Below are 72,089 nucleotides of genomic sequence, written 5' to 3' on the forward strand. Positions count from 1 at the left end.
AAGTTGTCCCCAGGTTTTCGTGCTTTCAACACTATGTTAGACAGTATAAAAATACAAAAAATATCCAAGAAGCACTTGATGATCCAAAATGGAGGAATGCAGTCTTTGAAGAAATGGATGCACTCAACAAAAATGGAACTTGGGAGTCTGTAGCATTACCCAGAGGAAAGAAAACAGTAGGTTGCAAGTGGGTGTTCACAATAAAGTTTAATGCAGATAACAACATCAACAAGTATAAGGCCAGACTGGTTGCTAAGGGATTCACTCAAACTCATGGGATAGACTATCAAGAGACATTTGCCCCTGTTGCCAAGCTTAACACTATCCGAGTTCTTTTATCACTTGCTGCAAATCTTGGTTGGCCCTTGCAACAATTAGATGTAAAGAATGCTTTCTTGAATGGTGATCTACATGAAGAAGTTTATATGGATCCACCACCTGGTTTTGAAAAAGGAGACGATTCAGTATGCAAGTTGAAAAAGTCTCTCTATGGTCTTAAACAATCTCCTAGAGAGTGGTTTGAGAAGTTTACTCAAGTTGTTAAGGGAAGAGGATTCCTCCAAGCTCAGACTGATCACACTTTATTTTTAAAACACTCTAATGGTGGTAAAATTGCTATTCTCATTGTTTATGTTGATGACATAATTGTCACAGGTAATGATTGTGAGGAGATAAGCTCTTTGAAGAAATGTTTAGCTAATCAGTTTGAACTGAAGGATCTTGGATCTCTCAAATATTTCCTAGGCATGGAAGTTGCTCGAAGTAAGGCAGGAATTTCTTTAACTCAGAAGAAATATATTCTAGACCTGTTACAAGAAACAGGAATGCTTGGGTGCAAGCCAGCAGAGACTCCAGTTGAACCCAATATTAAATTGGGAATCGAAGATGGGAAAGATGTTGACAAAGAGCAGTATCAGAGATTGGTGGGAAAGTTGATCTACTTATCTCACACTCGGCCTGATATTGCATTTGCAGTTAGCATGGTTAGTCAATTCATGCATTCTCCTAAGGAAAAACACCTGAGTGCAATTTATAGAATTCTGAAGTACCTCAAAAACACCCCTGGTCGAGGATTGTTCTTTAAAAGGGGACACACGAGGATGATTGAAATATATACAGATGCAGATTGGGCTGGCTCTGCATTAGACCGAAGATCCACTTCAGAATATTGCACCTATATTTTGGGGAAATCTTGTGACCTGGAGAAGTAAGAAACAAACAGTTGTTGCTCGGAGCAGTGCAGAAGCAGAATTTCGGGCTCTAGCCCATGGTATTTGTGAAGGAATTTGGTTAAAAAGACTCCTTGAGGAATTGAAGATCTCTTTTTCCCTACCTGTCAGAGTGTATTGTGATAATAAGGCTGCTGTCAGTATTGCTCAAAATCCAGTTCACCATGACAGAACAAGACATGTGGAGGTTGATCGCCACTTTATCAAAGAAAAAATAGATGATGGAAGTGTATGGATGGTGTATATTCCTACCAAAGAGCAGATTGCAGATATTCTCACTAAGGGCCTACACCGGCCAGCCTTTGAAGAGTTGATTGGCAAGTTGGGAATGATCAACATTTACCTCCCAACTTGAGGGGGAGTGTAGAAAATCAGAATTCAAATTCAAATATTTTTCCGTTTTTATTTCCTATTAATTAGGAATAATTAAGATTAATTAAAATTGATTGTTTTTTATTTCCTATTAATTAGGATTAATTGTAATTAATTAGAATTAATTGTGATTAGGTTTAGTGAGTCATAGCTGAGTCATTCTTATGATTGTGATTAGGTTTGGTGAGTCATAGCTGAGTCATGCTTAGCTATTTTTTCTTGTATAAATACTCTTCATTCCTCAAGTAATTATTCAATATCGATATACTGAAAACCTTTTTCAATATACATATGTCAATCAATACATTTTAGAAGCTTGAATTAAAAAAATATACATATATTAAATTTCTTCCTAATTTTGTTATTTTTACAGAGTTGTAGTGCTTCTGTACTCAACTACTCATGATAATAGAAGTTTTTCATCATAGATTCCCTCCCACACATCAGACACAGGATAGATCTTTCAACAACTTTTGCCATGTAGCCCTGTAGAATTCCTTTTTTTCTTTTTCTTTTCTTCTTGATCTTTGATAACTTTCAGGATTTAGCCCTAATTCTTAAGCATAAGTATACAATATAATTATTTCTCAACATTCCAAAATAAGTAATATAATATGACATCCTGTCAAAGCATGTGACTATTCGTTTTGCTTCAAAAAGACTAATAATATAGTTTTCGTGTCAGGCAATTAACCATATAACTCCTTGATAAAACTGCAAAGTCTGGTAATAAGTTCTCCAACACTTACTGGAAAAATAGTTTTATGTAGCTGCAAAACAATCAACAACAGCAAATTTTGATCAGTTTGACTAAATGGTAACTCTCCAACAAAGGGGAGGTATGCCATTTCGATTTCCTCTGCCCAGTGTTACGCAGAGATACCAAGAATACTAAGACTTGAAGGCATATAGTAGAAAGCCAAAGCCTGGGGAGTTAGTTGGTGAGTTACGTTGAATGATTAGATAGTTAAAGAGATTTTAATTAGGGGGCATGACAATTCAGCCTTATCTCCTTCGTATATAAGGGGAAGAGGAGTGCCCCTTGTGAAGAGCTTGTCTCTTGTACTTTCTTTTTCTATCAATAAAATTTCTCTTATTCTCTTTTTCTATCAATCTGTAAAAATCCTCTTTCTTTGAATCTATTCCTCATCTCTTTGTTACACCCAACTAGTATTATCTAGCTCCTTAAGACCAGTGTTGTAAAAACGTAGTGCCGAAACGTAGAAACGTACCGTTTCTACGTTTTTATGACCAAAAACGTGTCAAAACAGTAGTTGAAACGGGTTTTGGGTCGAAACGATGAGTCAACTCGGTAAATTAGAATAAAAAATGCAAAGGTATTTTTGAGAAATCATGTCTTCCCCCAAATTAGAACAAAAGATCCCTACTTGGCCGCTCAACGAAGGTCGCGTTGCTGACTTTCTGCTGGCCTACTGCTTCTTCTCATCGTCCAAAAAAACCACTCCCCGTTAAACCCGACTAGCGAGTGTGGGGTGGAGGCAATTCTTGTACGCAGCCTTACCCTTGCATAATTGCAAAGAAGCTGTTTCCTGGATTCGAACCTATAACCTTTCAGTCATGAAAGAACAGTTTTACCACTGTTCCGGTTCGCCCCCTTGCTTCTTCTCATCGTCCAAAAACAAAAAAATCATTGTTGCTTCTTCTTCTTCTTCTTCTTGCTTCTTCTTCATCCTTCCTTGCTTCTTGCTTTTTCTTTGCTCATTCATGTGAGGCTTTTCTTTTGATGTTTCAAGCTGTGCCTCTTTTTTTTTTTTTGCTTCTTCATCGTTGCTTCAAGATGTGCCTCTTTTTTTTAAGCCAAATATATACAACTTCTCACGCCAATTTTTTTTTTTCTCACGGGCCTTTTCACAGCAAATATTGTGGGGACCGTGGGGTATGCGTATGCTTGAATTTGTTAGTGTCAAATTTTGGATTTAAAATTAGTTAACTACTGCAATTAATTTTTTTATTCCATTCTTTTACTGGAACAAATTTTAATCAAATATCTCTATTCTAATTTTAAAATATATAATCAGATAATGTTTGGGCTTTTTTTTTTGGGACAGGATCTGTTTACAAACTTTTTTGAATTTTTTTACAAAATTACACTATATTCTCCCGGAAGAACATAGTGTAGTTTGTAAAAGTTTGTATTCTCCCGGGAGAATATAGTGTAGTTTGTAAGAGTTTGTAAACAAAAAAGTTTGTAAATATAACCTGCCCTTTTTTTTTTATACAACTTCTTTGGAAGGATATTTATTCTCTCTTTCAACCTAGGTGTTTTGATTTTAATATGTATTATGATGACTAAGTTTGAACTTAATTTTTATTTCCTTTAGTGTTTGCACTTAAATTTGTGATGACTTATGTATTGGTGTGTTTTGGTTATATATATGTTGGATATTTTTTTTTGGTATGTAGTAAACTCTTACGTTTCGTTTACGTTTCTCGATTTTACGTTTTTGCTTCCTCCTACCGTTTCAGCGTAGACTCTGTTTTAACGACATTGGTTAAGATGACAAAATGATTATTAAAAAACCGTGTCCAAATTTGTTGATCAATTTGTTGTTAATGTGGTTCAATGTTATGCAGTAGTTGATAGAGAATCAAAAAGTAAAACAATATGCCTTCCAATAATATTGAGCAACAAATCTCTCTATGTTTCCAACCACAATCCATTTTCACCACCATTCATAATGCCTATGATATAGAAGGCGGGCAATATAAATAACCAAAGTGATTACAAACCTTGGCTTCTTTCATTTCAGTATTGGCATTTTCAAGCCCATCCAACATGGAGGAGTCTTTGCTGACAAGAGAAACCTTTAAAATTGATAACCAAATCAGTCAAATATATCCAACACAAAAACAGATCAAATATTTTCTTCTGGGAAAATACACAAACCAGGATTGGGGTTAGCTGCCCTTCTAGGTCAAGGAGACCTTTGGCAAAAGCAGCCGCAGACATCTGTTAAGATAGGCCATGAAAAAAATGACATACAGATTATGTCAAAGGACAAATTAGGCTTATTAACAACAATGTCAAGACATCAAAAATAAAAAATATATATAATAAATGTAGCAACCACTAATGAAACCACTTAGCCTTCTTTTAATTTGGAGGTGGCATGGTTAGTGCAACTTAATCCATACCTGCACACGACCCTCATCAGAGCTGTAAATCTTAAGATCATGACGGTATGTACTATGGAGACGAAGCAGCCCTGTACCTTCTCCTGCAATTTTAAACAACACAAAGATTTGCCTTTGTTATCCATAGTGCAGGCATTGTCAAGTTGATGCTACATGAAATAAAATGCAAGATCCTGGGTTAAACATATATTGCGTGGACTAAAACACAAGAAATACCAATACCCCCAATTCTTACTCACATCATAGGATCTATAAAGCATAGTAGACACCATTTTGGACATGGCCACTTAAATTTTGTAAATGTCCAATTAAATTTTTTTTCCCGGCTCAGACATGGCAGGACAAGGCATGGACATGGCCACTTAAAATTTAAATTAAAAAATATAGCTGTGTTTATACAAAAAAAAAATAAAAAATATAGCTGTGCTTGTAGTTGTACATGGCTAGTTCTATTATGACAACTTTATTCAGAATTTTTTTTGGAAAACGTAAATAGAAATGATGCTTCATGTTTTTTGGGAGAGGCTTAAAAAAAGAGCAAGTATAGGGCCAGCATATCTGAACATCAAGCTAAACTGCTGTCATTCATTTTTATAATCTCAAATAAAACAAATTATGGTGTGTACCTTAAAGCCAAAAGTAATGTTAAAATACAGCAATAGACACATCCATTCCATTGGGGAAAACAAGGGTGAATACACGATGGATGATCATATTATGGTCTTATAACTAAAAATACATTCATAAACATGAGTTATCTTCAAGGTCAGATTCATCATAAAATAACAAGGTTAACTGAAAGTAAGTACGCTTACTTATTCGAAATAAGAAACTAAGAGTAAAAGGTTTGTGCATTGTATAGATAAAAAAGGAGGGGGGTATAATGGTCATTTTACAAACAAAAAAAAACTCAAAGACATGAGGTTCAAAACCTCATTGGACAAAAGTCCCATTTTCACCATTTCTTCTACTCATCTTCATCTTGTTCTCGTCTCTTCTTCTTCCTCTTCATGCTTTTCCTGCCAAATTTAAAGCATCCTCTTGAATCTTGTTGAAACTTTAAAGCTTACCCATTCCTTTCTCTTGAAAATAGATTTTGGGAAATTTTTGGAGTTAAGGAAGATACTCTAAGAAGAAAAGGGTGCAACCCACTCATCAAGAATTGGTTTTTTTTCACTGAGGTAAATCCATTATCCAAAGCTTTGAAGAATCTATATTTTGCCCTTACTAAGTCTGTGTGGCTCACCCTCTCTTATTTTACTATCTAAATTGCAGCTGAGGGAAGTTTGTTAGTGAAACTATTTTGAGTGAGGGAAGTTTGTTAGTGAAACTATTTTGAGTTGTATTAAGCCTCTAAAGTCTGAATTATATATTTTGTTGTAGTTGTTGCTGGTTGGTGATGTATACATTGCATATAAGGTGTTTTATATCTTTTGGCATATTAGAAATATATGGGAAACTCTGTCAAAATTTAAGTAAAATTTGAAATATGAATCATGTGGAATTTCCATTGTTTCATAAGTTTTTATTAAAAAAAAAAGGCTTGCAAACTAAGGGTGCTTGGGTTACTTTACCCTGGCGCCAGTCATGGCTCAAACTTGGGTCATAACTACTATAAAATCAAATCATTTCAACTTAAAGACATGTTAACAGAAAACTTCTGGGAAAGTGGGGTGGGTAAGAAGCCAAGTTTATAAAGCACACATTCATAGTACCAAAAAAAAAAAAAACCACGCTCCATTAAACCCGACTAACGAGTGTGGGGACACATTCATAGTACCAGCATGAAGAAAAATAAATAAAATTGGAAAAGCCATTCTGTGCAGTCACTGCTGGCTAATAATCTTTTGATAGTAACATCACTCTGTTTTTGCATTTACAGCTGCAGTTACATAAGAATAAATTCCATAAACATATTGATGGCTAGCACATTTCAAAATTCGAGGACTAAATTTATGACATTTACTAAAAGAAAAGCTATTTAAATTTTACCTGGATACATTTTATTCCGGAAATATCTTCCCAATTCTTCAGCCTGAAAAAATAAAAAGTAATTAATACAACTGCCAAAGAAGATTATAAATGAAAATTTCTTTATTTATTCTAAACAATAACAGCAATACAATCAAATCTCAAAGTCTCAAACTGAGTAGAAACATTTGTTTTTCTTTTTTATGTCCGTTAATCTGAACCTGCTTTCTGCCAGCATGTGTAAGAACACCACCATATTTAAGAACCATAAGAGCTTCAACAGGTCGTTCTTCAACTTCACCATTGCTTTTTGTCACTTTGACCCAATTTAGTGGCTTTAGTTGAACCTTCCTATATATGCCAGAGAAATGACCTCCCTGATAATGAAGAGAAAAGGAAAAGAAATTAAACAACTCAAGACTTTGATAATAATAATAATAATGAAGACTGAAATTATTCAGGCTTTAAAAGTACATGCAGGAGTATAAGCTATATGGCTCGGCATGTTACCACTAACAGACAAATTTCCTGATGTATTATGGGCAACAGAGAAACAATGTTAATTTCATTTTTTATGCTTGACAGCCCATGTAAGTGGTGTCTCTTCAGTTTTCCTTATTCAATATAGCCAATGTGGCATGTGCTTCAGCCATATAACTTAATAAATATTATGAACAAAGAATTAAACTTTTTTGGCTTACTGAGAAGAGTATGCGTTCCAAACTCCAAAATGGCTATATATTTGAAAAGTTTTCCAAGTAGAGCTGTATCTGACAATTAATATAGAACTGAAATTTCATTTAACATCTAAAAAGAAACCCAATCAAAGGGAGGTATAAGTTAATGTGGAGAAGTTTGGAAGAAAAACTAAATTTATGATTCACAGAAATTTAATTTTCAAATTTCAATTACTAGCGGGTTCATAATACAAAACATACTCGAGAGCATCATAGAAGAAACACTGTCAAGAGAATTAATAACCTCCTCAAGAACTGCTTTAACTTGACGGAGCTTTTCAGCATGCTCAACATCTTCAGCTTCACTATCACTTTCTCGATCTGGTCTAAAAAATATTCAAAGACATAATCAATTCAAAACTCTGGCTTAGCATAGATATATACCAACTAAAAAACTGATTGCAACTATTATTTGAAAGCAGAAATGGAAAAGTAAACATGCGACAGCAAAAGAGTTAGTTTATAAGCTTAGATAATGAAAGATGCATTCTACCTCGAACATACCAAAAAGGGATTCTGGAAATTTTTTGAAAAAATGAAGAAATTTCATTAGAAAAAAAGATTGAAGTATGATTGATCATGGGTGTGAAATTTAAGGTGAGTTGCACGTGACTCTATAATGTGATAAATGCTTAAGCCTATGCAGATGAAATACCTAGTGCGAGGCACCAGAATTCGTGTGGCATCTAACAGATCTTGCAGCTGAACAGCACTTTTAAGTTTTGTCTGTAAACATAAGACCATTAGATCAACCATGGATGGTTAAGAATTCAGTAGCTCAAATAAAATTTGACAAACATTACTGAAGCACTACAACATTGTATTACCTCAGACCTAGGTCGGCCACCATTGTATTTCAACATTAAGTTCAACAGCCTTTCCTCAGTAACCTTTAATTTCACCTTCTGTTTAGGAGTTCTATCACCACTGCCAAAAGAGAAGACGATATAGGAAACAATATCACGTTTAACCAGATTGAATAAAAAAGAGAATAGAACATACTGACGAATTACAGCAATTACACAACGTAGTTCCTCAGATTGTCCAAAAGTGCCATTAATACCGCTACCCTGACGAGTTAGTCCCTCAGAAGGTTGGACTAGTTCATTTACTTTCCATGGTAAAGTTGGTGGAATCACAGAAGAAAGATGAGGTGCTTTTGCATCTAACAACATTTTCCGCAGCACACAGGCAGCATCATCATAATACCTTCAGTAGCAACAAGGAAAAATAATGTGCTTTTAATCAGAATAAAAACGTTGAGAAACATACAACGCATGGTAAAAAATAACATATCAAAAGGATAATTTGTCTTACAACAAGCAAAGTTGGCATAAAATGGTTGATTTTTTTTCTTATTTTGCTATGTTGCAGCGTAACAACATTACAACACGTAGAAGAGTTTCAAATTTTTTAATCCTTCTCACAGTACATATTGAAAAGGGGAATTTATTTTTCCTTGAAGTAATTTTCATCACTATGTAATGACTATAGCACAAAAAAGGAAACTAAATACTAATTTGTAGCTTAGAGAGAATATCTACGTTTTTTATGTAATTATTTTTAGGTACTAAGGAATAAAGTGGGTCTGTGAGATACTTAAGCAGAGTGTATAAGAGACAAAGAGACCTATTTAATCATTCTGTTCACCTATATACCTCTTCACATTCTTTTCTCTTGGTTTAACTTTGGTTTGACAAAAGTTTGTGGGAGGAGAGGCTACCCCATTTAAAATCTAGGGCATGCCACAAGCCTTTGCGAGAGATAGTAATGGTACTCACCAATCACCTACCAAGGAGGGATTGCTAGTAGCAAAAATCAACCCTAAGCCTTACTAAATTTCATTAATGCTTTAAAATTTGAATATGAAACATTTCATTTTTCTTTATTCATTTCACTGAGTGTTATGCTATACATGTTCTTTAAATTGATCATAGTTATTCTTTTGATCAAACTATTATTCCTAAAAATTATAGAACATAAATGATTGGGTCTCCAGACTCCAATTTAATATAGCAGAATTGATTCCCTAAATCAAGGTAGGAGTAATAATTTGCAACATTCTTATCTAGAGATAAACTATATAAGCATTTTAATAACAATAGCAACTACTAGAAATGTTTCTTTTAGTGAATAGGGGGTTTATGGGATGGGATCAGAATATATAGTTAACAGAAATCAACACCCTATTCACATTGGTTATGATGGTAGAAAGTTCCAGCTAATAATTCACCGTAGCACTTATCATTTAAGTATCGGAGCATCTGTCTTTTCCAATATATTTTAAGGATGAAAGGGCCCAATAAAATCCCCAACTCAGATTAAATCCCATGGGAAAGAGCTGATCTTAAGATTTTCTGATTAATAGAAAGAAAGTGAATAACTATTGATGTATGTTGATCCTGCTGCCAATATCAAAACAAACACTGCCAAAAAAATCTAATTACAAAAAGTTACTTGTGTGAGTTTTTAACAAAGCTCCATCCATTCACATCACAAACATACGAGCATCCCTCACTTCTCAAGAGATCAAACCCACAAACCTGCAAGCAACGAGAAAACTTTTAGTAGGACATGAAGTGGAACAAAATAGTTATCAAATGCAACCCTGAAAAACGCTATAGCGTTATAGCAGGTTGCGATTGCGGAAATAGCAGAATAGATATATGACAGAAATAATGACAAAAAAAATATTTTTTAAAGGCAGAGATAGTAGAAGTGACATAGAGAGACGCGGATAGACTAAAAAACACTTAAATTTTTTCTGTTACATATTTAAATTTAGGACAAAATTGATATTTTGCCTTATGACAGCAATATGGCCGTAAATGCAATCGCAATGACCACTATTGCGTTCCGATGTGGCGCGGCGCGGTTTCTTGCGGCGAGGCACCGCAATGCCCATACGGCGCGGCTCACGGCGCTATTGCAGCGCAATTAACTACTATGGAACAAACAAATTATTTTCTTTTAGCCACAGGAGGAAGAAGCCATTACAAACCTTATTATCAAAAGAGTATCACATGAATTAATTTAAATCCATAAAACATTGTGCAAACTTCTTTAACCCAACTACATCTTGTCTACCACAGTAGTTAGCCCACAGATTCATAGTCCCAGGACTTGTAAAGTCAGGTGACGCAAAAAAGTCGAACATTAAATGCTCACATAGGATATCCTCGGGAAAAAAAATTAGGAGGCTACATATTTCCAATTAAATAAATATTCCATGATAGGACTTGTCAAGACCATTAGTTGTCTACAAAAGGATTTAGAACATAATTTCCAAGCTAATGATCAAACATCAGTCAAAAGGAAAAGAAACTACAAAATGAAAGAACAAGCAGCCCTAGGTGAAAAGAGAAATAGATATATGATCATTGGCAAGATTCAATAGCAGTTTTACAATACAAAATACCAATACTTCAATACAACACTACGATTAATGATCAGTCCAGAAATTAAACAAAAATAAATCTAACTGCACAAACAAGGAGCCCAACCCCCTGCTTCAGAAGATAATCACACACCCAAAAAACAAAACGACTATATCTTTTAATAAAATACAGTACCACATTAATACAACATACCGCTTGCCTGAATGCAATGCAAACCTCTCTCGCCATTTCTTTCTCAGCAGGAGTCAGTAACACTGGATACCTAACCTGCCAAATGAGATTAAAAGTTAAAACCATGCTTCACATGAAAGTCAAATTACTGTTTCAAGCAAACAATTAGCCTGCTTTGGAATGGTATATGTTTGTTCCTTCTATAAATCCCCTCAAACTCTATAACTAAGACAAGCATTGGATTTTCCCTTGATTAGAGGACAAACATTTACTAACAAAAATACTGTCCATAAAACCCCAACTTGCGAAACATTTACTTGAAAAGCTCTTTGAGGAAGCAGCCTTACTCGTACATTTTTTAAAAGAGATTGTACCCAGCTTTATGCAGCTCTAAGCACTTAGCCCAAAATGTTTACTAACAATTACCAAAAAAATGGAAAAGAAAAACCAATTTAGGCAACCAAAAAGAATCAAAAGATCAAAGAGCGGGATGGAGCCTGGTACGGTTTAGAAAATCTCTGAAGCAAGGATTTGGCTGGGCTAGTTTGAGGATGTAGATAATTTAGAAAAAAAGTTACATCACACTTGTTTGGTACAACAAAAAATGTGGGACAATTGAAAGTAGAGCGCAACTCACTTATGCTCCACTGTAGTATTGTACAAAGTTTGGCCACTCGTACAACACAAAAGTTAGTTCAAAATAATTTGCCACACTTCCCCGATCAACAAGAAGTGAAAATCAAAGTGGGTTTTCGGATTAGCCTAATTTTGGGCAAAAAAAAGCTTTTTTTGGCAGCTTCCTCAAAGAGCTTTTGATAAAAGGAAACCAATTATTTCCACAAAATAAGCTACTAACAAACATGCTAAAAATCTTTCCATTCCACTCTCTTTGAAATATTTGAAACCCATTCCACTATTATGTGACATAATAGTGGTCCACTGATAGAAGCGAAAATTTTAAGGAAATTTGCAAATTATGCCACTATTTGGTGAATTTGGTTGGACTGTAATTCTTGCATCTTTTAAGAAGATTTCTTGGCTTCTACTTGGTGTAAAGCTCATGCTCTCTCACAGATATGCTGATAGATAGGGTAGCTTTTGTTCATTGATGTTTTCTTAGTCTCTTTGTTTATTTTCTTTCTTTCTTTTTTCTAATTTCTCACAGATATGTTTTTTTTTTTTTTTTTTCTTAGCTCACACAACCTTTGAAAAAAATGCTTTAAAACTGCAAAACTTTAAACAAAGTGGTTTTGACTGCAAATGATATGTTGACACCTAAGAAGACAAAAGTCTTTCCCTGGAATCGACTGATAACTCAGAGAATAACCATCTTGTAATGCTAAATAGACAGACAAGGACATATGAAGCATAGATCATGAGAACCAATGCTACTTACTTCCTTCCCATCAGGATTTCTCATAACAACACCATCAACAACAGGAGACTTCCTTGCCTCAGCATGAGCATATTCAGGACCTACTGTGTACACCTACAATCATTTGATGAAATTCTCAAATACCATTCTAATATGGTAAAAGATATAGAGAAACACGTCAAAAACATTCCAACTACCTTTATAATAGAAAACAAAACAAAATAAAACAAAACAAAGCAGCATAGATCTCAAAACTGCCAAACCTTAACATCGGTCCCTCCAGTTGGCATAAATTCCTCATAAATATAGGAGCCTTCGCGCCTCACTCTTCTCACCTCTGGATGGAACTCACTGGACCTATTGCCAACCTAAGATAATGTAGTACCCAAAAAGAGACCAAGTTAATAAATGGAGATGTTTTTGATTTTATTTATAACAAATCATGTATGCTTTCTAAAGATTGTACTGTAATATAATAAATGGAGATAGCACATGAATATCCCAACCAAGTTAACCCGCCCCCTAAAAAATATAATAGATCGATGCTTATTACACCCATGAGACACCTACGTATGGAGAGTGAGTTTTCAGCCTAAAGCTCACCTTCCTAAATAATTCCTTCATACCTGCACCTGCTGAGCTGGGATAATATATCATTATACTGTGGTTATCAGCTTCACAAAGGCAAAAAAATAAACAGTTATTACCACATTTGCGAAAAAATAATTTCAATTGGGTATGCATACAAACATATATAATTCAATAATAATTACACGATAAGGGCATCTTGGAGAATATAACTTCCGTTCATTTAATATATTATATGGTACAGCAAGAAAATTATGTTAGGTAACTTGACTTTACAATAGCAATAACCACAAATTTGTTTTGTACTTCAATAAGTAAATGCCAATATAGTATTGAGTTATGCCAAAGAAGTAGCATGACGCAAATGGTTTCAACCTGTATTCTGTCATGTTATCTAAGATTCATTATCTCAGTTCACCTTGTTAGAATATATTAGATATGATTAGATATGATTAGTCTGTAATTATTCTAATTATATTAGGTCTGGGCCTTTCACTTAAGCCCATTAGAGTCTCTATATATTGTAACTCTCTGAATTAGATCAATATACAACATATTATTTTATATTCAAGTTGGTATCAGAGCTCTTTCGTTCTGGGGACCCTCGCTTCCGCTTAGAAACCTTGTTTTCGCCTCGAAACCTAAGCCCACTGCTTAGGAGTCATCTTTTCTTTGTCGTGCGTCCTTCCGGCAAGACATCAAGGACTGTAAGTCCCTTCTAAGAAATTTCCGAACGCGTCAGCACCTCCGACGGTCACCGGAACCACCGTCAGCCACTGTTCACGCCGCAGGAGCACTTTTTCGGCGAGTTTTCAGCTCGGTCAGCACACGATCAGCACCCTCTCCTCCCGGCGACCACCTCTGTGGAAGTCCGGCCACCATCGAAGTTGCAACGCGCCCTCACGCGCCATCCCTCTCCTCTGCGCGTGGGCTTCACGGGCTACATTCTGCCGGCGCGTGAGCACTATTCCGGCGGCTTTTTTCCGACCGGTCTTGGACAGAGAAGCTCGCCTTCTCCTCCTCTATCTGGATCTGTGATTGTTTCTCTGTGGGTCTGACTTTTTGTGCGCACCTCTTCTTGATCGGTGATCAGGTTCGTTCCTATTTACTCGGTTTAGATCTTTCTGATTTCATATTATGGCAGCAAACTCTCCTGTTCATTCGGAGATCAGTTCTCCACCTCCTCCTGTCAAAAAATCTCCCAATATCATCTCTACCAATGTTGGGTCCATGACCTCTTCAAAATTGAAAGGTTCTGTTAATTACAAGAACTGGGCCACCTCTCTTCGAGTTTGGTTCTTTGGACAAGGACATGGGAGCCACCTCACGACTAAGTCTACTGATGTCCCTAAGGAGGAAAAGTCTGATTGGGAAAAGATTGACAACCAGCTTCTAAGCATCCTCTGGCAATCTATTGATCCAATTGTCTTGGACATCTTCTATTCGTTTCAAACTTGCACTGAAGTGTGGGAGGAAGCAAAAAACCTCTACACTAATGATGTTCAACAGCTCTATTTCATCATCTCTCAGTTTATGGAACTGAGCAAATCATCCGACATTCAGATGGAGACATATGTTGGCAAGAGTCGATCTTTGATGCAGGCATATTTAGATATGTTGCCTTACCCTACTGATGCTTCTGCATATCAGAAACAGGTGGAACGTCTCTTTATGGTTGCCACACTGTCTGGCCTCCCCGAAGAATATGATAATGTCCGGGATACTATCTTGACTAGTGGGGAGCCTGATCTATCAATGACGTATCAGCGTCTTCTGAATCTGAATAAGAAATCTGCTCCTGCATCGTCTTCTGCTGTTGATTCTACTGCTCTAGTTTCCCGTACTGACTTTCGCGGAAACATTGGAGGTGGACGTGTTCCAAGTACCCTGATCAATCGAAAGTTCAATTCTATCTAAACTGTTCATTTTCAAATGATATCCACAGTGCTCACAAATATTCATTTTGGATTGAAACAATTTCTTATAATTTAATCCATAACAATTTTCACATTCAAGTACTCTTCGAGTATTATCGTCTTACTATTCTCCTGTGTGTTCTAATTTGCTTTTTGTCTCATAATTTATTTTTGAAAAAAAAAATAAAAAATTTGTCTATGCTTGATTTTTCATTTTGAATCAAAGGAAAGAAAGCAGAGGCCCGGGAGGACGTGGCCCAGGAGCCCTAGGAGGACGTGGCCCAGGAGGCCCAGTTGGACGTGGTCAGCGACCTCGTTGTCATTACTGTCAGCAACTTGGTCATTATGAGGAACGTTACTACACAAAGTACCCACACCTGCGACCTTCTCATGCTGCTAATATAGCTCAATCGGATTCTGCTTCAAATGGTACAGTCTCTCTCTCCTCTGAAGACTATGCAGCATTCCAGACTCTTCTCAGAAAGGTCTCTCCTCAGTCTCAGGCCTCTGCTTCAGAAACTGGTAATCCCGTTGCTTGTGTGTCTCATTCTCCATCACTTGGCCCTTGGATATTTGACTCAGATGCTACTGATCACCTCTATGGTAATAAGGAACTCTTTTCATCCCTTACATATTCTGATAATTTACCCTATTTTACCCTTGCTGATGGCACTAAGGCTCCTGTTCATGGAATTGGACAAATCTGTCCAACCTCCTCATTGACCTTGACATCTGTCTATTACATTCCCAACATCCCTTACAATTTAATATCTGTTAGTAAATTGATCAACTCTCTTAACTGTATTGTCACTTTCTCAAATCATTCTGTTTCTGTGCAGGACCCGGGTACGGGGAAGACGATTGGAGTGGGCTGTGAGACACGGGGTCTAATCTACCTGGTTATGCCGAGTCCTTCCGTTGCTTGTTCTCTCACAGAATCTCCACAACTCATCCACAGTCGCCTTGGACATCCTAGACTTTCCAAGTTACAGAAGATGGTTCCTCTTTTGTCCGGTCTTCAGACTTTAGATTGTCAGTCATGTCAGCAAGGAAAGTACATACGCTCCTCCTTCGCTAATCGAGTCAATAAACGAGCTGATGCTCCTTTTCAAATTATTCATTCAGATATTTGGGGTCCTAGTCGTAGTGTGTCTGTTTTAGGTTTTCGGTATTTTGTTACCTATACAGATGATTTTTCTCATTGTACTTGGATCTATTTAATGAAAAACCGTTCTGAGTTGTTTTCTATTTATCAAAAAATTTCTGCTGAAATTTATACTCAATTTGGTGCCTCTATTCGTATTTTACGTAGTGATAATGCTAAGGAATATGTTTCTGTGGCCTTTTCTAATTTCTTAGCCAAACAGGGTACTTTACACCAAACTACTTGTCCCCACACTCCACAACAAAATGGAGTAGCTGAACGTAAGAATAGACACCTCATTGAGACTGCACGGACTCTTCTTATTCACATGCATGTTCCTCTTCACTTCTGGGTCGATGCAGTCCTTGCCTCTTCTTTTCTCATCAACCGTATGCCTTCATCTGTGCTTGATAATGACATTCCTTATCACTTATTGCTTCCCGATGTTCCTCTCTATCCTCTATCCCCACATGTCTTTGGTTGTACCTGTTTTGTTCATGATCTCACTCCTGGTAAGGACAAGTTAACATCCAAAGCTTTTAAATGTATTTTTCTTGGTTATTCTCGTCTTCAAAAGGGTTATCGTTGTTATTCTCCCGATCTTAAGCGTTACTTAGTTTCCGTTGATGTCACTTTTCTTGATCAACAACCCTTTCATTCTATCCCATCTCAGTTGTCACAGGTTGATCATGTTCTTCCTGTCCCTTTTCTTGACTTGTCTTTGCCAGCTGCAGGTACTTCTATTCCAGATAAGCAACCTACTGCTTCAATACCTGCGGACCGTCCACTTCTCACTTATCAGCATCGTAAAACTGTGCCTCCTGTCGACTCGACCCCTGCTGACTCATTGCCCCCTGCAGTTGATTCCTCCCCTCCAGATCCTTCACCAGAGGCTCTTCCTATTGCTCAAAGAAAAGGTACACGTACTACTCGTCACCTTATCCTCTTTATACCTTTTTGAGCTATGACCGTCTTTCTTCACCTCATTTCACCTTTGTTTCTAGTCTTTCTTCTATTTCTATTCCTAAGACCACAGGTGAAGCACTTTCCCATCCAGGGTGGCGCCAAGCGATTCTTGATGAGATGACTGCACTTCATTCCAATTGCACTTGGGACCTTGTTTCTGCTCCTCCAGAGAAGTCTATAGTTGGTTGTCGCTGGGTGTTTACTGTAAAAGTTGGACCTGATCATCATGTTGATCAACTCAAGGAACGCCTAGTTGCCAAGGGTTTTACTCAAATCTTTGGCCTTGATTATGGCGATACATTCTCTCCGGTCGCTAAGATGGCGTCAGTCCGCCTATTTCTTGCCCTTGCTGTTGTTCGTCACTGGCTACTCCTTCAACTTGACATCAAAAATGTCTTTCTTCATGGTGATTTACAAGAAGTTTACATGGAGCAACCACCTGGTTTTGTTGCTCAGGAGGAGTCTGGAAAAGTGTGTCGTCTTCGAAAATCCTTATATGGTCTCAAGCAGTCTCCTCGAGCATGGTTCAGTCGCTTCAGTTCTGCTATTCAGGCGTTTGGCTTAATCCGCAGTAAAGTTGATCATTCTGTATTTTATAGGATTACATCTCCTGACAAGTGCATCTATTTGTTAGTCTATGTTGACGACATCATTCTCACCGGAAGTGATCAAGACGGAATTCGTCAGTTAAAACAGCATTTATTCAGTGCATTTCAAACAAAGGACCTTGGGAAGCTGCGTTACTTCTTGGGAATTGAGGTGGCGCAATCTAGACAGGGCATTTCTATTTGTCAAAGGAAGTATGCCTTGGATATCCTAGAAGAAACTGGTATGTTGGGAGTAAACCAGATGATACACCCATCGATCCTAATGTCAAGTTATTGCCCGGACAAGGGGAGCCGTTATCTGATCCTGGACGTTATCGGAGACTAATTGGGAAGCTCAATTATCTTACTGTGACTAGGCCAGATATTTCTTTCGCTGTTAGTACGGCTAGTCAGTTCCTTGATTCCCCTTGTGATTCACATTGGGATGCTGCTGTGAGGATCATCTGATACATCAAAGGAGCACCAGGAAAAGGTTTGTTGTATTCAGATCAGGGAAATATAGAAATTTGTGGTTATTCAGATGTTGATTGGGCAGGATAACCCTCGGACAGGCGCTCTACTTCCGGCTATTGTGTCTTCTTTGGAGGAAACTTAATTTCGTGGAAGAGCAAGAAACAACATGTTGTTGCTCGATCAAGTGCAGAAGCTGAGTATCGTGCAATGGCAAATACTACCTGTGAGTTAATCTGGTTAAAGCAGTGGATTCAGGAGCTTCATCTTTGTGAACAGAAACAACCCATGACACTCATCTGTGATAATCAAGCTGCGCTACATATATCCTCTAATCCTGTCTTTCATGAGAGGACCAAACATATAGAGATTGGATGTCACTTCATTCGAGAAAAGATTCACTCAGGAGAAATCAAGACTTCTTTCGTCAACTCCTCTGATCAACTAGCAGATGTCTTCACTAAAGCTCTTAGAGGTCCTTGGGTTCAATACATTTGTAACAAGCTTGGTGCTCACAATATATACGCACCAGCTTGAGGGGGAGTGTTAGAATATATTAGATATGATTAGTCTGTAATTATTCTGTAATTATTCTGATTGTATTAGGTTTGGGCCTTTCACTTAAGCCCATTAGAGTCTCTATATATTGTAACTCTCTGAATTAGATCAATATACAACATATTATTTTATATTCAAGTCACCTTACGCCCCACAGTCATGACAAATTAGTAAAAGGCAGAGCACGGTAAAGGAATATGAAATTTTTATTTTACCCACAATAGCAATAACAACAACAAAAGCCTTTTCCCACTTGATGGGTTGGCTAATATCAGGAATGCTGTGTAACCAATTGAATCAAAACTTAAATATTTTAAGTCATAAAACTCGTAAGACCAGCACACATATCTAAAAAGGAACAGCAGCATAGGACTCATGTTCTGTACAAGTTTGATATATCAAAAATGCATTTGAGCTTACAAGGTGTATTAGAAAAAAATACTCTTGATATTTTACACTTAAATACACTATAGCTTACAAGGTGGTACTAGAAAAAATAATACATATTAGAAAAACTCTTGATATTACCAAACAATAGTTGGTTTTTCTAATACACCTTGTAAGCTATAGTATATTTTAAATACACTTAAAATATCTACCCTCACTAGTTGGTTTCTAATACACTTAAAATAATACATATTGATATTACCAAACAATATGTGTCCGATACGTTTCCGATACGCGTATCCGATACGTTGGAAAAAAATTTAAGGAGTATCGGTGCTTCATAGCTAGTTATTCCCAATTGTTTGTGCTTGAAATTTGAATATCACTGATTAATAACATCATAGTTAATTTTTCATCCACATAAATGTCCATATTGGGATGGGTAGTAATGTTTACATATTTTTACTCTTATTTTCTTAATATTTTGTGTCTCCACTCCACATATCTTGTGTTGACATCTGTGTTCTGTAGTAAAACAAGAGGGGGGGGGGGGGGGACTTCAGCCCCAAAAAGTCATTCTCATGATAACACAAGCCAATCTAATGTCCATTACATATATATCAGTGGCATTGTAGAAATCAAATGAAAGAAACAAGTAGCAAAGTAAAGAATTTCACCCTATAATACAAAAAACAAGCTTACCATCAACAGGCTTCTCTACAAATGGCTTCCAGAAACGCATACCATGAACCTCAACAAAATCTTCTTCCTCAATGAAGTAATCCAGTTCTTGATATGGGATTTCCCTAATTACAAGGGCATATCTTGGAACAGGTATTCCAAACATTTCAAGACGCTTGAGAGACAAAATTGAACAATATTAAAGAAATATATCAGAAAAGAAATAGCATAAAGCATTTTGGATGTAATGTGGTCATACATTCACAGTTATCAAGAATAAACAGAAATATGACTTGCACTATGCTTAAATGAATGCCCCAGGGAAAAAGGGGGTGCGGGGAGGGACAGAAATGACAAACAGACCAGCCCAAGACCAAGACAACTTTAATGAATGGCTTTTTTTCTTTTTTCTTTTTCCCCCCCTTAGTAACACTTGAAACTAACAAAAACTCAAATTGAAGTTTTTCATGTGTTGGCTTGGTTTTGCAATGTAAGCAACACATAATATCAGACTTTTAATAACAATGGCATACAGATACAGGTCAGCCGTTAATTTGAAACAAGGTCCTTGAAGAAAAAGTCAAGGTTTTTTACATGTAACCCACAGGTATCAGCTTACATCACATTACAAAGCATTCAAGCCACAAAAAAAAAATAGCTTCATCATACTTGAATTTTACATAGAATTTAGAGCACAAGCATAAGAAAAAAAGAAATGAAATTGATCTCATTTACCTCATATACTTTCCTTCGGTCATGAAGAAGGTGCTGGGGCTCCAGTTCATTTACTAGAAAAGGTCTGGATCACAGTACATGAGTAGTTTTTAGATCTATAAACCATCTCATACAAACATTCAAAGTGAAAATACAGCAAAATATAGCAAAGGGATATATTAAAAAAGGAGATATTATCTTATGAAATTACTCAATGAATGTACATATTTTAAGTGACCTCATCATTGTCTGAAAAACAGAAACCAATATAACAGAGAAAATTCACATTAAATTTGAGCAATAGCCAACTGACTCTTGATGTGCCTTCAGCATATACGTATTTCAGAGTAAAAAGAACAAGGATATGACAGTAATTCAGTGATAAAAAGTAGCATTTTTAATGAATCCTTGATAATCTTCCTTCAGGCACACTTTCACTCTGTTTGTATGTTTTTATAGGAAGAAAAGCATGAAATTAAGCTATGTTGCAAACAACTGACTCACGCGGTACAAAAGGATGGCATCAGACCAAGAAAAGGGAACCAACACAAGGCTACTTCACGCGAATAGCATGAGGATGGCGCGGATCGCGCCAAAATCCAGGAAGAAAGAGCAAATACCATTGTAATCCGCGCTAATAGCGCGGTGTTCACGCTAGTCGCGCCAAGAATGGAGTTCTCCACTGGTTCACCGTGCGATTAGCGTGGATCTGGCGCTAATCGCGCGGCATTGTGCTGTTAGTTTTCTGAATTGTGGATTTGGACGAAAACAGAAATAAAAATCAAATCTTTTGGAAGATTTTGACCTGATTGAGTCATTGGCTATAAAAAGGAGTCAGAAACCTAAAGAGAGAGAACTTTTGCACAGAGAGAAATTGACGAAGGCAGAACGCGGAGCAAGCTTCTTCTCCAAATTTTCTGGTTATTAGTTTCTTTTATGAATTCTTTTCTACACATTGAATTGTCAGACATGAACATGTCTGGCTAGTCTTTTATTATTGTGGTAAGGGTCACAACCCTTGAAGTGAACCCCTTGTAATTTGGTTAATTTTTATATTTAATTATTTCAATTGCATTTATTTTATCCTGTTCTTCATCTTATAATTCTTTTAGAACCGATCACTCTATTAGGATTGCGAGGGTTAGGGTTTTCAATAGGAATATTGAGATTCTAATTCCTGACAAAGGGTAAAATAACAGTTCATGTATGCACTAGGGATAGGCTACATGAATTGCAAACGTGAAAGATTCACTAGTTTAAAAGAATTAACTTGAAAAGGGGTTTCTAAGGGATTAGGATCCTAATAGGGTTAATAAGGTTAAAGTCACTAAGGAATTAGGATTTAACCAATTAAATAAAAGATAGTGCATCGTTTGATCAATTGCATAATTGAATGTAAACGTTAACTCAGGTTACAAGGTGGGGATCATAAAGGTGTTGGCGTCTCTTTACCGCAATATTCTCTCAATTAATTACTCAACTTTTATTCCGTTGTTCTTGAATTTCTTTAAGAACTTTTGAATCATTTACAATTTCTTGAATAGTTCTCAATTATTTCACAAACCATAATTGTTCTCAAACCATTTTTATTTATCCAACAAGAGAGGAATAGTTATAATAACTTCGGTGCCTCAATCCTCGTGGAGACGATACTCTACTCATCATTTTATTACTTGGTACGATCGGTACACTTGCCGATTTTACGCAACAACTCTACAGTCACACCTATCAAATAAGAAAAATGCTTCAGTAAGACAGAATGAGATATCTCGAACATCCTTCTACAGGTAAAAAAAATTATTTCATCACATTGTTAGATTCAATATTATAGGAACCACCGAAGGGGAAGGAGGTGAAAGTCAAACCAATAGTGGATCAATGACAGCCAGTGCAGATTTCAAGATCTTCCAAGAAGTCAGGGTCTAACTCCAGAATCAATCAATTTTAATCATTCTCAAAAAGCAGCCTCAAAGTTTTTATTCAAGAAAGTCGATGTGCGTGAGAGCACGTGCAGTGTCTTCTGGGACTGAGCTTTTCACGGCGAGGTCGTCCGACGAGCACAAACCTGTGTGTGGCTGGTCGGAGTTGAAAGGTCGCCGGAAAAGTGTCCAAACGCTGTAAACAGATCTGGTTGGAGGCGGTCGGAGGTGTTCGAGTTGTTTGCTACTCAGAAACAGTGCGTAGAATGATAGATCAGAGAAAAACAAGGTCAACAGTGGTCCTCTCGGTCCAAAAGGTCCCCGGAAAAATTTTCTGGTGGCAGCTGATGGCAGCGAGAGGCAAAAAAATATATCAATAAACTAAAGGGTTTCGCTCTAAAGGCGATAGGTGCGGAAGCAGAGCCCTTAGAATCGAGAGCTCTGATACCATGTAAAGAACCAATTCAACCAAGCTACATTAATGGTTTTATATATCTCAACACGTCCCTTCACACGAGAACCCACTGGGCTTGAAGGGTGGACAATGCATAGGCCCACCTACCTGTGCGAAGAAAGAAATTCCATTAAAAAGAAAGTGGGGGGGCGGTGAGGATCAAACTCGGTACACCGAGGCTCTGATGCCATGTAAAGAACAAATTCAACCCAACAGCTTAAGCTTTTGGGTTGAATTGATTCTTTAGAGTCGAGATACCTGTTAGAGTATAATATAAACCATTAAAGAGGCTCTCACCTAATAGCTTAAGCTTTTGGGTTAAATTGATTCTTTACATGGTATCAGAGCCTTGGTGTCCCATCATACCTAATTGTGTCTTCTTATAAACAAGGCTATAAATTTTTATCAGAAAAATATTTCTGCAGTAACTGCAAATAAGTTATCTGCATTTACTCCTAAAACGACGTCGTTTTGGGATTGAAAGATTAAAAAATTATAATTATAAAGACTATAATAACCCTAAAATAAATTAAAATTACAAAAACACCATGATTTCCGTCCCAAAACGACGTCGTATTGAGCTTACTGCAGATTAATTATCTACGGTGACTGCAAAAAAAGCGAACCCAATTTTTATTGTATAAAAAAAGAATAATATTAAAAAGAAAACTAAAGGAAAGCACATATGAGGGATGATGTTTAATCCTCTTAAGAAAGAAAAACAAAAATGAACATCATCCCAAAGTAGCCCAATAATGCAGCAAAACAGTTCAATCTCTTCAATTTTTACATCAGAAATAAAAGTTCCCTTGAAATACCCTAGAGCAAAGCACAAAAAACAAAATCCTATCATATCAAATGAAAGGCAAAGAGATGCTCTTAAAAATACAGGCATTCCTCTCAACCAAATACACCAGAGAATAAAGTTTTTTAGATGGTCATTGTCAAGAAACTAGCATACATGTATTGTCATATTAGATCAGCATTATCATGGGTGTGTAATTGACCATGGGCCTAAAAGTATTTCTAGTATGTCTTAGAATAGTGTAATGCAATATAAGGCTGATGACCAAAAAAAATACGTATGACATATAAATCAAATATAGCTGATAAATAAACAAGCTTACTTCCTTAAAGCAGCATACGCCTCAGCCTTTTCGAGGGGATATCCAGAGGAATAGAAAGCAATCAAACAATCACATATTGGCCAGCTGAAATAACACAACATTTAAACTTAGTATTCAAACCACATGACTCTAAACACCCACGAGGTTGACAAAAAGAAAATAGTTCAGCTATAACTTAAATGCTCGAAGTGCAAATACGATTCATGCTGTCACATCACAACCCACTCAATCCTTAGCTTATGATGGAAGTGATGAAACTTTTCAGCAGTGAATTCAGAAGTGTAAGTTAAAAATTCTAAATTGGAGCTGTAAAGCAACATCAGCAGTCGCTATTACTTCATGTCAGAATTGAAAGATGGAGGGACTTCTACATCAAACACTTCACCAGTCAACTCCAGAAAAAACCAAATGCTAATAAAAGACTTTACTGAAACATGTTAATGAAACTTTTCACATACACAAAAATATTCCATCATTTGCTCCCGATGAAAATTGCAAAAGTAAGAGAGTATTTAATTTGTTTCCTGGGTCCGTTTTTAGTTGCTAATAATTATAAAAATACCACTTTACTTTAATTTCATTTCCTTTCTTCACAACTGTCTGATCCCTCGCTTGGATACAATATAATAAAAGAAGGCACTTGGTTCCCCACGTTTAGCTTTCCCATTACAGAAAAAAACACAAAAATTGTTCTCCAAAATTTAAAGTGAGTTCAAACAACTTTCAAGCAAACGATATCAACTATAATACCTCTCTACTGGCTCTTCAAGGATCACCTTGTCCCCAAAATGTATGACCTACAAATAATACAAAATATTAAGGAAGAAAAAAAATAAAAAATAAACAAATAATACATTAAAATTGAAAGTACTACTATACCGAACCATCTCTGATTCTCTACTACTACTTTTATATATGGGTTAGGAGTGAATGTAGATAGCTTATCTATATTCATTATAGAAACATTAAAGTCTTTATATATATATATATATATATATATATATATATATATATATATATATAAGATAAAGGATTTCTCCAGTCAACGGAGATAAACTATCTCCGGTTATCCAAAAACAACGTTGTTTTGGGACGGAGATCAAGGTATTTTTGTAATTCTAATTTATTGCAAGGTTATATTAGTCTTTGTTATTATAATTTTTTAATCTTACAAAGCTCACTGGAGATAATTTTATCTCCAATGACTGGAGAAATATTTTTCCTATATATATATATATATATATATATAGGACCAGGATATACTTACCACAAAAAAAGTTTACCACCTTCACAACCAACCTAATCACTATTGATTTCCGTCAATCTAACGGTTATAATTTAATGGATTTATTGGAAATTAGAAATTAATTAATAAATGCAACTAAATAATTTCTAATAAATTATAACTGTTAGATTGACTGAAATCAACTGTGATTAAGTTAGTTGTAAAGGTGGTAAACTATTCTGGTGATAAGTATATTGTTCCCCATATATATATAGGAAAAAACTATTCTCATGCTACATGAAATAAGTTTTTCCTCCTACACACCCTTCGATAACTGTGCCACTTTTTTTTTCTTTTTTTCAGCTGGTGGAGCCCACAAGTTTATCTTTATGACATGAGATAACTTATCTCTTTTAATATGAGATTAATAAAACCCATATGTATATATATGGGGCAGGATATTCTTACACCGGTGTAAGAGTTAGAAGTCTTACACCCAATCTTGACCATTGATCCACTTGTATCCAATGGCTCACATTGCTAAAAAATTAGAGCCCTTAGATATAAGTGGGATCAACGGATAAGATTAGGAGTGTAACTTACACTGGTGTAAAATGATCCTGACCCTATATATATATATATATATATATATATATAGGAAATGACCAATTTACACTGGGATAAAAATAATAAATCTTACACTCAATCTTAGCCGTTGATTTCCGTCCATCAAGCAACTATAATTAATTGGATATATATATATATATATATATATATATATATATATAGGAAATGATCAATTTACACTGGGGTAAAAATAATAAATCTTACACTCAATCTTAGCTGTTGATTTCCGTCCATCAAGCAACTATAATTAATTGGATTATTCTCATTAATTAACTATTAATTTTCAATTAATCATAATCGTCATGTATCAAAAATCGACGGTTAAGATTGAATATAAAATTTGTTATTATATATATAGAGAGAGAGAGATATGATCCTTTGACACCAGTGTCAAATTTGAAATTTGACACCTCATCTGATAGCCATTAGATAAAAAAAGATCAATGGTTCACATGCTTACAACTTAGAGTCGTTGATCTTTTTTGATCTAACAGCTCTCAGATTAAATTTGACACTGGTGTCAAAGGATCCTACCTCATATATATATATATATATATATATATATATATATATATATAGGGAAGGTTATACTTACAACATGAGATAACTTATCTCCTTTAACATGAGATTAATAAAACCTTATATATAAGAGGAAGGTTATACTTACAACATTTTTCTTTTACAACCATATTATAACACTGTTGATTTCCGCCAATCAACGGTTATGATTTTCGCAAATTAAACTCATTAATTAATTATTAATTCACAGTAAATGATAACCGTTGATTGACGGAAATCAACGGTGTTAAGATATGTTTGTAAGAGGTTGTAAAAAGAAAGGTTGTAAGTATAACCTTCCTCATATATATATGAGTTATATTTATCTTATGTTGTATAAGATAAACAAGCTTCCTACACATACAAAATGGAGGTGGGTCCCACATTTATTTTTTCTCTCTCCTCTTACATGTGGGTCTCACTTGTGATTTTATTTCTACAACATGAGACAACTATTTTCCTACAACATAAGATAAATATAACCCTATATATATATATAGAAAATAATTTCTATATTCGCTTTACGTACAGACAGGTGTATGGTTAATCTTATCGGTAGGATGTAAATTAATCTTATCTCATATAGTATACGTATATATTAAACTTTAAATAAAAAAACAAAAACAATGACTAAGTAAAATTTTTATGCATTATAAAAGAAATAAAATCATCCAAACTCCGATGCTTGAAGAAGATTCACGAACAAGCCAAATCCAATTCAACGGCAATAAACCATAATTTGTAAAGAGCAAACATATTCACCTACCTCGAATTCACCAAACGATTGTAACCTGTCAAAAATCTGCCCCATAGGCGCCGAGAAAACCTGCAAAATACACTCCAAAAATGATGACCGGAAAACAGAGCAACAGAAACACACACATTCTTCCGAGCTCAAATTCACCACATGCCTCGCTTACCGAACCACCAAAACGCAAAACCAAAACCAAAACAAAAAAACCAAAAATAAATAAATTAAAAAAATAAATAAACAGTGAATGATGATGGAGCGAAAAGAAAGAGAGAACCTCGGAGCCACATTTCACCTTCTTTTCCATCACACAGACACCAATCTTGATCTTCTCCACCACCGCCATCTCGACAAAAACTACTGCCTCCTCTCCTTTCGCTGCCTTCGATTCACGCTTTCAACTTCCGATTTTCAAAGTTTCAATTTCAACCTCGCTTTTCGCATTCCAATGGCGCCAACACGAGAAATCATCAACAGAACGCCATCGCCTTAACTGAATCTCCGCACATTCCGGTGAGAGAAAATGCACACATGAGAAGGAAGCGAAAAAAATGACGGAGTTGAGTGAAGTTAAGACAGCGTGCGACTCGAATAAATTAAATAAATAAATAAATAATAGAGACAGAGGAAAACCGACTCGAGTATATATAGAGATATAGACAGAGAGAGAGGGAGGGGGGAATTGGAAAAATGTTGAGATGGATAGCGAAAAGCGCTATATATAACAACCGAATATGGGTAAATATTAATAATAAATAACAAAAAATAATGATTGAGAAATTTTAAATAGAAATTTGTATTATTTGGAATAACTGAGCTATGAATCACCGACACTTCAAAATTTCTGACGTATCGTGTCTGACACTTTTCGACACTCACCGATACTTCGACATTTTCCGACACTCCAATACTTATTGCAAAGATTCAAAAAAAGTTCAAAGGTTACGTTGTGTTGTATTTTGAATTTTAACTATTTGATTTGTTGGATCACGATTATTATTTTATTGAATTTAATATAAACATTTGAGATATCTTATATTTCTTTACAAAATAGATGGATATTATAAATTTAACTTTATTTTTTTGTTAAATTATTGAATATTAAATATAATATATACTACATAAATTAAAAATATTGTATAATATCAAAACATGTCCTAACGTATCAAAATTTAATATTTTTTAAAATTAAAATATTAGAGTGTAGTGTAATGTCGTATCGTATCGTATTGTATCACATGTTCTGTATCGATATCGGTGCAATATTGCCAGAGAGTATATTGGTCTCTTATGGGCGTATTGGAAATGTACGTTTTTGGGATTCTGGAATATGCATGGAAAGAAGGGTGGTAAACTTTTTCCCGGAAGAAGACTAGGGGATAGAGATAGGGAAAAAGGTTCACAATTTTGGGATTTTCTGATTCTCTTTATTAGAAAGGATCCAAGTGAACCCAACTTTTAGTTTTCTTATGTTGCTGCTTTTTGTATCACTGTCCCAGAGGGAGACATGTGATAATAATTTATAATCAACCTTGGAGCTAAGGGATACAATTAAAGACAAGTGGAATGTGATGTGTTCAGCACCTAAATATTAGATGTTTGGTATTCTTCGAGGTCCCCACATGCGAGATCATTGAAGTATAGCGGTTTCCCAACCCCTTTCTATACCAATTTAATCTTTTTGTTTTTTCGTCATTTTAAAATGCGTAGATCCTGTCTTATTGTCTTAAGCATATTGGAATCATGGACCAACTATTTTTATTGTTTGTTGTTGTGATAACCAAGGGAAATCACCTTCCATTTTCCCAAACCTTTCTACCATATTGCTGTTTTGTTTTCTAGTCATATTTTATCCGTACATTATTTTTAGGGTTTGATGTGTGTACAGTTTTAAAAGATATAGAGATGTATAATGGAAATTATGGGAGAAAAAAATGGGTGATTTTTTTAAATTTAAATTTTAAATAAAAAATATTAATTTTTGTCTTTCTCTCACTTAAAATGACACAACTCTATGTCTTTTAAAAAGATAAATATTTTTTTCCTTTTTTTGTTGGGAAAAACACTTCATATGTTATTGCATAAGAAATGTTTTCTTATGTTATGATTCTTCGATTTGCATGTAATTTTTTTAACAGAAAAAATATTTTTACAGTTAATGTAGATAATTTTTTAATCATTCAATCCCAAAACGACGTCGTTTTGGGATTAAATGATTAAAAAATTATAATTTAAAGACTATAATAATCCTGAAATAAATTAAAATTACAAAAATACCATGATTTTCGTCCCGAAACGACATCGTATTGGGCTTACTGCAGATAAGTTATCTGCAGTGATTGCAGAAAAAGCGAACCTTTTTTTTAAAAAAATAAGTGTGTAGTCCACCACTAGTTGAGTCACAACACGATAAAATAATTATCATGCGAGAAAATCAAAGCTCTGCTTTTATATGATATTATGTCTATTTTTTTGTGTCTACTCTATCTATTTCGTTCCGACATTATTAGATTATAATCTCAATTAATGTTATTCCTTTATTTCTTTCTTTTGAATATTCTGATTTAATAGTGTTATAAAGAAATACTTAAAATAAACATATAAAAATGTAACTACAATGTTTTTTTTTTGGTAAACAAGTACAATATTTTTTTAATAGAAATCTAAGTGAGGTTAGATATGAATATCCTCGTTAAAGAATTTTGGAAAGGATTACCTATAGTATTATCAACGAGGCCTCACATCAATTAGTGGGATTCTTGCACTTACGAACCTAATCCTTAATTAATTATTTTAAGTATATTGTAATCCGTGACAAACTATTTTTTATTGCTGTTGTGACAAACAAGTCATCTTCCATTTTTGTTAATTCAATTTTATTATACATTAAAAATTAGGACATGATGTTTCATTGTACTTGTTATTTGATATTTAAAGACAGAATCAACTAATCTTAGTTTTAGCATGTTTCACTGTGGTACTTTAGCAACCGTATCTATGTTAATATATTAATAGAACAATTCTAAGATATTTTAAGCTGATTAGTTTAGTCCTAATTATGCCGAAACTTCGTTTTGTTTAGTTTATACGATGAGTATAATTCTCGGATATTGAGAACAGGTAAATTTAAATTGGTGATATTCCATCTTATATAATTTTGTTGGCAGAATCAAGTATTGTGATTATTTTATAGTTTAATTGACCTCTTCAAGATTCAGGTTAGAAGTTATTGTAGAGAGTTACATTTGATATATTTTTAGTATAATATTCGAAGTTTTGATTAGAAAAATTGAATATTATAAAACGTGATCAATTCACATTATAATATCATTCTGAAGTTAAATATATTTTGACGAATCAGAATAATATAAATCAGTCAACATTCATTAATTGAATTCCGCCCATATAAAGTTCAGCAACGAGATTTTTGTATGGCTGAATCATTGACATTTCATGAAATAGATTAGAGGTTTCAAACAGGAACTCATGACTTTGGTAGATATATAGTGTCTCCTGCTTTTACCCAATTGGTATGGGTATTAATTTCTATTGGTTTGCATTGTATCTGGAGTTTATCATTGATGACAAAAACAGAATAATTGTGTTACGGACCTTGAAGTCACCACCCCAAAAGCTAGCTCAAAAGGTGGGAGTGCTCAAGAGCTCTTAAATCTCATATTAGTTGTATAGGCAACTAATGTGGGACTTGTAACATTGCTACCCCTTTAAGGGCCGACGTCCACGGCGGTAGCCCTTTCCCCCCTTTAGGGCGGCTTCACTCACCTATCAGTATTCAGTGCCTAAAGGCACTTTAATCCAGCCTATAGGTAGCCCTTTTTGTGGCCTCACCTCTCAATGAAAGCACCAATTGTTACGGACCTTGAGGTCACCACCCCAAATGCTAGCTCAAAGGGTAGGAGTGCCCAAAGCCTTTTAAACCCCACATTAGTTTCCTATACAACCAATGTGGAACTTGTAACATTGCCACCCCTTTAAGGGCCGACGTCCACGGCGGCTTTCACTCTATCGACACTGACCCGACGGTAGCCCTTTCTCCCTGGGCTGCTTCATTCACCTATCAGTATTCAGTGTCCAAAGGCACCTTAATCCAGCCTATAGGTAGCCCTTTCCATGGGATCAACTCTCAATGAAAGCACCAATTGTTACGGACCTTGAGGTCACCACCCTAAAAGCTAGCTCAAAGGGTGAGAGTGCCCAAGGCCTTTTAAACCCCACATTAGTTGTATAGGCATGCCGAATAACCGACGCTGGCTCCATACTCCCAAAGGGAGATTGGGAATGTGGTAAGTGTTTTAACTCACTTACCACTTCTCATACTCCTTCTGAGACTACGCCCTTTCTTACCTTTTGAAAATTCGGTAAAGGGGCTTTAGTCTTAGGGAGGTGGTGAAGCAGAGGGAGAAGGCCCTCCTCCGTCGGGGAGCTATAAATTATGTCTTATGCCTATCGGCTCAAAGGTATGGTTTTATAGGCTCTAAACGGAGTTTAGAGTATTCAGTAATGTCCTCTATTTCATAGGTCTTAAATCTTTAGAATGGTTCCTATGAAATAGGGGTATATAACTGATATCACTCCTATTTATCTATTGCTACTGCTTACTTTCTTCTTTGATGGATACGGTAAGTAAGCAGTAGTTAGATCGCCCTCTTCCCTCAGGGGAATACAGGCTTGTAGTTATAGATTGGTGGCAACCAATGTGGAACTTGTAACAAATTGTTTTTACGAGAAAAAACAGAAAAAATAAATAAATAGGAGATGTATGAGGAGATGGTGAAAGTAATTAAAACAACGAAATAATTACTATTTTTAATTTTCTAATTTAAATTTAATGAAATAATCATATAGATGATATGTATGATATTCATGTTACTTGCATGGTATTTTCTCTTGCATACCTCAGAAATTTAATTGTCACTATACAGTAATCATTATAATATTTCTTTATACTTATAGATTGTCCACGTAACCATCAACTATGGAAAAAAATTTAAATATTATAAATTAAATAAGAAAATACAAAAAAATAGTATTTTATAACTTATTTACGAATGTATAACAATCAGACACGCCCAAAATAAAGCAGACCGGTCACGCCTACTTTTGGGCACTTAAGGGGTGGATCGCGCTCATTTTGGACGTGACTCACTCAGTGATGACACGTGGCATAAAATTATTAATAATTTTACCGTGAAATTGCAGAAGGCTATAACTTTTGACTTAAATGTCCGAATCAGATAATTTTTTTTTATTTCAAATAATTTTTTGAGATCTATGCGCTGGCAAATTCCTGGTAAATTTTTTTTTTTCAAAATTGGACGTGATCAGTCCCGCCTCATTTTGGATACGACGTTGCAATACATTCGTAAATAGGTTCCAAAATGCTATTTTTTAGTATTTTCTTATTTAATTTATAATATTTAAATTTTTTCCCTAAGACACTAGCTAGGAATTAGAATTCACATCATATATATAGACTAGAAGTTATATCAAAATGAATTCATATCTAGGGAGTTGAGTGTTTTTTTAATTTTAGTTACATCGTGTTTTTTTTTTTAAGTTCCTTACATGATTATGACTATTTGAATGATAATTTTTTTTAATAATATAATAACACAAAATTGAATGATGGTTGAAGAAAGTTTTAATCATATCTAAGTTTCGTTGGAAAGAAGGAAGGTTTAATCTTTGAAACCTATGGGATATTCCCTTAACAACACGTAGCTAAGAAAACATTTGGTAAGGGGAATATAATTGTATAACTAACAACAATATTATTTTAAAGTGATTCAAACGAAGCTGTTAATACATAAAGATAATTAATGTAATAAGTCAATTTTTTTGGGTGAAAGTAAATTTGAGTACAGTAATGGATGATTATTGCAAAATTAGGATCCAAGCATGCGGTAATTACTTTTGGAGAGGAGAGAGATAGTTTCAGAAAAATAAACTTTAAGTAAATACGTTTTATCGTGATCTTTAATATTTTCAATCTCCCTGATATATGTCTCATCCTTATCTATGTTACTAATACTATGTACTTATGCTTTCTCTCTCTGTTATAACGGGACTCATTCAATGTTACGTGAATACGGTAGAAATTTTTTTTTTTTGCACTAAAAAGGAATATTTATATTTATAAAAAAAGTTTAAATGACTATGAAATAACATTACTATGATAATATTCTTGAAAAAGTCAAGAACTTTTTTGTATAAATTTAATTTATATGTGCATATTAAGTGTATAATATTAAACGAATCAATATAAATAAATAAATAATTTTTATGTCATTTTAATATTTTGATTTTAAGATGATAACATATTACTTGTTTCTAGTACTAACAATTATATATAATAAATATTAAAATTAATATTTTTCATATTGTAAGAAATAATTTATCTTTTGGTTCTATACATACTTAAAAATATATAGACTCTATGTGAACCTATGTAAAGAGAAATAAAATACAAAAAACCTCATACACTTTTATATGTGTTAATAAAAATAAAATTATCTCCAACATCGTTGACAAACATTAATCCATAAATATTAACAAGAATCTCTACTAAATACACACACAAACGGTGTATACACGCTTTCTACGGAACCCAGTTTGAACTTTGGAAATATTCGCATGATGCTTTCTGGACGCATCTTTATCCCCTTTTCAAGACAACTGCATATGAATGTAACAACGTGTATGACTTACATTATTAATGCATTAATTAAAAAGCAAACTGTTATTTAAAATAGGGTCATTATATTCGAAGTTAATTAGACAGGTGTATTTACAAAAAAAAAATAAAAATTAGACAGGTGTAGTGAAATCAATTTTTCTAATTTTTAGAGGGTTTCTTCCACCCCACCGCATGATCCTATGACCAACCTTTTAAGTTACCATGTCATTCAAATTCATCGTTAACCTCATGAAAACTTGGTCAGAACTCGAAACCGTAGTTTACTTTCTTTGCACTTGGGTGGTGGCAAAGATAATTTAGTTTATAGTTTCCCCTTTGGGAAATACATTTTGGAAAATGAAAATGGGATTAGTTGATACAGTGGCGGACTCAGAAAAAATTCTCTATGTCCGCACAGTTTAGTGGTGAGGGTACGGGGGTAACTCCCCGAATTTTTTTTTTTAAAAAAAACAATTTAGATTAACGCTTTATGTACAAGGTTATGACCTCGTCTCTAGAGATTAACTTATTTGAAAATATCAGATCTGCAATCAATCCTCACTTTTTAGAAAAATGAAAAAGGAAAGAAAGGATGAAGAGAGCATGAGAATGAATACGTGACATGGGAGGAAGAATAAGTTTTCTCTCTAATCAATTTGAGTTGCTACGTTGTTTTAATCATCTACATAAGTTGCTACGTTGCTAACTAATATAAGAGTAAATACTCTTTTTGGTCCCTAACGAAAAATTCGATCCCCACTTTAGTCCCTTACAAAAAAAAAAATTAGTGGCCTGGTCCCATATTTTAGTCCTTTTGAGCGGCTAATGTGAATTTTTTTTGAATTTGTGAAGAATCACGATTTTAACTAAATTAATACACTTTGAATTTCTTAAGAATCTCAAGACTACTTTTTTTTATAAGGACTAAAGTGGAGGACCGTTTTTTTTATTAAGTACTTAAAATGGTATTTACTCCTAATATAAATATTGAACAAAACATAATTAAGAACCTGCAAAACAAAAACAAAAAAAAAAATTTAAAATCCCAATTTTCATGTCCGCACTTGCGGACATGTGCGTCAACATCGGTCCGCCAGCGAGTTGATATATACACAAATATTATCGAATTCAAATGTGGAAATCGATATTTAAAAAAAAAGATCTGGTAAATAAATTTATGTAATTGATAAAATCGCTAACTAGTTAGATAAATAATAATTTTCTATTCTTTAGTTTCATTTAGATTACTTTAAACAACTTACTTTTTAAGGATTTTTCATGTTCAAAAATCTCATCCACCAAACTATGTCTATGATTAGAAAAAAGAAAAGTACATCCAAAAAGAACAAGACAAATATACTTGTTCACTTGCACCCCCAAAAAAGAAAAACCAAGTTGCCCCAAAAAAGAATGCAACTATGAACCTAAATAAAGGCGAAGTGCTAATCCACCAATATTGGTTCCTGCGATAAATCCTGCGGACCAAGCATTCTGCAAACAGAACAAAGGAAAACGGATGAAGCTCTTCAGTCTTGAGCATACCATCAATCAGATTAATAGAGTTCTTCTCCCTTTCTTTTTATAAAAAAGTCAATGAGCCAGTGGTTCCTAGGAAAACTGGACCCTCAAACTCTGCTATATTTCTAATGTTTTGTACATACTAAAACATTAATACTATATTGCATTCTGTATTCCTAAAGACTTTTTATTAAAAAAAAGCATACCTCGTATATATATACATAAATATAAAGTTTAATATTTCTCATGTCACATAAGATACAAAAATTTAACTCCTACATACACATAGAATTGTGTGAAATCTATATTTTCTTTTACTTTCTCTTCTCCTCACATGAACCCCACATATTTTTATGTGTGTAGTAGATAATTTTATCTCCTACAATATAAAAAACATTAAACTCATATATATATATATATATATATATATATATATATATATATAGAATTTACATTTCTGCAAGTGCTGTACGTGCAGCAATCAAATACTTGCCATATATATACTTGAAAGCATTAAATACGGGGAATCATTACCATACAAAAGATAAAAGCATTAAATGTGGAGAATCATAACCATACACCTGTCATTGTTGTACGTAAAGCAGCTGTAGAAATGATTTTACCATATATATATATATATATATATATATATATATCGGTTAGGATCATTTTACACCAGTGTAAGTTACACTTTCAATCTTGATCGTTGATCCCACTTATATCTAAGGGCTCTAATTTTTTAGTAATATGAGTCATTAGATACAAGTAAATCAATGCTCAAGATTGAGTGTATCCACTTTATATGTCTATTAAATAATGGGAGAATGAGGCTACTTTGACCGTCTATCAAAGTACCCTAGGTTGACGGGTTTCTTTTTTATATTGTATAGTATATGCTTCGAAAAGTTCGAATAATTTGAGAGGAAAAATCACGGAGTCTATGTTATCTTACTGAAAACGCCAAGTGTGGGACAGCACGGAAGTGTAACGAAAATATCAACGAGAGTTCAAACAAGAATATACCTCAAGCCAAAACAATATTCTCCATGGGAATAATTATTATTAATAACTTAAGAAATTGGAATTGTGGGCTAATAACATGTCAACTAAGCCTGCATTATTATAGTCACATGTACTTTTACCTGGAAATTGAAACCACCAGTTACCCCATCAACATTCAGTATCTGCAATAGACATTAGATTACCATAACATAGAGTTATAGTCACTTCTCCGAAAGTTCAAATTAAAAAAAATAAAATAAAATTTAAGCTACCTCTCCAGCGAAGAACAGATTTGAGCAAATTTTGCTTTCCATTGTATTAAGTGAAATCTTCAAAAAACAAAAAAAAAAAACAAAAATTGTAGATAAATCATAATTTCTAACCAATGGAAGGGTAGGTAGAAGAGAAGAAAGAGTGAGAAAGACAGAAAACCTCTGATAAGGGAACACCACCAGCAGTAACAAATTCATCCTTAAATTGACCCTTTGTTAGGACAAAAAAGAAAATGTTATATCAATTATCAAGGGTACATGACAATATTAATATTAAAGAAATGATAGGAAATGTTGTTACCTTGCCTGTAACTTCAAATATGCAGTCCTTTAACAAAGAACCAATGGACATCAATGAACTATTTGAAATGGAAGCCCACAAGATATCTCCACTTAAACCCTACATATGAATAGTATTTATATAGTTTGTAAAGAATTTTTTCTTTTTGTTACAAATGTACATTAATTAAAAATATTATGAATGGGGCTTAGCCCCTCTTTATTTACAAAAAAAAAAAAAAAAAAAAAAATTATGAATGAATATAAAACCTGCCGTTCCAACACATAGCTCCAAAATCTTTTTGATATACCAAATTCAGGAGGACACGAATTGAGTACTTTTTGTTTCTGCAAAGGCACAAGCAAAACAACTTACTGCAACCATTCTGAACATAATTGGCTGCAATCTTTTAGTGAATGACATGATAGTTGAAATTCACAGTGAAATAGCCTATAAATTATAATCAAACCGCTTACATTGAACTCAAGTAAAAAATTGTGGGAAAGAGAAATCTATAGCAAGATTGTGGTTCACTTGATACATCATATTAACCAGCAAAAGACATTAGACAGAGTTCATGTACTTTGATTTTGCAGACTCATTAGAAATTCCAACTATTAAGCCAAACAAAAAATTTGTTCTTCATAAACACATAAAATCCATAACATATCCAGCAAGATAAAAGGATTTATACAACAAATATTAATCAAACTAGAACCGCGATAAATATAATATAAATTAACTACCATTTCCAACTAATACAGTGTAACGTAGGTTTCTAGAATTTTGCATTAAGCACAAGAAACATAATTTACCGCAAAGTGATGCTTGTGATGAGAAAGAATGGACTTCAAACTTCCTATATGCAGATCAGGGATAAAATCCACAATAAGTCTCCCTGCACCGAAATGACAACAATATCTGTAAAAGGAAAAATGGAAACGGAAAAATCCTATGTTTGGAACACTTTAGAATTGACAAGAATTCATTTGAATGAAAATGATTTATAAATGAATTGAAGTCTTAAACTATTATCATTCAAAACCAGTTTCATGCAAGAATTCATTTCAATTCTATAATAATTTTAAAGATTCCAAACACGTTAAGGGAAAAGACTTTACCTTTGTAACCTGAACTGAACAGATAACGAGCACCCCAAGCAGATAACCGAAGGATGACCGGCCCACTGAGTCCCCAGTGCGTAACTAACATGGGACCAACCTAAAATTTCAAGATATTATGCATATATGTTTTTCACCATTTGATCTGTGGCAATGATAAAACATACCTGTGTAAGCTGAGGTATATTCCTTTGGACACTATCTAATTTTAGCCTCACTTTAACTTTAGGAAATGTAACCTGACAATTAAGTAAAGGATATAAAGGAGAAGAAAAGAAGCTTGAATAAATAGAAACAATTCTATAATCACTAATCTGAATAATGAGTTTGAATCCTCAACATGATATAGATATTAAGACGACCAAAAGAAAAATTATGTGTGTCTAGATGAACAGAATCTCAAAGACTCCATCTTGGTTATTAAAACAGTTGTTAAGTATACATAGTGATAAAATCAGGGCCTAAATCCTGAATAGGGAAAGTATTAAGCAAGGCCTATGTGTAATAGGTGCTAAGGAAGGTTCAACTCTTCACCTACCTACTGTTCTCCTGTCCACTTATCTTTGAAAAACAACAACCAGGGCATATCATAAATATCATTGATTGCACAGTGTACACGGCTTTGATCAGAGGACATACTGATTTCAGCAAGCCACAAGCACACTCCTCCACAAATTTACAGAATTATATCAGATTTCATCTTCCAGTCAGTAAATTGGCCTCTGATTATTATATGGTTGTAAAGAACCAATTCAACCCAAGAGCTTAAGGTGTTGGTCGAAGCTACAGCCTACATTAATGGTTTTATATATCTCTAACACGCCCCCTCACACGAAAGCCCATTGCGCTTGAAGGGTGGATGATGCATCAGGCTTAGCCTACCTATGTTAAGAAACTCTACAAAACTTAATTATTTATTAATTAAATGGGGAGCGGTGAGAATTGAACCCGTGACAACCAGACTTTGATACCATGTAATGAACCAATTGAACTCGCTACATTAATGATTTTATATATCTCTAATGGTGAAAGTAGGTTTAGTAATTTTTTAGATGAAACCCCGACTTGAGAGGGTAGAAGTGAGGATATCCTTGTACACAGTCTTACCCTTATATTTTTTACAAATAGGTTGTTTCTTGAATTCTAACCCGTGACCATTCGGTCATAAAGGAGCAGATTTACCACTACTCGAGGCTCACTTCATGAAAGTAGCTTTAGTAATGCAATACATTATTCATTGGTTTCCCCTTTCTCAATATAGCTCACGAATGAATGATGGCAACCCACATTAATACCACAAAAAGTAGACAAGCAAGCCTCTGCTGTATAGCTTTATCAAAAAAATTGCTATAGCAAAGAAAAGGAAATAGGTATAGAAAAAGAACTAGAACTTGAAAGTTTCTTAAAATTAGAAGGCAAGAGCTTCACAGATTGATAATTTACCCCAGACAACTCCCTCAAACGTAAATCTTCAATTTTGAAAGTAAATAAGCTCGGCACTGGATCTACAATTGAATGACCAAGCTGAGATGCAAGAGTATAACCCTATAACAGAAAGAAATTGGTTAAAAAATTGTTATCTGATTCATGCATCTCAATTCAAATAAATCAATTATCCACCACAACCTGTCGGCTACTACCACTAGCAATCAATAGATAATCAGCTTCAACATGTTCAACACGATCAGCTGGTTGCTGCTCAACCTCAAGAAGGAATTTGCTGCTATATAAAACAGACACTGCTGTTACAGTTTTTCTGGTCTGCACAGAAACTAATTGAGAAGACAGAGTTCAGCATTGACAATTTGAACAGACATCATTGTAAATCCTGAATTCAAATAAATGTAAAACTAAGACAATTGGGGGAAAAGAGTGGACAATTATTATGACTTCTATTAACTTATTGATGAATTTATCGATAGGGATCAATGAATATGCAATTTAGCATTTCCAACTTGAACATATAACAAGTTATCTACAAATTATCCATTTCATGAAATAGATAATTCATGTTAATGTAGAACTAAACCCAGATAAACGTCGCGAGGAGTAGGTAATAATGAATTTTACTTAACAAATTATGAATTACAAAATGAAAATATATTAATGTTTTCTATGGAAACGAAAATAAAAATAAAAATTATACAGACACATAAAAAGATAGAAGATGCTAAAATATGTACTACATTTGATATATCTTCCAGAGCTCAACCATTTGATGATAAAAAGCAAAACCTACCATGATGCAAAAGGAGAAAGCAATCAAACAAGAAGTGAAAAAGATCTTCTGCATAACTTTTTTTTATATATATTATATACTAAAACCACTCCCCGTTAAACCCGACTAGCGAGTGTGGAGTGGAGGAAATCCTTGTACGCAGCCTTACCTTTGCATAATTGCAAAGAGGCTGTTTCCTGGATTCGAACCCATGACCTTTCAGTCATGAAGGAACAGTTTTACCACTGCTCCGGTTCGCCCCCTTTGCATATTATATTCTGCATTGAAATAATAAATTTACCTGTTCACTTCATTAAAAATTATGAAATAGAACAGAAACCGTAGATTCAACTCATATTTTAAATCTAATAAGCAATTTCTAAACTACGGAACATTAATACCATTGGTATAACAGTATAACATTTTGGCTTAAGAGAAACTGAACCTCGAAGGCTTGAACTAATATTTATAACAGACTGCAGAGAAAACTAAAAAAAGAAAATCCCGGTTCACCAGTTACAAAAATGTTTTACCTATAGACCAGGATTTAGCTTGAGAAAAAGGTAACAGTGACAGACGGGGTTTATGAACACATAAGAAGCAAGTTACAGAATGCTCAGTAGGTTTTAAACACACAAGGTTTCATTAACCAGAATCCACAACACAAAACGCCGGAAGTATTACTCACTAAGTTAACATACCTCCTCTTCGCTTTACTTCAGACATGAGACAATCAATTATTGAAGAAGAACAATTGCTGACAGGAAATACCCGACCATCATCCTCAATCTATGAGCAGTTAATAATAAATCAGAGATGTACATTTCAAACAGAAACAAGCAATAAGCAGCTTTTCAAAGGACAACCTTCAGTTCCACCCCATGAGAGGCAAACCAAGACATGGTATCGACAGGGCCATGCAAATTAAAGAAAGATCCTCTCAATTCCTTGTGTCCCCTTGGATAGTTTTCTGCCAAAATCTACAAACTAATCATCTTCCACATATCAAGTTACCATTGCGGTAAGACCAAATAAAGTAATTAGAAGCATGTAGGACACAACAAAACAAATATCCAAGACTGAAATCAACACTGACAGGACTAAAAATTATTAATTCATCAAAGGAAAGAAACCAATAGAATGACCTGCAGTTGATTACAATAATCAAATCAACTTCTGTTAATTTACTTATCTTCTGAAAAAAAAAATGCTGATAACTATAAATTAATAATGTTATGATACAATGTAGTTAACAAACTATGCCACAATAAAACATATCTCCAATTAATTTCACAAAGAAAGGATGATTACCATATTATCAGTACAATGACCATTTGTCACATTGCACCGGCCTCCTCCTGAAACTTTCACCTGCCAAAAATTCCATAAGAAAACTGCACAATTGAATAACAAGATAGCATAATCCACAAGCAGCCAAAGGAATATGAAAATAGACCTTGGAGAGAGGCTTTCCCTTCTCAATAACCACCACACTGAGGTGAGGTGCCACAGTCTTGGCATGAATTGCTCCATACACACCAGCTGCTCCACCCCCAACAACCACCAACAGCTCCTCCTTGGACTGCAAAACAAAGTATTCATACATATACTTTGCTATAAAGAACTAATTTAGTCTAAAAACTTAAACTATTCGGTGAGTCTATATTCATAATTTTATATTTCTCTAATATGTTCCCTCACACGAAAGAACATTGGACTTGAAGAATAAATAATGCATCACATACGGTGTAGGTTAATTAAGAAATTTCATAATATATAATTATTTTTATTAATAAAATAGGCGGTGATATCTATATCTAACTCATGACCACTAAGTGAGCTCTCATACAATGTAAAATTCAACCCAAAATCTTAGTCATATCAAGTGGTGTTTGAAAGCATAGCTGGTTAGAAATAGAATAAATGGACAAAAGAATTAAGAACAAAAATAGTGGCTACCTTTTTAGCTTGGCAAATGACATGGGTAGTGCACTTTCTTTCTCTAGGGGTCAAAACAAGCCTTGCATGTTTATAAGCATTCGTAGGAACAAGTGACGAAAAGCCAAGATAGAGGACCAAGTTGTTTGCTTGTTCAGAACCTAAGTTATGCTGACACACGGACAAGGGCATATTAGCTTCCATGGTCTCTCATCTCATCGGAAATGCTCGTGCGCCATTACTTTATTTACAAATATATTATGCTCACACCCCTGAAACTTTGTGAAATTGTAGAAACACCCATTTGTTTATGAAATTTCACTCTTTCAATTTTGCACAGAAATTTCAAATTTTTACCCATGCGCATGGGTTTAGGTCAATTTACAGGGGTCTATGGTCTAGCCTATATTAGGTCAGACTTGACCTATTATAAGTAGTAAAATAGAATAGGCCTTGACTTTTAAAATTTAGAAAATAGGCCATAGACTTTTTTGTACATATCGGGCCTATAAGCTTACATGCCGGCCTATATCATATTATTTATTTAAAATATAATAAATAAAATTATTATTTAATAATTTTGAATAATAAAATAATATTATTTTAGTTATTCATTTAATTGTTGAATGTTTAATAGGCTTAAACAGGCTAACAGGCCTAGGCCAAAGCTTTTATTTGTTGAATATAGGTCATGACAAATTTGTAATTTGGAACCTACACAGGCTAATAGACCAGGCCATATCCAATATTTTTTACAGAGACTTAACTTATTTAAGCCAAAGTCTAGCCTAACTCAGCCCATTTCCACCTATAGACATCTAAATGCGTTGTGCCTCTAATTATACATTTTCCATATTTATTAATATAATATATAAAAATTGGATTTTTTTTGTACTCATCATCATTATAATGGATTTTATTGACTCTTCAATATAATATATCCATTACTATGTTGCTTTCCTGATTATTATAAGGTATTTATGCAATGAAAACTTGAATAAAAAAAATCTCATCTAAATATTTTTTTAAACTATAGAATTTGATTTTGTAAATTTTCTAAATGCAAAAGGAGTTCTAGGAATTTCTAAACAGACAAATTAAATAATATTAAAGAAAGTGAAAAAGATACTTTATTCGATAACTTAGTCTTTTTGATAATAGTTTCATGATGACAATCTTCTTCCTGCAACATAATATTTATTTATCCATTAATTTAAAGAAAAACTATAACAAAAATAAATTAATGATGTTTGTATCAATTTTTAATGTGAAAAGGAATACATTTTTTAAGAGAAAATAAATTCTAGAATAAATAACTTCTTTGTTTTAAAAAAAGAATACATTTCCTCAAGGCTCGCGGCTCACGGCCCGCGGCCCATTTAGCTCAGCATTTCTTCACTTTTGAGTTATTCACTACTAATTAGTGGTGTTCATCCACCGATCCAAACCGATTTAAACCGTGAAAATCGAATCGAAAATTCGATAACCGAATAAATCGATAACCGAAAAATTGAAAACAAAAAAAAAATAGCAAATTTTAATTGGATTAGATCGATTTTCGGATGGGTTGATAAAAATCGATCCAATATGTTAATTATCCTCTACCTACTTGTCCTTTCTCCAATCATAGCCCAAAAATTTCTAAACTCAAGACCCATTAACTCATCAACTAAACCCAAAAAAAAACTTAGTCACGTTTCATCAACTATAGTATTGTTTACTGATATTTTTGTATTTAAAAAAAAAATTTACAAAGCCAATATATACAAAAGATGTTATTTGCACAGTAATCATGAAACTAATTTTAGGATATTCAAAAAACAAAAAATCGATCCAATCCAAATCGAAAAAAATTGAATTGGATCGGATCGGATTTGAAAAAAAATCTAAACCGAATGAATAGTTACATGATCAAACCGAAGGAATTGAATCGGATGAATTTTGCTTACAAAATCGATTCAATCCTGACGAACACCATGCTGCGGACAGCGTATGCTCACAGTTTCCACGTTGTTCTCTCGGCTTTTGCTAACGTGACCTAGGTGGTTACTGGCGAGCAACATCACTGTTGTGCGGAGAAAAATGATTATAATCAAACTTGGTTTATAGGATTTGTTCGGGATCTTATCCATTAAATAAAGGTTAAACCCTCTTTATAAATGAAGGGTTAAATCCTGTTTATAAACCCTAACATTGCCACCCCCCGTTTATATTAGTTTAAAGCCTCTTTTATAATGCACACAAATAATCAAATATGGTCTCGAGACCCTTGTGTATAAATCAGATGTCTCGAGTTGAGATATGAGAATGAAAAAAATGATATAGATTCCAATAATATTTATAAGCTTGAATCGAACAGGGTTTTTTTAAGGAATGCAAGTAAGCAACGTTTTGGGTCATGCGCGGAAATTGTTTGTCGAATTCTTATGTTAGGTTTGACTTGTACCGAGGCTTTGGCCGTGTTTATAAGTTTGATGGTTGAGGGGTTGAGCCTAATGAGTTTTGTGTAACTACCGAGCTTGCAGTGAACAAGTAGAGGCTCTTTCTCTGCGAAGGTGGGGTTCATGAGGATGTGAAGAAGAGAATAGGGTTGGAATGTGATGTGCACTTCTTCAAATGTGAGTTTTTGTTAGATATAAATTGAGTATTAACTTTTTTGGGAATAATGTTTTTGGTAGAAGATAAATTTTATCTTCTACACACCGTGTGCAATCTATATTTTTTCTTTCTTTCTCTTATCTTCAAATAGCTTCACATGGGTCCGTTACACCTTTATGTGTGTGCAGGGCATATAATTATCTTCTAGAGAAACATTAATCTCCACTTTTTTTTTGCTAAAAAAGAAAATCATTACCTAGCAGCCAGCATTACTATTTCTATTTCTTTAAGAATTAAACGAGTAATTGTATTGCTCTCCCTTTCTATTCATAGTCATATCTTGAATGATTTGAGTTTGGGACCAAATGTGCAACAGAGGTATATCTTATGCTGTAGATATCTCCAAGTTGTTGTATGAAATTCTTGAAGTGTTCATTCAAGTAAGAAATTTCTTGCAAAAAAAATTGTCAACTATCTGGACAGGGTTCAATTGTGCTTAAGATATGCTAGCAGTCAGGAATATTGTATGAGAATAGCAAATTTTTCTAACTTGGACATTTTCGGCGTACATTTCACTTGAACTTGCTCTGGAATATCTCCAAGCACAAGATATGGAATTTATTTTATTTTATTTTTGGTTCTGCTGACATTGCTTGTGGCAAAAGTTTCAATGGAGAGGTTAATCTGCATTTTGGGGGGCTATGTATCTTTTTGCACAGTGGGAGTATTAATCAGATTGGAGAAGTGTTTAGAAAAGCTATAACTTCGTTAAGGGGTTATGCCAGTTGGTAGTTCTTGAAAGAGGAAACAGAATTCCTAATTAAGAATTATATATAGAGAAAAAGAAATCATCAGTTTGCATTACATCTCAAATAGCTAAACTCCAGCAGCAACATCATGATGGGTCTTCTTGCCTTGTGGTTTAAATGTCTGACTAGTTGGCTTGCTCGCTCGCAATTGCAGTTTTAATTCGGCAAATGTGCATATACAACAACTATTGGAACATTCAACTGCCAAAGAACTGTGACCTCCTGGTGTCATTGAACTGGCGGGGTGGCTTTAGTCAAGACAACACATATTGTGAGAACAAAATCATGAGCAGGAGGAAAATTAGACTTTCATAATGAGCATAATGAAATCCAAAATGTTACGTATAATCAAGGTTCAGGAGGCATTATCACTTCTCAGAAAGGTTAGTTCTCTCTCTGTTTTACTTTTTTCTCTTTTTTGTGTGTTTAGCATGAAAAGGTGCTAGTTAAAAACCCTAAGACAACCTATCAACACCATCCCATATAGATATTAAGGTTGCATAAAATCACGTTCAAGATCAAAGAATATGTTAGAGAGATATTACAAAAAATCATTGATGGACCTGCAATTAATAGCTTGTACTTTTATATGAAATGATTGTTTTATATGGTATCAAAGTCTATGTGACTACGAGGTCACAAGTTCTGATCTTTACGTTCCACTTTCTATTGGAATTAAGTAAATACAAGCTAGAACAAAAAAATGAACCTATACAATATCCACTTTTCAAGACAAAAACTCATACCTAATGGGTGGAATGTGTTAGAGAAAGATTGTTGAACATGCAATGCAAATGGTAACATAAAAGAAACAGCTAGAAAAAAAAGCTCACCTTTGAATGAAGAAGAAACCACCACAACATGCATGTCAGTATTGTTAGGAGGTAGTTGTAAACGAATGGGATGAAGTTTCGTAGTCAATGGGTTGCGGCAACAAACAAGTATATCATCAAGCCCTGTTTCCTCCTTCAACTTATCCTCCAACTCCTTCACACTACTTCCTTTAAAGGTAAAGAAAGCCCCTTTCTTTGCATCATCAACATCACCGTTTTCATCACCCACATCATAAAATATAATCCTTCCCTCTTTCGCCGGTGACCGGAACTCATCTGGATATCCGAGCTGCGTAAAATGACCAGTTTCATATAAATAAGGGTAATTTAAAATCCTCCCTTAACTTTGAAATCCCAGCGTATATACTTTCTTTTATACAACCGTAGAAATTGAATCCATGACCTAATACAAACTACTCAAATCTATGAGCATGCATCAGACCAATTCTAGTGGCTTAAATTCCAGTGCATATTTTACTTAAATTGAATGAACAAGGATCCATACCATTATCGTTCATTTTTATTATTATTATTATTATTGTTAGTCTTTTTATGTTTTTTTAAACTTGCCAAATTGATAATATGCTCTTGAGTGTATTTTTTTTGTATAATGAAGGAAGTACTTTTCGATTATCCTTCTTTATGAAAAAATTTAAGCAGACTGCTCTTACATTTCTAGAATTTTGTTTATATTGTACTATTCTAATCAATTTTGAAAACCGACTCTATAATCTTATGACCAGAGCAAATTCCGAGACATTTGTAAAAAAATATAGAAAAATTGAAATCAACTGAATTACGAGAAATTCACCAGAGAATTTCTGGCCGACAAAAAAAATTAAGGTGTGAGGAATCATTCCTGAAATACACTAAAGGGGTGTTTGGTAGAGAGGAAAGAAAAAATTATATGAGAATCATGATTTTCGAGAATTTAATGGATATTAATTTTTTAGAGAATGTTACTACAAAGTTGTTTAGTAGGCTAAAAATTTTCCAAGATTATTTGATTAAGTTTATTGAGTTTGTGTTTGATAATATTAGTGGGAAGGTGAGGTTATTTTACAAAAATAACCCCGCCTTCCCATTTTGATTCAAACATAATAATGAACATTGTACAATACATAGAAACAACGGATCTCGCTTTTTGATGAACAAGAACCCACAAGCGCAAACAACAGCAATGAATATCACCACATCAACCACAGCCAATTGAGATCGATCGCATGGTGGAATCGGAAAGGAATTTGATGAACTGGGTTTCTTCCGATTCCTCTAAAGCTGATTGCTTTGCCTTGATTTCGAACCAAAATTCACAGAACAAATTGAATTTGCAATGGCAAGAGCTTGGTCAACGGATTTGCAAAAAGATATCGAGCTATGGAAATAGACCATTTCAAAACACACACAGGGAAAAAAAAACCATAAATCTTTGAATTCAAAATATCTAATTTTCAAATCAAATCCACCAATATTACATCGAAATCGGATTGACCCACCTCGTTAAAAGTGAAAAATATAAGAACTTTGAAGTGATCTAGACACAAAGATCAAATTTTGTCAATGCCCAGATGAATCAAAATTCACAAAAGGAGCAAAATTTGTCCCCTTTTTTTTTGCAAGAAAATTTTAGAGGTGGAATCTAATATCTGATGATCCAATAGAAAGTGTTGAACAAAGAGCCAAAACAAAAATTCAGAGAGTGAAAATGGGTTCTATGCCGGGTTGAAGGGTTTGAAGAGAGAGCATGAGAAGAAGCATAGAGGATAGAGACACGATAGAATGAGCAGGGAGTCTAGTATTTCGCGGTTTATTTTCCTCTTCCCCGAGAAAGGAAGAATACCAACAAATCTGTGGTATTTTTTGGATGGTATATGTCTCCACTTTTACACAGTAAGTTGAAATCCAGGAATAAAACTTTCTCGAGATAGTTTTCATTTTTTGGTTACCAAACATTGAATTCCAATTTACCCAAACTCATTTTCTCGGAATTTTATAAATATTCTTCGTACCAAACAACACTAAAGCTAAATAATGTGTTTCACCAAAAAAAAAAAAACAACAACAACACAAATAAATAGAAAATTTTCGAAGATAACTACAAAAAGATGAAATGCACAACAATACACAAGTTGTTGAAGAAAGAGTAGTTTTAAAAGTATGCACAAACACCCATGACATGTCAATACACCTACTTGATATCATATATAACTTTTCGCTCTTTTCTTACAAAACATCATTTTCGATTATAGTATCATATAATTGCTTTGGAAACAAGACACCTACTTTGATCTCATGAGAAATTCTTGAGCAGTGAGCACCTATGTGTGGTCCATGCACGGTTGGGACTTGGGAGGCCTATGCTATTCTCAAGAATTTCTCGTTAAATTTCATATATAAAAGAGAAGATTAGATTTTCATGAAACGAACCTCGGGTGTGGTAGACCTGAGATCAATTCTGACAAGGGAGCTAATATTTGAAAGTGATAGAGGAGATGAAGAAGAAGAAGGAGAAACATCTATTGGACTTTGACTCAGAGAACGATCTGGTGGGGTAATAGGTGTAGGCCTTCTTCTTGGTTTTGGAGTTTGTGCTTGTGGTAGAAGCTCAACAATATCCAGATCCCACAAAACCCAATTAGCTGTTGCTGTCCTATGTGGGACATCATGTGTAATGGTGTTCCTCCAAGGTGGTAAGCCTCCATTGCCACGAAGATATTGTCCATAACGTGTCTTTAGCCTCACCTGAACTCCTTCTCTAATGGGTTCCCATTCCACAGAAGAATCTAACCTTTGAGGCTTTGTTTGCAACACTTTCTTTCCCCTGCCCCTCAAAATGAATGGCATATTAGAGGCTGTCAAGTATTTCCCATAACAACTCTTCAACCTTATTACATTTGCATTCTCTACAATCTCCACCGTCCATTTAGCATTGTCGTAGCACCCATTACGATCTTGGTACACATTTTCTTGATCATCATGTGCCAACATGTATTTATCATGGTGGCTCCTCAGGCGCACCACTTTGGCCTTTTGGAAGAATTCCATTCCACTCTGAATAAAACAAATTGGATTGATGATGATCAAGAATAATGAGCGTGAATGTGATGCAGAGAATTGGAGGCAATAGAGGAGGCACTGTTAATTAAAATAAATGAATGTTTGTGTGTGCGTGTGTTTGAGGTGTTAATTGCGCGTAATAAAACCGCACGTCTAATTACGGTAGCAATTACAAATGAGTCTTTCTAAAATGGTGCAAAGGTTGTTGTAAGATGTTTTGCCTCTCTTTGCTCAATCTGGTTTGCTGATTACATTCTGTAAATATGATCTCTTGAAATTTTAAGAATTTAGATGGTGATGAAAAAAAAGATAGGACTCTTAATAATATTTTATGAAATTAATTAGTGTGTGATTATGTCATAAAATATGATCTAAAAGGAAAAGCATTAATTAAGTTCTATTTACATTAATTAAATACTCCTAATCCTAATTAAATAATTAAAATATTTTATGATACTATGATATATTTTTAGATATTTTAATATTTTCCCTCACTAAAGTTTCTTAAGCTAAAAGCTTTAGTTGGTTTCCTCCCAATTACTACTAATCCAATTTTGGGTTTGTAGAAAATTAGGATATATGAATTTTTGAATTTGCTGAGTCATATATATGATAGGATTGTTAGGTCATTTTAGGATAGGACTAACGACTCATTACTGAGTCATTCTTATCTTTTTTTCATTTTTTTCATAAATATCTCTAATTAGTGTAAATCAAGAGTATCAATACAAAAAAAAAAAATCTTTTTTACATTTTTCAATATGATATAAGAGTTCACCATGATTCTTCCCCATTTTCTTTTATTCGTAGTGACATATGGGGTCCAGCCCGTGTAAAGAATATTTCAAGTGCTCAACGGTTCATTACTTTCATTGATGACCACTCCCGAGTTTGTTGGGTATACTATCTAAAGGGCAAGTCAGATGTTGCATCGAGTTTCAAAAAAATTCATGCCATGGTTCAAACCCAATTCCAAGTTGCTATACAAATTCTTCGTACAGATAATATCTAAGAGTGTTTTAACTCTAGGAGAATATTTCTCCCAACATGACATTCTTCACTAAAGCTCATGTTCTGACATACCCTAACAAAACTGAGTTGCTGAAAGAAAAAATTGACATCTCCTTAAAGTTGCTCGGGCCCTTATGTTCACTATGAATGTCCCAAAATACCTTTGGGAGGAAGTCGTTCTCACTGTCTCATACCTTATCAATCGAATGTCATCTCACACTTCCTCCCAAAATACCTTTGGGAGGAAGTCGTTCTGACACACCCCAACTTGAATGGAAGTGTAGGAAATTAGAATATTTGAATTTTCGAATTTGCTGAGTCAGATAGGATAGGACTGATGACTCATTACTGAGTCGTTCTTATCTATTTTTTTTCATTTTTTTCACTTGTATAAATACCTTCTATTAGTGTAAATCAAGAGTATCAATACAAAAAAACTATTTTTTACATATTTCAATATGGTTTAATGTTTATCCAGTCAAAAGAGATAAGTTATCTGCGGTGAGTCCAAAATGACGTCATTTCAGGGTTAAAAGATTACAAAATTATTATGATGAAAACTAATATAACCTGAAATAAATTAGAATTACAAAAATACATTTTTCTCAACCTCAAAATGATGTCGTTTTGAACTTACTGGAGATAACTTATCTCCATTAACCGAAGAAATATTAATATCATTTTAGGTTTATTGTTTCTCCGGTCAATGGAGATATGTTATCTCTAGTGAATCCAAAACGACGTCATTTTAGGGTTGAAAAATTAAAAAATTATAATAATAAAGACTAATATAATCTTGTGATAAATTAGAATAACAAAAATATCTTTTTCTCAACCTCAAAACGATGTCGTTTTATATTCACCGGAGATAACTTATCTCCGAAGAAACATTAATCTCTTAAACTTTTTAATTTAAAACTCCTGTTCCGTTATCTATTTACAGAATATATTTTTAGTTGTTAGCCAGACTGCATTGAGAATGGAGATAGAATTAGACAAAATATTTGGAAACAAGATTTGGTTGCTTCTGGAATTGAGCTAATGTAATACAATACAGGCTGGGATGAACCAGATTGAGGCAAAACAAAATGAAACGGAGTTGTTTTAAAAAATTTAAGACTAAAAACTCAACAATGCAAAAGTAGCAAGCTGAGGTTTGTTTGGCGTGTGTGGATAAAACCTAGCAAATAAATGGACTCTCCTCACCACAGTGGCGCTATGTTTTAGTGTGTTCATGCACACACAAATTTTTTGAAGAAAAAAAAAATATATTTTGGGTCATGAACAAAAATCACAGGATTCAATTTAATCTCTTAAAAAAAAAGTCGACTTGTGATTCCTTTAAAATCCAAAATAGACTCATGTTAGCAGTGGCGGAGCCAGCATGGCAAGTCAGCTAGTGCCAAAAAATTCAGTTAGTGCCCAAATAGCTACGGTTCTTTGACTACGACCAAACGTGGCTAATTTTTGAAAAAAATTGAAACAGAATTTGCCACGTTCAAGTGTAGCTAAATGAACGTGGCTAATTAAGTCAGTGCCAAGGCAACTGCAAGTTCCGACGTGGCTCCGCCACTGCATGTTAGTCCTTTTTAGAGATTAATTAATGTGGGTCTTTTTGAATTTCAAAGGACCATAATTTTGATTATCTGGATCTATTTTTCAATCTGAGGGATCACGAGTAGACTTTTTTTCCCCTAAGAGATTGAATTGAGATCCATAATTTTTATTGAGGACCCAAAATGTTCTATTCTAACAGTTTAGTTGACTCTTGATTACTTTTTTATATTAAGTTTAAGTTTTTTTATATATATTCTTTTGTATTTTAATATATTTAAAAAAAAATTTAAAATTTTTTTTCTTTATTCTTTTATTCTAAGTATGCAGACATTAAAAAAAAATTCTAAATCCGCTATTGTGTCAGCATCAGATTTGCACTGATTGAACCAAGTAATTCAATCGTATCTTGGAAATAAAATTCTGAATCCTATTATAGTTTGTGTCAAAGTGCCTCATTCGAATGTTAAGATAGGCTCAGCTAATCGGCTAGCCTACGTAATTCAATTTTTTAAGGTCATCATATATTTTTATAGACCAAGAGTAATTGGATTGAACATTTGCACTTGTTTTTTTTTTTTTTTTTTCATTTAAAGGTATTGAAATAAATCCTGTATATATTGTTATAAGAAAATAATTAGTAACTTAGATCTATTTGATATTTTTTTAAGTTAAAAATTTACTTTTAAACTAAAATTAAAAGAAAGAGCTTAAAAAATAAAGATAAAAACTGTTTGGTGATTATATAAATCTGTTTTAAATATTTTGAAGAAGGAAAGATGAACTAATTTGTTATTGGGATAGATTATTAGGGTAAATAGAAAAATTGGTAAATAAAAATTTAGAATGATGAAACGAAAAAAAATGACTTTTTAACCCTCTTGCTTCTTATTAATTAAAAAATAATTTGCTCTCATTCTATAATTATATTTATATATCAATATGTCCTTGTTTAATCGATTACAAAAGACTCTTAATCGATTAAGTGTCAAAAAAATATTATAGTCGATTGCAAAAAAATTTAATCGATTAACTTTTGGTGAAGCACTCAATTTACGGGAAGACTAGCTGCGATTTCCTTATTGTTTGCAATTTCTTAACTTGTTTTGCTTTCTTCTATCAGATGGAAGATATTGCCACATAGAACTTTCAACGCATATGTGAAGCGTATGAGATTTTGTCAGATCCAAATAAAAGGAAAATATATGATATCTATGGCATGGAAAGGTTGACCTCTAGTTTGAAACTTGGTCCAAGGCTGGATAAAGCTGAAGAGGTCAAGGCAGAGCTGAAGAGAATGAAGGAACGGGAAAAGGTGGCGTCACATTTTCGATCCTCTGGTACAATTCTGGCCAATATGTCTTTGCCGCACTGTATAAATGGTCATGGCTTCTTCAGAGGGTATTGCTCTATTCATTGGTTTTTCTCTTATTTTCGTCCCTCTGACTTCTGAGTTGTGGTTGATCATGAACATCTCTAACGTTTTTCACCTCAATTTGAAAATGAAATGTTTATTTTATTTTAATTGTATATTTCTCAAGAAGGAGAGTCTTGGTACAACTGTTAGTGTTGTTGCCATGTGATCTGGAGGCCACATGTTCAGTTACTTTTAACTAGCTGTGAGATTTAATTGTTGACCATAATAAAGCAGAAAATTGATGAATTGGAATTTTCATAACATTGAGAATTATGAAATAGTTTTGGAATATCTTCTTTCTGTTATCTTTCCAATCTCAATTGTGTTACATATACAACTTACCTTGGGACCACAATCATATAGAGTTGTAGGGTGGCAAAAGAAATATGAGAAAACATCTGCATCTGGAGAAGTGAAGGTACTTAATTACGTGTCTTCTGTATAATCAAGTCATTTGGGCTGGAAATTTTATTACCTTACCTATAAAAAATTTATCGGTATACAAAATCTAGTGATTTGGATCTAGCCAAATTTCATACGCTTCACATATGCGTTGAAAGTTCCCCGTGGCAATATCTTTCATTTGATAGAAGAAAGCAAAACAAGTTAAGAAATCACAAACAAGAAGGAAATCACAGCTAATCTTCCTGTGAATTGAGTGCTTAACCGAAAGTTAATCGATTAAAAAAATTTATAATCGATTATTTTTTTGGACACCTAATCGATTAAGAGTCTTTTGTAATCGATTAAATAGAGACAGATTGATGTATAATTTTGGAACGGAGACAAACTAATTATTTTTTTTATTAATAAGGAGCAAAAGATTAAAAAGTCAAAAATAAATGTAAGAACTCTAGAAAGCTTGTATATAATTTTTTTTAAAAAAAAAATTCTTCTTAAGCGTTTGCAGCTTTTGTTTTTTTGTTTTTTTTTTTTGCTAATAAGTTTTTACTTTTTTTATTCATTATATCAAAAAACTCTTTTTATATAATAAGAGTTTTTATATAAAACATATTTGGTTAAATTTTTGTTTATAAAAAAGTTTGAAAATAATACTCTTTAAACAGACACTTATTTAATTTAGATTTAAAATATTTGAACTATATTTTCATATGCCTTTGGGAAATAGTGTGGGTTGGATATTTGGATGACCCAAATTAGAGTGATCTACACATATATATATATATATATATATATATATATATATATATATATATATATATATATATATATATATATATATATATATATATGGACAAGATATTCTTACACCGGTGTAAGAGTTAGAAGTCTTACACTCAATCTCGATCATTGATCCACTTGTATCCAATGGTTCACACTACAAAAAAATTAGAGCCCTTAGATATAAGTGGGATCAACGGACAAGATTGAGAGTGTAACTTACACTGGTATAAAATGATCTTAACTCATATATATATATATATATATATATATATATATATATATATATATATATATATATATATATATAACATTAAGATTATCAACATCATTAATATTTTATTTCAAATTAATTGAGGCTTACATGAAAAAAAAAAAAAAAATATAGAATTGCTTTAGTTATTTGTTAATTAAGGTGTATATGATAACGTTTGCAAATTTTTTTTTTTTAAATATGAGGAATAGAAATGATTAGTGATAATGTTTGATAAAATTGATTTATTATTTTGTTTCACGGAATGAACCAGCAGTCCAGCAACACAAATAAATAAAAAAAATTGCTTACTGAAACGAAACAAGAATCTAACTCAATCCAGTTACAATCTGAACATTTGTTTGTATCTAATGGCATCTGTAATATATAAGATTGATAGTATAAATTTATATTATGCATTGTGATATTTTTAGTTGTTTGATGTGAGTATAAGCTTATACAAGAATTTTTTATTACATCACAATGATATATAATTTAATCAAGTCTAAGGAATTAAGATTAAATCTGATAAGGGGTTAATATATTAGATTAATCTCTTCCCAATTTTCTCCCCCATTGTAACCTTTTCATCCCTTTCTTCTTCTTCCTCCATTTCTTCTTTTTCTCCCTTTCTTCATCAAACACTGCCTTCATCAGAAAATTGGTAATTACAGCCACACAACACCATCTCATCTTCAAATCCCATTTCCCTCCGTCTGACCCATCTTTGCCATCTCCTCCATTTCCCCTTGTAGGGAGAACCCCGTGATCAAAGCCGCGAAGATCGTTAAGGTTTGAATCCAAAGAAGAAGAACAAAGTTATTACAAAAAAAAAGAAAAAAAAGAAAAGAAGAAGAAGAACAAAGCCGTAAAGGAACCTCATACAAATATCGATGAACAGTGTAATTTTTTGAGAATTAATACATTATTTTATTATTAATATATTAAAATAAAAATTAAAATTTTAATATATTAATTTTCAAAAATTGGAGATTTTTTATTTATATAAAATTAATATATTTTTTGGACATACAGGTCAATAGATTTTTATAAAAATTAATATCATATAACATATTTGGAAGAAATACATAAATTCTTTATCAAAGGATACTTTTGTCAAAAATATTTATTTTTATCCTATCTAGTAGGGATGTTCGACGTTTGAATTGGATCGGTTTTAGAAGCAAAAATCATCTGATCCAATACCTTCGGTCTGATCATTTAATCATCCATTCGGTTTGTATTTTTTTTCAAATCCGATCCGATCCAATCCAATTTTTTCGGTTTGGATTGGATCGATTTTCAATTTTTTAAAAATTCGAAAATTTGTTTCATGATTATTGTGCAAATAACATTTTTTGTATATATTGATTTTGTAAATTATTATTTTTTTGAAATACAAAAGCATCATTAAACGATAATATGATTTTTTTTTTTTGCAATGAGATATGAAGCTCTACACAGATGAAATTTTGTTGATGAGATGTGATTAGGTTTTTTTTTTGGGTGTAGTTGATGGATTAACAGGTCTTGAGTTTAGAAATTTTTGGGCTATGATTGGGGAAAAGTCCAAGTAGGTAGAGAAAAATTAATATATTGGGTCGGTTTGGATTGGATCGATTTTCATCAACCCATCCGAAAATTGATCCAATCCAATTAACATTTGTGGGTTTTTTTCGGTTTTCGATTTTTCAATTTTTGGTTACCGATTTTTCGGTTCGGTAACCGCGGTTTGAATCGGTTTGGATCGGTTGATGAACACCACGATTATCTAGTATTATATAGTGCATTACCAAACATTGGATGATATTATCTTATACAATATCATGCTAAACGCTAGATAGTAATTTAATTAGGTCTTTATCAATCAGACTTTATACTATCAGGCCTTATCTTATACTGTGCACTAAATATGCCCTAAGATTATTTATGTTTTATAAATGGGGCAATCGACTTGCCTGGTTGCAGACACAACATATGGTGGAGCACACCACTTATGAAAAAAAAAGCTGTTGCGTGGATTTCTATGGGTTAGCAGTAGAAAAAATAACTCTCCAGCAACAGTAAATATGTTTTTCCCTTTATAAATTGTATACACATAACCTTATATGGGAAAAATGTTTATTTTGCAATATAGATAAAGTTATCTCTAACAACTCCAAAACGATATTAGTTTGGAGTTTAGGAAAAAACGCAGAATATTTTACTAATTTTATTTTTTTTCTCATGTAATTTTAGTAAAATACCTTGAATTTTTTTTCAAACCCCCCAAAATGATGTCGTTTTGGGATTGCAAGCAGTGTTATCAAACTCAAACCGGTCATTAACTCGGTAGGTATATTGGGTCAATGGGTCACCGATTCAACCAGTAGGTAACTGGTTCTAACCGCATGAATTAAGTATATATAATTAATATAAAATTAGAAGCATTTTAAGTAATAATAAGAGTTGATTTAGTGGTAAGTGCTTAAGTTATATTGCACTAGTCTAGGCTCAAATTTATTAGTGGTATTTTTCAAGTATTTTGTCCAACCTTTCACAAAACTAATTTTTTATAAAAAAGTTGATGCCCGTTGAACCCGATTAAGGAGTGGTTCATCGATATTATACCGGGTCAAATACATAACGGTTCAATACCTAATCTGGATCTATTGGAAGTCCGGTTCACAGGTCAAATAGTCGAACCGGTCCGGTCGATTTTTGTAGCATTGATTGCAAGAGATAACTTTATCTCTTGTTACATGAAAAATATTAATCTCTATATATAACATATTTCAGCACATTAGGCATCACTAACGTGGTAAAAATAATATGATATCATAAAAAATGAGTTGCCTAACCTTGAAAAAAATAAAATGAGTTGCCTATATAATATATGTTTGCATTTATTTATTCAATTCTTCGTTTAGTATTAAGATAATAATATGAATTATATATCTTGGGATAGGATCTACTTACCACCAAAAAAGTTTACCACTCTTACAATAATTTAATCACCGTTGATTTCCGTCAATCTAACGGTTATAATCTATTGAAAATTAATAAGTGTGACACAATAAATATTATTAATTTCTAATAAATTATAACCGTTAGATTGATGGAAATCAACGGTAATTAAATTGGTTGTAAGAGGTGTAAACTTTTTTTATGGTAAGGGGATCCGCTCACTTATATCTTTATATATTTTTTATTATTTCTATGAGATAAAATTGTATATTTGTTTCGGATAATTATTATTTGTCAAATATAAAATTTTAATATTTTGGTTATAATCTCTTATACTGTGGTCATTTTATACACATAGAAAGGGCAAATCTGTAATTATATCAAAAGTAAAGTTACAAATTTATATTAGGGAAATGCTTTTATCATGTTATTGGAGAGTAGGTGAGTTTTTTACACACTCCAATTCATCGTGGGGCCCACACATAAAAAATAAAGAAAACAAAAAAAATTATTTTACGCAAAACGAACTCTCACTAACATGAGAAGAAAGCTATCTTACAACATGAGAATTTTTTTTCCTTTATATTATGTCATCAAACACGATTATATTTTTTTGGAATAAGATTAAATTTCATCAAACGGATTCTTGTACTCAGAAATTCTTTCTAAACAGAGAATTAAAATAAAGTTATTTCTATCCAAAAACAGTATCAGATAAGAAAATAGTTATCATGCACACACCCCTAGTTGTTGCACATATTTTTCTTTAATTGTTTTTATTTTTTTTTAAATAATAACGGACCTGTTTGAATTCTATTTTTAAAAAGTTTTTTAAATTTCAGAATAAAATATAAAAATATATTTGAAAAGACCTGTTTAATAAAAAGTTATTTGGATGTTAAAATAAAAAAACACTTTTTATATATAAAATTACAATAAAAGAGAGATAAAATAGCATGATCGTGAGATAATGAGAGATAAATTAGGTATGATAGGATAAAGTTAAAATTGTATTTTAAAAATTTATATTATGTTTTAATTTCTGTTTTTTTCAAAAGCAACCAACTACTGGCTACAAAAAAAAAAACAGCATTTTAACTTTTATTTTAAATTTTGCTATTTTAAAAAGTTGTTATCTAAATATCTAAAAGTTCTCAAAAGCAATTTTATTTTAAAAAAAAAACAAATTTCTCAGAAATAAAAGTCCATCCAAACGGGCACTTAGTAGCCGGAGATAAAGTTATCTCAATCAACTTAAGAAATGATATGCCCAACAAAAATATCTGTTATATAATCTCTAGATCTGATTCTAAAAACTAAAAAATAATTATAATTTTTAAAATTATTTTTACAAAACAAGCCTTATGAAACGGATTTTTTTTCTTCTTCTGAGTTTTCAAAAGATAATTCAAGCAAGCCCTTGTTTCAAATTTTTAAAAACTAGCTTTTAATTCTAATATAATCTTCTAATATTTTTTAATCTAAATAAAATTAATAAGGATTTTATACATTTTATTTATTTTTAAATAAATTTAGGGGATTACACCCTCCAAAGACCACTGTTACAATTATTTAATTGGATTATGATTATATCTCAATAAAAGATTCTCGCATTACGTAAAAAAGATATAGGATTCATATTTTGATAAAACCAATGTTAAATGTATCCTACTATAACTTTTTTAATTTAAGCCTTTTATATTGAATAATAAAACTTTAAACTATTCCTATACCACACAAAGAACTTTAAAATTATGATAATAATTTAAAAATAATTGACAATTTGATTATTAAATTTTAAATGGAAGCATACGTATAATAATTTACGTTTATGGTGAAATTTTACTACAGATGATGATATCTAGAAGCGAATATTTTTCCATGAAAGAAAAATACTTTTAGGATATAATGATTCTGAAACTTCTAAAAAGAAGTTTTCAAGGAGGATGTTAAGAAGTTAAAAACGTGTAAGTCGACGCAAGTAATCATCACAATACGTGTCGTGATATCAAGGAATAACGAAATTCAAAAACCGAAAAAAATAAATATAATATTACTGTTCAGATACCTAATTTGAATATGAAAAATCCAAATATACTTGGTCTTTGTGATTACATGCACTATAAGTCCGTTTGTTTCGACTTCTCAAAAAAGTAATTTTTTTTCTTATTTTAAAAGTGTTTTTTATAAAAGTTAAAGTTATTTATATTTTTATAAAATATTTAATTTTTGAAAAAAATATTTAACTTTTGACTTTTATTGTTTTAGAAGTTAAAATTTTTAGCTTCTGAAAAAAAAAATTAATTTTTTTTATTGTGACGTCTGCTTTATTTAAAAGCAGACATTCAAAACGAACTAAAAATGAGAAGTGATTTTTTTTATGAAAAAAAGCAATTTTTGAAGAAAAAAAAATCATCCATAGTGGCCCTGTACACTAACGTTATACACAGTTGGATCAAGTATGTTTGTTATGGACGTAACCATAGGGATAATATGTGTAATCCTTGCCCTTCTTATCGTTGTGCACTCTTAACGTACGAAATGCCAATTGTGCAATCTTGGACTGAATAATGGCACTGAAAGGAGGAACAAACAAGGCTTGTGCAGCATGCAAATACCAAAGAAGAAGATGCTCTAAGGATTGTCCTCTAGCTCCTTACTTCCCTTCGGATAAACCCAAGACATTCAGCAACGCTCATCGTTTATTTGGTGTGTGCAACATAATGAGAATATTGAAGCAAGTTAAGTCAGAAGAAAAGGATGAAGCCATGAAATCTATTATTTTTGAATCTGATATGCGTGCAAGATACCCGGATAGAGGATGTTATGGTGTTATGTTGCAATACCAAGTTATGGTTTTTAAGGCAATGGAAGAATTACGGTATGTACAAACCTTACTAGCTTTATGTAAAGAACAAACGCAACTTGATCCTCTTAATGAATGGTGTCAACATCTTCCTTTTTTCCCTCAAGAAATATTGTCCACAGGTGAATTTCCTATTTATAATTGCCCTCCTTCTCATATTGGAAGTAACGATATGAAGATGAAAACCGTCACAAATGTTGTAGATGCAAAACCTAACTTGATGTTAAATCATCATCAAGAAGTGGACATTCCGGCTCGTGTGAACGCAAATGCTATGATTGAAAATTTTGACAAATTTGGTGTCATTACTAATTGTATAGATGCAAAATCTAATTTGATGTCAATGCAAGGACTTTGTTATCATGAAGAAATGGATGTTAAATGGAATGCTATGGATGAAAAGGCTGAGAAATTTATTGGCATTACTAATGCTAGTGTCAATGATATAGATGCAAAATATAACTTGACGTCAATGCAAGGATTCTCCTATCATATGAATGATTTGGAAGAAAAATCTGCGAAATTTAGTGTGATTGCTAGTGCTATGGACGCAAAATCTAACTTTTTAACGGAGGGACTATCGTATCATGAAGAACTCGTCGACATTGCTGGCTTTAGTGGTGTTAACGCAAATGCTACCGATCCAAAATCTAAAACATGTGATTTTATGACAGTGGAAGGACTATCTAATTTTAACGAATTAGATGTTTCTGATTATGATGATACATCTTTTGAGGAATCTGCTGAGGATAGACAATCATTATTGAAATTCAAGGCATGCAATTCCAGGTATATATATATATATTTCTTTTTTTGAGTAAACACCTTCTTTGGTTACTGGCAATATCTACGAAATCCTTTTTATTCCCTGGCAATAAAAAAGGACCAAATTGATCCCTAACAGTATGCAAAAAGGGCCACGTTAGTGACGGAGGAGTTGACATAAGAACTAATGCGGCCTTTTTTTTATAATTTTAGGGACCAATTTGGTCCTTTTTTATTGGCATGGACTAAAAAGGATTTCGTAGATATTTATTTACTCTTTTTTTTACTTTTCTTTTTTAATATGGAGGGGTAGACCCCACAAAACAAAATTACATTACACTAACAGTAACAGATCCAGCAGAAACACTCCTTGCATCCTTCAACAGCAAAGCCAATGAAATCTGACATCAACACTTTACCTCTGCTAGGCCTATGGAAACTGTCATCGTGGACTTGTTGGTTCCTCCAAGTCCAGCAAGTTGAAAGGAAAATATCTCTCCAATCAAAAACTCCATTAATTAATTCCCCACGAACCTTCCATATTCTCCGAAAACCAGTCATTGACTTCCATTGTATAAAAGTTAGATGGCTCATGTCCTCTAAACTATTCCTTCCATACCTCCTTTGCATGTTTACAATCTCGTAGCACATGAACAACAGTTTCCTCCTGATATGGACAGCTTTGACACACATTTGAACCTGCACCCCACTTACTGGTATTACTCCGAACAGGTGATTTACCAAGTATAGTTATCCACATCATCGTTTTAATTCGTTCAGGTCCTCTCTAAGACCACACTTTCTTCCAAATTGTCTTCTGGAGATTGTTGGAAATTGCATTATATTCCTATAAGCAACTTTAACTAAGGAAGATGAAGTATGATTATTTATCCAAACTTGCATTATATATTTCTTTTTAAGGATTAACATTTGTACACACATTTTGTGTCCTTTTAGTAGTTTTGCATTGTGTCTGACTATTAAAATATAGTTATAATATGAAAAGTTGCTTTTTTTTTCACTTTCCATCTCAGCAAATGTGATTGAGAAAAAAAAAAAAAAACTTTTCGTATTATAAATATGTCTTATTGGTAAGACATAGTGTAAAGCTACTAAAAGAATACAAGTTGTGTCATCTAAAAGGACACTCTCTTTTCCCTTCTTTTTATATAAAAATAACTAAGTTCTTTTTTTTATTTAGCTGTCAAAGCATACATAACTGTTTTAATTTTTTTTTCTTAAAATAAAATTGCAAATTTTATATGTTGTGTGAAATTCATGTACATGGAATCATTTCATGATGTGCAGCATGAAATCTGCTGATCAATCAGTCACAAACGAACGACTGCGAAAAAATGAAAGCTTCCATGAGAGAAAGAATAGATGGTATGTTTCTTTTTCTTTTTTGGTGTATAGTTATTTAAATTGATTATAAATATTATCGTTGATCACTTTGTGTTACTGTTAGCTTTTAATTAAGTTTGAATTAATAATTTATTTTCATGATAATTGGGCTAATATAACTCAGATTTGCAGGTGAAAAGTGAGCCAATGTCTAAGTAAACAGTCCATGATGGTAAAGTGGTAAAAATTGGAATTCAATAATTTTACTCACATATTTTTACCACTTGTTTGCAGTGAAAGAGGCACGTGGATTAACTCTTTGGAAGTGAGAACAAATCTGGACCATTGGATTGAGCTTTGATGGACAGCACAACTAGCACTTAGGACATATTTCTTTAGTTTTTTTAGTTAGTAGATATATTAGCTACGTACATATGAAAGAGACCAGATTTAGATTTTTTGAGTCTTCGTTAATGTCTTTGAAAGATTTTTAGTTCTGTGAGAGTTTTTGAAAAGCTGAGTGCATATGTTCTTCAAGATCTTAAACTTCGAAGAATGCTGACAACAAATTTTCGTGGGAAGGAGTCAAGGACCTAGCTGCATGCAAGCTTGAATTTGCACTTTATGATTAGTTCTAATTTTTATAACGACTGTTAATTTTGGATAATTGGTCTGTACCTTTACTTTTGTCCTTCTTATTTTGGTAATTCTTGTAGAAGTAATTTCATAATCTTTAGTTTGTTCTTTGTTAATATGGCTAGCTAATTTTCTCTTTTCAGGAATTCAAGATGAGTGGGCAACCCCTCTTTTTATAGAACATTGTTATGCATCTTTTTATCTAATTTGATTAGCAACTCCATTAGCTTCAAGAAATTTTGAGAAAGATTCTTGAACATTTTTGCATGAGCTATGATTGGGAAATCAAGTAAATGCCTTCTTGCTAATTGAACCCTTTAGGTTAGGGATAACCAGAGGTGGAATTGACATTTTTGTACAAAGAATCAGAAGACTTTGGGAAAAGACCCTTCTAAAGAACAATTTTGTAACTGAGAAGTTCTAGCTAAACATGCTTTAGTAGTTCAAATTATGTGATAAAAGTGTCTTAGTAGTGTAAAAACGAAGAGATGCAAATTAGTTTAGGGAAGTCCATAAATTGAGAGTTTCATGATGTTATAATTGCTGTTTTTAGTTGAATAAATATCTCTACTACTTCTGTTAATACAAATCTAAATATAATTTCAATTTGTTTAGTCTTTTCTTAGTTTGAAAGATTGATTACTTAAAATTCTTGAATTTAGGAATAGGAAATAAAAAGAAAACTAAACAAACCGTTCCTAGAGAACGATCTTAATGTTTTGGATTTTACTACCCAACAGTTACGAGTTAATAAATATTATTATTATTATTATTTAGAGATATTTCAATCTGTTCATCGCTTCGCGACTAGTCCAATTCGGAGCGGGTCTTAGGATTAAGAATTGAAACCTCTCCAAAGACGATACCGGAGAATATTATTATTTGATTCTTGATTTTGCATTTTTCTTCTTTCTTAAATGTAGTCTTTATCTATGAAGCAACGACACTTCAAAAACCCTGACGTGTCGTGTCCGACACTCTCGGACACTCCGACACTTCAACACGCATTATAGAAATTCAAAAAAAAGGTTCAAATGTTAAGTTGCGTTGAGTTTTTAGTTCCAACTATCATATTCATTGAATTACGATTACCATTTTATTGAGTTTAATATAAATATTTGGGATATTTTATGATTCTTTACAAAATTTATGAATATTATAAGTTTAGATACATTTTTTTGTTAAATTATTGAATATTAAATATAATATATACTACATGAATTAAAAATATTATTTAATATCAAAACATGTCCTAACGTGTCAAAATCTAAGATTTTTTAGAATTAACGTGTCGTATCGTGTCATGTGTCCCGTGTGAGTATCGGTGCTACATAGGTCTTTATTACGAGATTATACATGCCATATATTGCTAATAATAAGCTAGTTTAGGAAATTCAGATTTTTTAGTAATATATAATAAGCGTTATCTTTATATTTTAAACGAAGGAAAAATTTATAATATAAACATGGTTCATTTTCATATTTTATAATGTTATTAGACTTAATAAACCAAAAAGTAAATAAAATTATCAAACAAATTCATTACTTTTCCTAATTTATAGAAGTATGATATTATCAAACCAATTTTTCATAAAATTAATTATTAAAGGTTAAATTAAAAAATATTTAAATTTATTTATTATAAAATCATTTTAAAATCAACTTAATTTATTTTTTATTTAAAAATATATTTAAAATAACTTAAAGACGTATTCTCTAAACAAATTATTTATGTTAAATTTTTTATAATATTACAACGATATTAAATAAAAAATAAATACAATACAATAAAATAAAATAATATTTGATTTAAATGTATTTTCATGATAAATATAAATGAATATTTTTTTCAATTCAAACGAAACTCTACTCCATGTATAAAGTTTTGTACCTGTGGGCTTAATGATTACTTGACTGTCCACCAAACTCTACAAAGGTATCTTGTTTGATCCTTTACTATAAAATGCAAATGTGGTTGTATTAGCTTGTCCTATAGTCATTCAAAAATTATGTAGTTTGACTCGGCTTCTGTTAGTATTTCTCAGTGATGGACTTTCATTTTTCACAATCTGATTGTTCAATTTGATGGACTTTCATTTTTCACAATCTGATTGTTCAATTTATTTAGATGATTGTTTTTTAAATATTTACAGTAGTAAATCCAATGATTTTAGCAATAGAAAGACGGATTTGTAGACAATAAATATAAGGAAAAAAAATTGTGTTAGCGAGCGAACCTGTCCATTTGGCGAGCGGAGTGGGCCGGCCCTCCAGGCTGCCTGTTTTGCCACCTCTAACTGTCAACATTTTATATTAACAAATAATAAGTTTTTATATTTATCCATAAAAAAAAGGTTCATATAGTTCCATCTAGATTACTATTTATCTATGTTTTCTATAGTTAGACAATAAACATAAGAATATATAAAAAATAAAAAATGTGTTTGCCTCATTTTGCCACCTCTAACTATCAGCAATTTATATAAGCATGTAATAGATTTTTATATCTATCCACACACAAAAAAGATTCTTATAGTTGCATCTAGATTACTATCAATATATGCTTTTATGGTTAGACAATAATCATAAGGAAAAAAATTGTGTTGGCGTGCGGGGTGGGTTTGTCGTGTCACCTCTAACTATGACCATTTTATATAAGCATATAATAGGTTTTTTTATCTATCCACAAAAAAATGTTCTCATAGTTATGTCTAAATAACTATTTATCTATGTTTTTTATATTCAGATAGTAAAAACAAGGAAGCAAGATAAATGTGTTGGCAGGATGGGTAGGCCCTTCAGGCCAAGCCCATTTTGTAGCATTTTGTATAAGCATGTAGTAACATTAAATATTACTCCTTTTTTCAAATGATTAGTTTTAAACTTTTTAGAAAATATTGAAGCTACTTTACTTAGGTTTTAGTTTTTATGAAAAATTATTTAATTATTATAAGCTCCTAAACATATATTTTAAGGGATAAATTATTCTACCTACCAATTTTTCTACCTACCTTTGCCAACTATTCTCCAACACCGTTAGATCAGAATCTTAATAGGAGAGAGAAAGATAAAGATTTGTTAAGATTCTGATCTAATAGTATTTTAAAGTGGTAAGCAAAAGTAGGCAGAAAAAGAGGTAGGTAGAATAACCTATCCCATATTGTAATTAAAAAACACCTTTAAAAAGCCAACTCTTAATAGGTTGGAAACAAGTAATCCGGAATAGCATTAAAATATTATTTTGGTAAAACTTATATTTTAAAGCTTTCAACAAAATAATGTTTGGTTTGTTTAATTTTTTCGAGAAGCAAAATTAATTAATCCAAATAGATATAATAATATTATTAATATCATCTAACCGTGTTTTCAATTAAAATTATTTTTTATCAACTATACATATATTTTTATAATTTTAAATACTTTTACTTTTAATATTTAATTTTATATTAAATTATATTTATTATATATATATATATATATATATATATATCTGTTTTCCAGTTTCATAATTAATCCTAATAGGTATTATAACTAAGCTCAATAGACATAATAATAAATATTATTAATATGCATAATAATTTTTCATGCAAAAAGTAGTGAGAAACATTAAACGCTAAACTCTTTTCTCACTTATCAAGTTCAAATTTCAAATTTAAAAAATTTTAAAGTTTAAATATTAAATATTTGCTCATACAATAGATATAATAATAAATATTATTAATAGGCTTAATAATTTTTCATACAGAAAGTAGTGCGAAACATGCATAGAAAACTGCGCACATTCTCCAAATAATAGCTTCTAATTATTCATTCACGACATAGGAAATTATTTTAATTACACTCTTACATCAAAAGAATGAAATTTTAATTTCTTCCTTATATATTAAATTAAAATTTACATTTTATAGTGACTAAATTTTTATAATTTTTTTACAGAATAATAGATGTTATTTTAATTTTTCTCTTTTAATTTATAAGTATATATATATATATATATATATATATATATATATATATATATAATTGGTTATACATATATATTTAAAAAATTTATGTTAAATATATCTTAAAAAATACTTGTACGTTCTCTTTTTGTGTTTTTTTAAGTTAAGTTTCTAATTTATTGTCTTTTAAAGTATAAATATGTCATTTCTGATTTTTTCAATTAAATTTCAAATTTAAATTATTTTTTATCAATTATACATATTTCTTCTATCAGCAGTAAATTCAATGATATATATATATTTTTTTTTTGATAACATTAAATTCAATGATATTAGCTACACAATGATGGGTTTGTTAAACAATAATTATAAGAAAAAAATTGTTAGTGGGCCAGCCCTCTGGTCCTTGCCCATTTTGCCACGTTTAACTATCAGCATTTAATATTAGCAATAAATTCAATGACCTATTCACCCAAAAAAAAAAAAAAAAATTCAATGACCTTAGCCACATAAAGGCGGATTTGTTAGACAGTAAACATAAAAAAAAATGTGTTGGTGGGCGGAGTGGGCCGGCCCTCTGGGCCAAACCCATTTTGCCACCTTTATTTGTCAGTATTTTATATCAGCGTGTAATAAATTTTTATATTTATTTACACATAAAAGGTTCTTATAGTTCCATGTAGATTAATATCTACATCTATAGTTGCCCCTAAATTGACTGTCTAGGGTGTGTGTATTTGTGACATATATATTAGATAAAGAGTTGGCAAATATTGGATCTATTACGTTTAATATTCTAATAAACACTTTTTTTTTTTTTTTTTTGATAAATATTGGATCTATTACGTTTAATATTCTAATAAACACTTTTTAGTTGAAGTTGAATGTGGTAATATCAAGACACCATTTATTAACGTAATTACATAAGTATAAATAACTACTCACATCAGCAAACATATATATATATATATATATATATATATATATATATATATATATATATATATATATATATACAGACAGAGAGAGAGAGAGAGAGAGAGAGATCGTTTGACTCCAGAGTAACACATATCTTATTTATACACAAAATAATTTCATTTTTTAGTAATTAAGTCCAAGGTATTAATAGGGATAACAATTATCCATGCAGAAAAAGAATTTTAGGTATAATAATAAGTATCATTAATAGACTTAACTAATTTCAATGCATCAAGAAGTGGTAGAATTAAAAATTTGAATTTAGAAACTTATTAAACATTTTAAAGTGGTTTCATTGTTATTATAGTTTTTATTGAATGTTGCGAAATTAATAGACTCAACACTTTCCAATGCATAAAGTATTGTAATTTTATATTTGTAATGAATGATGAACTATTTTCCCACATATCAAGTTCAAATTTCAAAATTTAAATTTGAAAAGTGAAGTATTTTGTAATGAATGCTGAAATCTTTTCACACTTATCATACAAAAATTCAAATTTAAAATGTTTCTAAAAGTGGAAAAAATTAAAGTGGTTTGTAGCGTGAACGTAAAGTGGATATTGAAGGAGAGGGCGATATGTCAGCCAACTTGGCAAATAATGATTTTCCTTGAGTATAGATATAGATATGTCAGTTCTTATTTTTTTATTTAAATTATTTTTTAATCAACTATACATATTTTTTAATTTTAAATATTTTATATTTAGCAATAATTTTATATTAAATTTAGGTTTATTATATATAACTTTATTCTAGTTATATATATATATATATATATATATATATGTATTTTATTCTTTTATCATGTATATTATACCTATATTTAAAAATACTTCTCTTTTCGCTAATCAGAGAAAAAATAATTGTTAAAAATCTTCCAAAGCCTGAGAAAGTAAATTAAAGACATTCTTTTAGAAAATAAAATAAATATGAGTTAATACATTTTTTAGAGTATACTATTTTTTATTATTTCATGTATCAACATCTCATTTAATCTTACTATTAATTATTTGTTTGGGAGCATACTTTGTCATCCTTAAAAGATTACTTTTAAAAAAAAAAATCAAGATAAAAAAGGAATAACTGGTTGGAAACATATAATCATAAATAGAATTAAAACATTATTTTGGCAAATTGTAAGCATGCAAAATAATTTTTAAAATACTTAATGACAAACATCTTTTACGATGCAGAAGTTGGATGGTCACTGGTCACTTAATGGTCATTCATTTTAATTGAGTAATTAATAATAATAAATAATTTTTTGTTACAAAGATTTGTAACTTTTTTCAACCATATAAATTATGGGGTTTATACTTCTTATGTCACATAAGATGAGAATTTTTGCAACACACACATACTTAGGTGGACCCCATTGGAAAAAAGTAAATAAAAATATTAAAAATATTGGAACGTAAAACGATGTGAGTGTAGCATAAGAAAGCTATTCTTATGTTGCATAAGAAGTATAAATCCCATAAATTATTTATGATTCTTAAAATTCTGGAAAATTGTAAAATCAAAAAACCAAAAGAGGGTGACTCATATCTTCATCGTCTTCCACCTAATATACTCACAAATTGTTCTTCTTGACCCTGAATTCAGTGAAGATGTTGGTTTCGTGGTAGATTGTTTGTTTTCAATGTTATAAAGTCTAGATCTTTTCCTTTTCCACCATTATGCATTTTTCACGTTTCCTCACTGATTCCCTTGAAACATAAGCATAAAAAGAGAAAAGATGTAGTATATTTTTATTTGAGTGTTACAAACAAAGTGGGGCCACCAATTTTTTTTCAAAAAGAAAAAGAAAAAAGACATACCTTTTTTATGTGAGTGTTACATAAGAGATGATTCTTATGCAACATGAGAGTATAATTTTCCAAAATTTAAATACCGCAACCAATTACACAAATGATACAAATAAGTGACTTGTAGCAAACAATCTCATATTCTTGTGGGATTGAAATAGTGGAGCCATCTCTTGGTTTCTGCTGTAGCGCCTTGTTGTTGCAAAATAGCACTTCATCACAAACAAATGAAGTGAGAACACAACCTGATAGGATTGCCCATGCCAAACGCATCATTGTTATTAAAATAGACAACTATAAACACATAAATAATGGGTAAGACCATGTGGAAGAACAACTTGAGAAGATGAATAAGATAAACAAATAAAAAATAGAAGAAATATGTGCGCAGAAGGTGGATTACCAATGAAAAATATGCAGTAACCCATACCCTATTTATACAAAAACTAATGAAGTTTTTTGAACTTATTTTTTATATTAAAATAATCTTTGTTTCACATTTGTAGACCCAAAAAATTAATTAATCCTAACAGAGACAATAATAAATACTAGGCTTAACAATTTTTGATGCAGAAATTAATGGCATCATTAATAGGCTTAACAATTACCAATGCAAGAAGTAATGAGATATTAATACAGTTGTTTGCCACTAAACAATGTTAAACTCTTATACCACCTATATCATATGGTAAAATCATTTCTACAGCCGTTTTACGTACAGCATCGACAGGTGTATGGTTATGATTTCTCACATTTAATGCTATCATGTATATATATATGACAAGTATTTGATTATTGTATAACATCTGCAGAAATGTAAACCCCATATATATATATATATAGAGAGAGAGAGAGAGAGAGACACGCACACACACACACATAAGGGCAGGATCTAATCTTAAAATTTGACACCAGATTGTAACGTTGATTTTCGCGAATCCACGGTTATTATTTATTGGGAATCAAACTCAATAATTAATATTAATTCCCAATAAATAATAATTGTTGATTGGCAGAAATCAAAGAATAGGATTTGATGTCAAATTTTAAAATTTACACTAAAGACAAAAAATTAAGTTTAAAATAAGTAAATATTTTATTTACTTTTTTAAGTGATAAATAATTTAAAATAAATTAAAACTTCTAAACTAATTATTATTTTAAACGGATGGAGTAAAAGCTAATGTGTACGGTTATTATATGAAACTATCATGCACAATGGCATTTGTTCTTTCTTTGAATGCTAATAATGTTTCCTGAAATTTTTTGTTTTGTGAAAAATTTACTTGTTCCAACTTTGTTATAATAGGTAGTTATTATACATTCAGTTGCAAACAATTCAAAATGTGATTAAATAATTTTTAAATTAAAAAATATAATTTCTGATTTTATTCGTCCAATTTTGTTGAGAGAGTAGTATATATATATTTTTTTGGTAAACAAAGAGAGTAATATATTTAGCATGAGTTGGACACATTGTTTTTTCTACACTATAACATGCAAGAGCTACATTGCATACAAATGTTGCTGGTTTTTTAAATAAAAAGTTGCCAACCGCAATATCTTTCTTTTCATTAGAGGAATGCTCCTTCTTGCTTACAATGTATGCGTTTTTAATTTGTATCATTGGTGAAGTTTCATTAATTAATCTTAATGTACTTTATAATTGTGGGGCATATCTTAAAAGTAAGGATATTTGAATGCAAACATAAAATGACCAACATTACAATGTTTTGATTTTTTTTTACTAATTTGTACTTATTTTTAGTTATAATAATAAGGGAGAAAAGTTTCTGATGTTACTTTAGATAATTTTATCTAATGTTCATCGAAACAACGTCGTTTTGAGGTTGAAAAATTAAAAAATTAGAGTGATAAAAACTATTATTACCCTGAAATAAATTAAAATTACAAAAATACCATAATTTCCGTCCCAAAACGACGTCGTTTTGATGAA

The 72,089-nt window shown here is 32.4% G+C and overlaps 3 protein-coding genes across 3 annotated transcripts; all 3 read right to left on the bottom strand.

Moving 5' to 3' along the window:
- Positions 1-4,352: 4,352 nt before the first annotated feature.
- LOC133310711 (inositol hexakisphosphate and diphosphoinositol-pentakisphosphate kinase VIP1) lies at positions 4,353-27,157 on the bottom strand (the record flags this gene model as incomplete). The annotated part of the gene is made up of 19 exons (XM_061511684.1): positions 27,098-27,157; positions 24,672-24,718; positions 23,922-24,005; positions 20,443-20,506; positions 19,729-19,882; positions 13,013-13,083; positions 12,673-12,777; positions 12,431-12,523; positions 11,056-11,130; positions 9,923-10,008; positions 8,468-8,674; positions 8,293-8,392; positions 8,121-8,191; positions 7,710-7,791; positions 6,950-7,105; positions 6,750-6,792; positions 4,758-4,840; positions 4,510-4,572; positions 4,353-4,427 (listed from the first exon to the last, which is right to left on the bottom strand). Coding segments are annotated over exons 1-19 (1,704 nt in total), but the record flags the coding sequence as incomplete, so codon positions are not given.
- Positions 27,158-35,079: 7,922 nt separating this feature from the next.
- LOC133310758 (uncharacterized) lies at positions 35,080-42,327 on the bottom strand. Its single transcript, XM_061511744.1, has 16 exons — positions 42,150-42,327; positions 41,647-41,772; positions 41,502-41,561; positions 41,057-41,170; positions 40,892-40,979; positions 39,599-39,744; positions 39,416-39,517; positions 38,140-38,211; positions 37,973-38,072; positions 37,667-37,749; positions 37,121-37,198; positions 36,873-36,971; positions 36,732-36,782; positions 36,572-36,628; positions 36,440-36,481; positions 35,080-35,270 (listed from the first exon to the last, which is right to left on the bottom strand). The coding sequence occupies exons 1-16, from the start codon at positions 42,318-42,320 to the stop codon at positions 35,196-35,198; spliced, it is 1,464 nt and encodes a 487-aa protein (XP_061367728.1). The 5' UTR covers positions 42,321-42,327; the 3' UTR covers positions 35,080-35,195.
- A 3,275-nt stretch (positions 42,328-45,602) lies between these two features.
- On the bottom strand, positions 45,603-49,458 carry LOC133310736 (uncharacterized). The gene is made up of 3 exons (XM_061511716.1): positions 48,812-49,458; positions 46,369-46,613; positions 45,603-45,676 (listed from the first exon to the last, which is right to left on the bottom strand). The coding sequence occupies exons 1-3, from the start codon at positions 49,411-49,413 to the stop codon at positions 45,603-45,605; spliced, it is 921 nt and encodes a 306-aa protein (XP_061367700.1). The 5' UTR covers positions 49,414-49,458.
- Positions 49,459-72,089: the final 22,631 nt, after the last annotated feature.

This window comes from Gastrolobium bilobum, unplaced genomic scaffold, assembly GCF_033153095.1.
Source record: "Gastrolobium bilobum isolate Gb01-03AN ecotype WA unplaced genomic scaffold, APGP_CSIRO_Gbil_v1 utg3456, whole genome shotgun sequence".
Classification (NCBI taxonomy): domain Eukaryota; kingdom Viridiplantae; phylum Streptophyta; class Magnoliopsida; order Fabales; family Fabaceae; genus Gastrolobium; species Gastrolobium bilobum.

Excerpts from the sequence above, each read along its gene's own strand:
- LOC133310758 (XM_061511744.1), bottom strand. The coding sequence starts at position 42,320 with ATGCCCTTGTCCGTGTGTCAGCATAACTTAGGTTCTGAACAAGCAAAC. Across the intron at positions 37,750-37,972 it reads GTTCAGTTCAGGTTACAAAG|GGAGACTTATTGTGGATTTT; the intron begins GTAAAGTCTTTT and ends ATTTCGGTGCAG. Across the intron at positions 37,199-37,666 it reads ATCACAAGCATCACTTTGCG|AAACAAAAAGTACTCAATTC; the intron begins GTAAATTATGTT and ends GTGCCTTTGCAG.
- LOC133310736 (XM_061511716.1), bottom strand. The coding sequence starts at position 49,413 with ATGGAATTCTTCCAAAAGGCCAAAGTGGTGCGCCTGAGGAGCCACCAT. Across the intron at positions 46,614-48,811 it reads CTTGTCAGAATTGATCTCAG|GATTATATTTTATGATGTGG; the intron begins GTCTACCACACC and ends GAAAGAGGGAAG. Across the intron at positions 45,677-46,368 it reads GGTTTCTTCTTCATTCAAAG|CGAGCAAGCCAACTAGTCAG; the intron begins GTGAGCTTTTTT and ends TGCAATTGCGAG.